General features: G+C 48.5%; 2 protein-coding genes across 3 annotated transcripts in view; both read right to left on the reverse strand.

Moving 5' to 3' along the window:
- Positions 1 to 274: 274 nt before the first annotated feature.
- Positions 275 to 52,075, reverse strand: LOC138747863 (transforming growth factor beta-3 proprotein-like). Of its 2 annotated transcripts, XM_069907448.1 has the most exons (7): positions 51,069 to 52,075; positions 34,093 to 34,235; positions 16,725 to 16,839; positions 9,961 to 10,050; positions 8,653 to 8,791; positions 6,969 to 7,125; positions 275 to 4,486 (listed from the first exon to the last, which is right to left on the reverse strand). In XM_069907448.1, exons 1-7 carry the CDS (start codon positions 51,403 to 51,405, stop codon positions 4,328 to 4,330), a joined length of 1,140 nt encoding a protein of 379 aa, XP_069763549.1. In that variant the 5' UTR covers positions 51,406 to 52,075; the 3' UTR covers positions 275 to 4,327. The 2 variants fall into 2 exon arrangements, with proteins under 2 accessions (XP_069763549.1, XP_069763550.1); XM_069907449.1 differs by lacking the exon at positions 8,653 to 8,791 and having other exon boundaries at positions 4,314 to 4,486.
- An 11,273-nt stretch (positions 52,076 to 63,348) lies between these two features.
- Positions 63,349 to 72,089, reverse strand: part of b9d2 (B9 domain containing 2) — a 10,479-nt gene continuing 1,738 nt past the window's right edge. The window contains exons 3-4 of the mRNA XM_069907452.1: positions 69,533 to 69,658; positions 63,349 to 66,804 (exon numbers count right to left, since the gene is read on the reverse strand). Coding sequence (XP_069763553.1) covers positions 66,491 to 66,804; positions 69,533 to 69,658 — 440 coding nt within the window. The 3' untranslated portion in view covers positions 63,349 to 66,490. The remainder of the gene's footprint in view (positions 66,805 to 69,532; positions 69,659 to 72,089) is intronic.

Here is a 72,089-nt window from a genome sequence, read left to right on the forward strand (position 1 = left end):
CCGCCATAAACGAGCGGCTGGGCCCAAATTACCCCGAAACTGTTTCAAGTTTACATTTGCACAAGCATTCAGGGCGCACAGACTTTTGTCACAGGAACAAAAATTTGCACAACGTCAGAGTTTTGCGCCCACTGATGACTAAAAACGAGGGGGGACACTGATGGCGAACTTTCCCCAGGATTCAGCTGCAACCATCACCACTAGCAGGTAACTTGGCCAGGAGGATCTGCCCACGCGTTGGAGGCCTCGTGCAAGGAGATGACATCACAAGAGCTTTGTCGAATTTGTTCATTTATTTACAAACATGGTTCTGTACATTAGAAATATTCCAAACGTTGGGGGGGTGGGGGGGGGAGGTTTAGGAACCTGCATTTCCACCAGACATCACCCTTGTTAATACATTGGGGATCTAAGATCGATCACACGACAGATGGGGGATCCAGGGCACGTGTTTTCCACTTCATCACGAAACAACACTTAATGGTTCAGTAACAAGAACATCGAACATTACAGTGCATTTTGTGCATGGAGCCCTTAACATTCAGAGCAGGGCTGCTTTCTACCCTACCCTAGGCAGCCTACAAATATGCTGAGGAGTGGGGAGTAAGTTAAATGACCCCCTGGAAGGTGCAGTCGTTAGGTACTAACCAGAGATTGATGTATTTCTGTTCGTCAGGGCGGGTAGAATCGAAGGCAGCTCCTTGAACTCAGTGGTTGATCAGTGTTAATCCTAGTGGGTAGCTGAGGAGGAGAGGGGCTGAATGTCCTGTGTTTCAAAATGTGAGCTCCAGCTTCTCCATGGGAAGGCAGCATGCACAAACTATAGCTCCCCCCACCCCACCGTTCACTGCATAGAGACTAAGATTCTCCTCCTCACCTAAATATAAAATCATTATATAGTGCAATTTGAAAATCAGTAGAGCTTCACGCCGGTGAACGGGGATAAATCCGACCAGGCAGAGAGGAAGGGTGTGCCTGTGTGACTGCCCGGGCTCAGTACAACGGGTGGGCTGAGCCAAGGAGACAGAACGTTCTCAGAAGAGGTGAAAATGTCCAGCCTGCAGAGTCCAGGTAACAGAACACACTTGCCACACCCTCGTTCTGTGAAACACAAGGGTTCCATCAAAGCCCCAGCGAGGGTTATTCGGAAAGATTAACTTTAATGTCATGAATCTGGCCCGTGTATTTATTATCACACAGCACGCCGGCCCTTCCCAAGCTCATTCATTCTCATCTTGTTTCACTCTCCCCCATGATTCCCAACAACTCCCTCCGCTTCACAAACCTACAACCTGTTTGTCTTTGGGATGTGGGAGCGATGGAAGGTGAGGGGCTCCCAGGGGCTGAAACGGCCAACACAAGGGGACCCAATTTTAAGGAGCTTGGGAGTAAATAGAGGGGGGGATGTAAGTTTTTCACACAGAGAGGGGTGGGGGCATGGAATGCACTGCTGGCAGTAATGGTGGAGGCAGGGTTTGTAAGAGACGATTAGATCGGTCCATGGAACGGAGAAACATGGAGGGTTATGCAGTGGGGAAATTCCAGGCAGTTGTTAGAGTAGGTTATTAGGTCAGCACAACACTGGGCCGAAGGGCCTTTACTCATTGGAGCGCTTTCATCCCTAACGTCGAAGTACTCGAGATGGCAGAGGTCGACAGCATCGAGTCCACGCTGCTGAAGATCCAGCTGCGCTGGGTGGGTCACGTCTCCAGAATGGAGGACCATCGCCTTCCCAAGATCGTATTATATGGCGAGCTCTCCACTGGCCACCGTGACAGAGGTGCACCAAAGAAAAGGTACAAGGACTGCCTAAAGAAATCTCTTGGTGCCTGCCCCATTGACCACCGCCAGTGGGCTGATCTCGCCTCAAACCGTGCATCTTGGCGCCTCACAGTTCGGCGGGCAGCAACCTCCTTTGAAGAAGACCGCAGAGCCCACCTCACTGACAAAAGACAAAGGAGGAAAAACCCAACACCCAACCCCAACCCACCAATTTTCCCCTGCAGTCGCTGCAACCGTGTCTGCCTGTCCCACATCGGACTTGTCAGCCACAAACGAGCCTGCAGCTGACATGGACTTTTACCCCCTCCATAAATCTTCGTCCGCGAAGCCAAGCCAAAGAAAAGATTTATATGTACCTGGAGGGGTGGAGGGAGTTGGGGGCACCACACGCAGCCACAGGGAGAACGTGCAAACTCCACGGGGAACTGATTGTGGATGATCAGCCGTGATTACAGTGAATGGCGGGGCTGGCTATTGTTCACGTAGACAGCACCAGGGGTCATGATTTCCGAAGTAGCAGGCCACTCCCCCACTCTAATTCCCGAGGGCGGGGGCAATAGCTGAGCTCCTAAAACCTGCCGGCGGAGGGAAGGTCAATGGACAAGGAGTAGTCATTGCAGTTGGGCCCTGATACATGGTTTGTCTTAACACTGGGTTCATCAACGGCATCTGACTTTGACGCCCAAGGGGTCCTTGGAACCCCAGTCCAAGCGAGACGTGAAGGTCAACAGGCATTTCTGGATCGATGATCAGAAGTTCAATGGAGTGGTTAAAGAATGAGAGATGGTCACAGAAGTGCCACAGAAATCCAGCAGGTTGCGCAGCCCTTCATCAAGGTACGAGCAGAAAGCAGACAGTTGGCCTCCACCTCCTCCTTTGGCAGCTCATTTCACATCACCCCTCAGCTCCCCTTTAAATATCTCCCCTCTCACCTGTGTCCTCCTGTCTTGGAACGCAGCTCCCTCGGGGAGGGGGGGGGGGGAAGGTCTGTGATCATTTACACCAGCTATTGTTATCCTTCATTTGGCTATTCACCCTCCCCCCACCCCCAGGATGGATGGATCAGCTCAGGATTAGAACGGCAGAGCAGACTCGATGGGCCTACTTCTGCTCCAACACCTTGTGAACTTGAGAAGGACGATGCTCAAAGTTTCTGGGCCCCCTTCCCTGTGAAGCAGTCAAGTTGTGGTTTCTTCCACACCACTCTCCAACCGACTACATTAAAAAAACATTAATGTCCCACGAGGCGAAAAGAAAAAAGCTTTTAAACGTTCCGTGGCCCCTAAGTCCTTCTAAACCTCTCCAGCAGAACTGTGTCCTTTCTATAGCTCCTCTTTGCCATCCCAATTAATTTGGTGGTGGTTGGTGGGGGTTGGGGGGGTGAGAACCGGCATTAGCATTTTACACACTCGATATAGTTTAGGGCCCCATTGCCATTGGAACCACCAGAAATTCAACCAAAAAAGGCACAGTAAAGTTGTGGAGAGGGACAGACCTCTCAGGTTCAATTCAAGTTCAGCTGCTGCATCACCAGGTCTGCAAGCTCACTCCGGAATGGTTTCTGCAACTTCTAGGCATTTGTGTGGGAGAACTGGCTTCAGGATCGTGCCCGAGGAGATGTTTGGTGCCTTTGGTCCACGATTCCGTGGGGGGGTTTTTGGACACTGGGGCCCAAAGAACCCCCGTTTCATCCAGTTGCGCTGATACAATTGCTCAAGCGGAGGTTTGTTCACCTCAAACGTGCGTGAAGGAGAGATGGGGGGTCTGGCCCCACTGCTCGAAGGTTGCTCCACCATCCCCACAATCTCCTGCCCCCGGTCACCGTTGTTATGCAGCGGTTTCAGTGCCAAATGCAGCAGGATTCACCAGGTCTCTCCATTCATTAATGAAGTTCATGGTGAATCCTCCGGACGGTCTCAACGGAGGTGTTTAACTCCAAGAAGCAAATCAGTTCTTTGTGGAATGTGTCAAACACATGGGACTATGGAATAAACTAATTTAAAATACAGCTCTCAATTTATAAATTATAGGAATCTGGGGTTTTTAAATATTAAAAACACTAAAATTAGCCTTCAGAAATGCATCTGACCTGCCTTTCTGTGGACCCAAACTGGACAGATGAGAGTCGGACTGTTCAGAGACAGTGCAACCTGCAAACGTGCCAAAGAAAGTGAGCAGGTCACTCAGCAACCTCGGGTAGTAAAAGGGCCCGAGACCTTTGTCAAGATGATTGCCTTGGCAAAGGGGCCCAGGCCCGAAACTTTGCTGGTCTTTTTACCTCTCGTGGACGCTACGTGACCTGCTGAGCTTCTCTGGCACCATCCCCAGCGTCTCTTGTTGAACTCTGCTCGGAGACTCTGGTGGGAGCCAGTGCGTAGGTTTGCTCCGGCCGCCGTGCAAAATGAAGAGGCCCGCGTTCTCACAGTCAGCGCACGCTGATCCTCTCTGTTCAGATGCAGTCCACCGTGGGGAGGAGGCCATTTGAATTCATGCGTCCCCGACTCAAGACTCCACCGGAGGTTGGATTTTGCTCTATCACCAACCTTCAACTGCATTTGCAGGACTTCACCACCATGTTGGACAACTGCTCCACTTTCGCCTGCCGCCCCACGTAGTAGAGGATCGTCAGAGGCTCCAGGAGCTGAGGTACACAGCACGGTGAGGCGGACGCCCCAGGGTTGTGAATGTTGTACAGACCCAGGACCTGCGGAAGGAAAGGAGAGAGGTTGACAATGCATCACCATCAACAGGGGACTGTCCCACTCCAGCCAATGGTTCAGACCATCACCCTTACCTCCTCCCCTCTGTTGACTCCATCTACATCTCCTGCTGGTCTCTGGGAAACCCGCTGAGGGTGTCGCTAAACCTCACCACGGAACAAAGAGCCAACGCTGTTAAGCTGACCAATCCACGTGGGGCCTTTCGTTTATTAGGGCTCAACTCTGTAACAGAACCAATTGAAAAACCCCCCCGGTTGGCCGCACCATGCTCATGACCGCGAAGCTTCCCCTGCTCTCAACTGGCCGGCCCGCACAAGTTCGCCCTCAAGACTCCTCAGCGTTGCCTCCATTGAGTCACCAGGACGACAGGCCCCATGCAAAACGTGCATAGGCTTGAGGCTGCGACACTGCTAACCATCCCACCCCGGACACACTCTCCTCTCCCCCTTCCCTCAGGTAGAAGACACACAAGCTTGTAAACACCAACCCCCACTTTCTTAGCTGCTGTTATCAGTCTTCTGAATGGCCCTCTCACTGGCAAAATAACTATTCTCGATACTATTATTTTACAAATTGGGGTGTGAGTTAGGTGGTCTGGATTGGTGGCACGGTCAACATAACAGTTAGCGCAATGCTGTTACAGCGCCAATGACACGGGCTCAAATCTGCTAGGAGTTTGTACATTCTCCCCGTGTCTGCATGTGTGCTCCCATTTCCTCCCACACAGGACTTGTAGGTTAACTGGGCAGCACGGACTCGTGGGCCGAAAGGGCCTGTTACCATGTCCTGTGTCGAAAGTTAAAAAAATATTAAAACAAAGCTTTTCATGTGACAATTCATGTGTTCGTTTTATAGGTATGTGCATATGGAGTCAGCCTCATCCAGCACCCTAACAGGCAATTCAGCCCATCAGCTACATGCCAACATTTGGCAACTAATCCCATTTGCCCATATTATGACTGTATTACCCTCACACCTCTTTAAACTTTTAGCCATACAGCTCTTTCGACGCATGAGCCCGTGATGTCCAATTACACCCCATTGGCACGTTTCAAACAGTGGGAGCACCCAGAGGAAACCCACACAGACACGGGGAGAAGGTACAGATTCCTTATGGACAGCGCGGGATTCGAACCCTGTGACTGTATCCGATTGTACCCCGTACTCTGACAGCATATTGCAGATTGTAGCATTTGTGTAAAATACTTGGCACAAATGATCACCAATATTTTAAATGACCTTTATGCCAACCTGGTTTCGAACAAGTGTGTACTAATATCACCAAATGGTTAAAGGCCCATTGGAGAATAAACCCCTTCTCCAGTTTAACCACTATGTTAATTTTCAAATGTTAACCTTTGAGTAAACAGATCTAACCCAAAGGAAACCCACCCAGATCTTGGGGTAATGTACAAACTCCTCACAGACAGCAGAGGATTCGAACCTAGCTCGCTGACACTACATTGAACCAACACAGCCTCCACATTACGGGGTATTATCCAGGTATCTGATACCTGAAAAAGGGCTCGGACCCAAAATCTCAACTGCCTTCTATTTCCTACAGATGCTGAGTTTCTCCAGCACTTTTGTGTTCTGCACTGACCTCAGGATCAGCAAACTTATTGTTCGCCTTCAGATCCTCCACCACCGAGATGGGGCTGTTAGCTTTACACGAATCTAACTGGACACTATGGGTGGAGCGTGTGTATATGTAAATAAGTGTGTGTGTGAGCCAGACAGACCCTCTGACATGTGTACAGGGAGCTCTCTAAGCCCCAGCCCCCGCTCTCAGCCCCTAACGCCTCTCGAACATACCAGATCTAATGGATACAAAAGGAAAAGATTGTTTGCGTTCTTTGTGTACCCGACTATAAAAAGAATCTTCAATTTCTCTACCTTTTGGTTTTATTTTGCACCACCTGTTATATTTTAGTACATGTTGACTTCCCTATTAACACACAAAACAAAGTTATACACTGCATCTCGGGTCGATAAATAACACTGGACAACAAAGATTTTGTTTCCTGAACTTTTCCAGGTACTTTATGGATTTTGGGCCGCTGATCTCAAAAAATAGAACCTATTTTTTTTGTGATTTCCTGTCATATTTTAAGTCCACTTCAAGCAGACAAAACTACAAAGTGCAGCATGTCATTGAAAAATCATCTTCTCCATTCACTCTTGGCTTCCTTCCCAGCTGATCTTGGTGCCATCAGTGACAAACACGGTGAAAGGTTTCACCAGGACAGAAAAGTGGTATCAAGGCAACTGGAATCCATCAATGTCGGCCAACTATTGTTGGACGCTGATCTGAGAGGCATCAGATGCTGGGTACAAATGAAAATCAGCGGCAAAGCATTTTTAGGCCAGTTGAAATAACACAATGTGTCAGCGTCGTGATGCTGGGGGTGTAAAGAGAATGGATTGTGCACCTGGTGTCTATGTGGGAGTGGAGGGGCATCTTACCATTGTGTGCTGGGTGTCTGTACTCCAGATGTAGGGACAGGGTCCCATGCAGAAGTTGGCGAGATAACCTTTGGGTTCGTGAATCCACCTCCAACCCAGGTGCTTCCGGAAATCGATGTACATTGGGCGGACACAGCAGTTCTTCTCCTCAGAGGACCTGTGAGTGTGGGGCAGAAAAGGAAGGGTGTTATCAGACAATCCTGCAGCTCCGGGGTGGGGGGGGGTGGGGTACGGCCTGTTCAACCTCCTTGTCCCGCAACCCTAGCCAGTTCTGATGGATGGGTTCAGAGGAAAAATCGTTCGAAACAGTCGAGATGGGCTGAAGGGCCTGTTTCTGTGCTGTAGTGCGAAAAGTTACTGGACCAAACGGGACCATTACCCTTGTTTATTGAATGTTGCCACAGAATTGAGGGCCAAGGACTCTGAATTCATGTACCCAAGATCTGGAAGTCCCTCCCTCCACTTCTCTTCCTCTTACCCCCTCCCCCTCCCTTTTACTCCTCCAAAATTCCTTGGCTGGGACACTTGGTCGCCCAAATGTGGCCCATCAATTAATTGTACCTGACAGAACCCAATGATGTTCCTCAGGCTATTTCACAGCTCTCGATGTATCAATACCAGTTGTTTCCACATTACCCGGGTGAAATCAGTGGCATGGAACCAGCGTGGATCCAAATTATAGGGCAAAGATTAACTCACTGATGAGAACATAGAACATGGAAATCTCTAGCACAGTACAGGCCCTTCAGCCCAGAGTGACCTTCTTGATCATAACCCTTCATTTTGCACAGTTTCATGTACTGATCTAACCACCTCTTACAAGACCCTTGCCTCCACCACCATCTCCGGGAGCACATTCCATGCCGTGTTGGCCGTTTCATTCTTGTGGAAAAGGCCTCTGGCTGTCCACATAATCAATGCCTCTCATCATCTTGCCACCTCTCCCAACTCACCCTTTATTCTTCATGAATCTGGGGTCTGGAATCAGAGTTCTGCAGCAGGGCAAAAAGGGCATTCAGCCCATTTCCCTGTGTTTTGGCCTATAAACTTTTTCCAATCCACGTACATATCGGAATGTCGTTTGAATATAACAATCCACACCAATCCCCTTTCTACCAGTTCCTACAAAATGTCAACCCTGAGATAAATTTACGCTGAATAAGTGTAGGTTAAATGGGTCCAATGACTTCCAGAGTCCTGCAAACATTCCATGATTCATAACATGAAATGAAAGAGTGCAAGGGGAGTAGACAGAGTTAATGTAATCCAGCTTTTTCCACTGAGGGAAGAACTAGAGGACATGGGCTAAGGGTGAAAGGGGAAAAGTTTAAGGGAAACTTCTTCACACAGAGAGCGGTGGGAGTGAGAAATGAACTGTCAATTGAAGTGGTGAATGTGGACTCAATTTTAACATCTAAGAGAAGTTCGTGGATAGGAGGGGCAAGGGAGGATATGGTCTGGGTGCAGGTTAGTAGGACTAGGAAGAATAGCAGTTTAGCACAGACTAGATGGGCCAAAGGGCCTGTTTCAGTGCTGTAATGTTTTATGGTTCTACCAATATATGGCTCTAATTGGACAGCAGAGACTGAGTGGCTTCCTAATCTGGGAAGGACCAGGGGGCTGAAACCAGGAGATGGACTGGTTAACAAGGCCACCAGGTGAGGAGGTGGTGTGGGACACCTACGCGAAGCAGTAGTCAGTGTTGAGCTCCCGTTTCCTTCGGCTGTGCATCACGGTCCTGGTGGACGGGGTGGACATGATGAGAATGTGGGGCATCTTCTGGCTCCTCTGGGCGATAATTTTCATGTCTCCCCGCTGCGACTCTGCAGTTCAAGCACAAGGAGGTGAAGTGAAGGGTGGGTCAGGACCCCCTCCTAGACACCAGCTCCCCTCTTCCCCTTGTAACCCCTTCCCTCTCCTAGCCACCCTCCTGCGACCAACATCAAGTGAATCTTCACCAAACACAGGTCCAAAATCTGTTCAAACCCCAGAGCAAAGTTCAGTCTCAATGTACAAAACAGATCCCCAGGAGTGGGTTACAGGCTGGGGTCTGATCCAGGGGTTCGGGGGGGTTTATATATAGAATTACGGATCCCCGGGAGTGGGTTACAGACTGGGGTCTGATCCAGGGGTTCGAGGGGTTTTATATATAGAACAGATCCCAGGAGTGGGTTACAAACTGGGGTTTGATCCAGGGGTTCGGGGGGGGTTTATATATAGAACAGATCCCGTGAGTGGGTTACAGACTGGGGTCTGATCCAGGGGTTTTATATAGAATAACAAATCCCCGGGAGTGGGTCACAGACTGGGGTCTGATCCAGGGATTTGGGGAGGGTTTATATATAGAATAACAGATCCCCGGGAGTGGGTCACAGACTGGGGTCTGATACAGGGTTTTGGGGGGGTTTATATATAGAATAACCTGGGTTCTCCCCAGGTCTGGGTGGGTTTCTTTCAGGGGCTCTGGTTTCCTCCCATCCTTCAAAATGTACTGGGGGAGTAACTTAATTGGGTGACATGTTTAAAATGTAAATTTAACATTATAAATGTATATTGAATTCCCGATATTTGTAGTCCATTCCCTGTTGCCAACTGCTACAAGCTCTGAGATTTATTGAGGCTGGAAAGGCTCCTTTTATATAGTTGGCGCTCCATGAATAACTATAACGTCGAGAACATTCTTGCTTGTGAATACCCTTCTTCCCCAGCCTGTTATTTATCTGTTAGCTGGGCAGCTTGGCCAGTGCCACTTTAGGGCTGCTGGTTTTGTTCTGCTCCAGCTGTTCGTTGTCCTGGGAGTCGCTTTAGCGATCTCTGTCTGCGTCTGCTGCCGTGCAATGTGCCGGCCCGATCTCTGCAATTGCACGCCGCCACAACCTGTTATTTAGCAGGTGATGGTAATTTTCCAGGCATCCACACAAGGATGGAACAGATCACTAGAAAGATAAAAGTTTAAATCTGGACACATTGCAAATGAAGGTGATTATCTTACCATAAAACTTCAGCTGAAGATTTTCTCTTTGTTTGGAACCATTAGCCTCGCATGAGCAATGAACACTGATCTTTAGTTGCTGGGCTGTCACTGAAAGAAAATAAATCATGAAGTGGAGGGACTTGTTCTCCTGCTGCAACCTGTACTCTAGCCACTCACTCTGGGCCCAGGCCTTTGACACTCAAATCCAATGCCTCAACACGGCTGTCGCTGAGCGTGGTCAACGGATCACAGAGTCACATCTCACCAAAACAGGCCCTTCAGCCCAACAAATCTGAGGAGAATGAAGCGGGCAAGGGTACTGGCTGCCATCCTGTCAGCCTTCTACAGGGCCTCTATCGAGAGCATCCTGGCCGGCTACATCACAGTGTGGGGACGGTTGCTACAGAGAAATGGATCGGAGATCAATCCACAGGCCCATGAGCGGCAGAGAGGATCACTGGAGACTCCCTCCCTTCCCATTGACATGATCAACTGGAATCGTTGCCTGAAGAGGGTGAGCAAATTCACTGATGACCCTTTCCACCCCGCACACGGCATCTTCCAGCTGCTCCCGTCGGGGAAGAGATCCAGGAGGATCAGAGCCAGTACCACCAGGCTGAGGAACGGCTTCTTCCCACGGACAGTGAGAATGGTGAACGACCAAAGGAACAGCCCACACTCACCCTCCGAGATGCTACTATTTATTTTAAAATAACATATATTTCTATTAACATTTGCATATAATGCACTGTGAATATGTATCATTGATTGTATTTGTGTTATGTGTGTATTGTTTTGAGGACCGGAGAAAGCTGTTTCGTTAGGTTTTACTTGAGCAATTGGATGATAAATAAACTTAAAATTGAACTTGTTATCATCTACTTACACCATTTTAATCCCCTCCACTCTGCGAGCAACTAGCTGTGATTGCATCATTCATCCACACATTGGGGCAATGAGCCAACCAAAACATGCCAGCCCAAATCCAATCATTGCACTGGGTCAAAAAGAGCCACTTCCCAGATTTTCATGTCTCAAACAGAACAGAAATTAATGAACAGCTGACTCGCATTTATCTCCCCTTAATTCCCATTTCCTGGTGGTCTCCACAGTACTGTCACTGGTGCAGATCTGGGACAACAGGGCGCCAGACGTACGGAGACACCCCCCGCCGCCCGCCCACCATTGAGAAGGAGAAGCATGGGAGATAACCCTACAGGACGGCGACCACAGCAGCGGGTCAGCGATGGGCTCAGCGGCTGAAGGACTCGTGCATCCTGCGGGCTGCTGGAGTCTGGCTCGTGGCAACCAGCTATCGGAGCCAAGATTTGAGAGGGGGCGAGGGCAAGAAGGGCTCCCGAAGGGGCCTCGGACGCTGAAGGTTTCCTGATCGTGTGGGTGGTTCGGATCTGGGGCTCGGGCGGCCGATGGGTTGGACAGGAGTCTATGCGGTTGCAGAAATCACTGGAGGCGAATCCACGGACACTCAGTGACCCTGAAGGGACTCCCTTTGGCTTCTCTTTCTCTTGTGATGTAAGGGGTTCGGGCGACTCTAATGGCGACTCTTTCTCTGCCTTACAGCAGGCAGAAGACAATTCCATGTTATATTATGTTTGGTACTATTACATGACAATAAGGGAATCTGGAATCTTGAAAAAGCAACCAATGAATTACTCTATAGGGGGTGTTTAAGGATCTGTTCGGTGATGGATATTTTGCATCATTTAAGCATTTTTCTGCTAAATTTAACCTGCTCAAACCTCAATTTTTCAGATATTTGCAAATCCGACTTTTTCTTGAATCACAGCTTTCTGATTTTCTAAGTGAATCCAAATCAAATTGTGTAGATGAGCTTTTCTGTTTAGTGCCTTTCTCATAAAGATTTAATATCAACTATTTACGACTGGGATGCCATTCTTAAGTTGGTTAATAGCTCTTTGTTATGTGCCCCATCATTGTTTAGTACAATTTAATTGCCTTGTTTTTATTCTGATGTGAGTCCCTGTTGTGACAGGCGTAAAAGCATATTCAAATGTTCTGGACGTCCCAGTCTAGAAAAATGCTGAATATAAAAATCTATTTTTAATATAGATTTGGCACCAAACCCCTTGGTGCCCTCTTGGGTGCAATGTGAGGGAATGATTTTTCTTTATCTCTGGTTCGGGGAAATGGAAATCTGCTCCCCCGACTACTCACGATCAGTGATTGCGTGACATCATGTCTTGTTTGAATATGGAAAAGTTTCATTATTCGGACATAAGATTTCAGATGCTGTGGAGGGTCATTTATGACTCACTTTCCAATTTTATAATTTCACTTCAATGTAATTGAATTGTCCGACTCATGCCTTTTCCACGTTCTCTTTCACATTTCTTTTCCTCTCCCTTTAACATTAATTCGACCACCGTGTCAGAGAGATTCACCTTGTTTCATCTCTTCTGTTTTGTTATTTTTCCTTTTCTTCTCTGTTATCTTTTTCTTTTTTTCCTCTTTGTTATTTCCTTTTTTTTCTATAATTAGTTTTGCTTTTTTTTAAAGAAGGCCCCGGGACCCCGGTCTGCTGACCATTGACGTCAAGAGTATCAAGTTCCAAAAAGAAGTGGTGTATATCATGGCTAGTGTGATTTATGGTGTGAAAAAAAAAAGAGTATCAAGTTCCTTGGAGTGCACTTGGTGGAGAATCTCACCTGGTCCCTCAACATAGCCAAGAAAGCCGAGCAGCACTTCTACTTCCTGTGAAGGCTGAGGAAATTTCATCTCCCACCCTCCATCCTCACTATATTCTACAGAGGATGTACCGAGAGCATCCTGTGCAACTGCATCACCGCCTGGTTTGGAAGGTGTACCTCCTCGGATCGCAAGACCCTGCAGAGGATAGTGAAGTCAGTGGAAAAGATCACTGGGGGCTCTCTTCCTACCATGAAGGACGTCTACAACACTCGACGCAGGTGAAAGGCAATAAACATTGTGAAGGACTCCACACACCCCTCACGTAAACTGTTCTCCCTTCTCCCATCTGGTAGGAGGTACCGGAGCGTCGGGCCCTTACGTCCAAATCGGGCAATAGTTTATTCCCCCAGGCCATCAGGCTCCTGAATTCCCAGAACATGTGTGGATGGGGGACCATGGACTTATACTCTATATGTCTTAATATTTTAATGTTTAACTTCTAATTTCTATTTTTGTAAATCTGCTCCGTGATCCTGGAGAAATGCTATCTTGTCTTTACCGTGCGAGCAGGGTATGAACAATATACAAAGGGGACTTGACTTGATATTATCTGGACTAATTAATTGAAATGTTTTACAATTGACGTTTGCTTTTGATATACTGATTGTTTTATTAATTATTTGTAACTCTCCACATAATTTCATTATATTGTGTTAGTATTGTAAGCTCTTTATTAAAATTAAACAATATTTTCAAAAGTAAAGATACGTTCCTTTCCTTGAGGAATAGGCCAGTTTACGTACTCCGTGTTTGAGCCCTTGGATATAAATGTGGATGCTGTGCAGTGACGGAGATAAGGGAATGTAATACTGTACACAAATGTGCTGCAGAAACCCAGCCGGTCTCACAGTGTCCATTGAAGGCAAAGATATGTGACCAACATTTCAGGCCTGAGCCCTTCCTCAAAGTATGAGCAGAAAACTGGCAAGTTCCAGAATAAAAAGGTGGGAGGAGGAGGGGAGGAAGGGGCAGGGGAAGAAGCACAGGCCAAAGGGGAAAAGGCCAGAGGGGGACATGGTCAATAGGGCAGGAGGGAAATAGCTAAATATTAATCAGAGAGGGGTCTGTGAATGCGGATCTGGAGGAAAGGAGACAGAGAGATAGGGAAAGGGAGACGGGGGGTGGGGGGGAGGTCGGGGAAGCTAACAGGAAACTAGAGAGTTGATGTCCCTGATCAAACACCCTTGGACTAATCAAACCTCCTACCTTGGAGGTTCTAAGCTCGGAGCAAGATTCTTGTGGTGGGCTGGTTCAATAGGGGAGATGCCCACAACAGCCGACAGTGACCACTAAAAGCAGATATAATGGTAGCGTTTGGACAAATACGTGGACAGGCAGGGATTGGTGGGATGGTTCACCTGCAGGTGGGGGTGGGGAACCAGTTGATGTTAATAACCACAAGGGCACAGCTCCCACACTCAAAGTGGAATGGACTTCTGCAAAGCAGCTGGTGGGAGATTGGAGAAGCAAAGTTCCAGGGAATGGACATAGAGCGGAAGGTTTGTGGCCAAAATCCTGGTCAATGGTAAACCTCCGCCAACACCATTGACCAACATACCACCACACCATAAACCTCAGCCAACACCATTGACCAACATACCACCACACCATAAACCTCCGCCAACACCATTGACCAACATACCACCACACCATAAACCTCAGTCAACACCATTGACCAACATACCACCACACCATAAACCTCAGACAACACCATTGACCAACATACCATCACACCATAAACCTCAGTCAACACCATTGACCAACATACCACCACACCATAAACCTCAGCCAACACCATTGACCAACATACCACCACACCATAATAAACCTCAGTCAACACCATTGACCAACATACCACCACACCATAAACCTCAGCCAACACTATACCACCACATTTCTGTTAGTGGTATAAATGGGCTCCTGGCTTTTTGATTTCCCACTTGTTCGCTGCTAAGCCTCCTGAATTCCCAGAACATGTGTGGATGGGATACCGTGGACGTTTACTGTATACCAACTTAATATTTCAGTATTTCAAAGTGTTTAACTTCTGTTCTAACTTATATTGACGTAAATATGCTCCAAGGTTAAGAGAGTTTGATCACATAAAACTGATAAGGATTAAAACTTTTTTGGTGAAAAACTTGGTGGCAGATTAGATATCGGGTAATGATAACACCTCAATACGTTGACTGGCACTGCTGTAGTCTTTTACTAGGACGTTGCCTGGACTTCAGGGACTGAGTTACAGGGAAAGATTAAACTTAGGAGCGTAGAAGAATGAGGGGAGATTCCATAGAGGTATTTAAAATTATGAGGGGGACAGACAGAGTAAATGTAGGTCGGATTTTTTTCCCCTGAAGTTTGGTGAGATACAAACCAGAGGACATGGGTGAAAGGGGAAAGGTTTAGGGGAAACTTTTTCACACAGAGAGTGGTGGGAGTGTGGAACAAGCTGTCAGCTGAGGTGGTGAATAAGGGCTCTCTTTTAACATTTAAGAATGTGAACAGGTACATGGATGGGAGAGGCATGGAGGGCTATGGACTGGGTGTAGGTCAGTGGGGCTAGGTAAATGGTTCCGCACAGACTAGAAGGGCCAAAGGGCCTGCTTCTGTTCTATCCTCCACTCACTGCATTGAGAAATTAGCCCATTATTATCAGAACTCGTTGCTGGAGTTTGACGTTCCTCCTTTTTCTGCTTGTTGAAGCTGCTGAGTACGGGTTGGTTGACCAGTTACACACAAGCTGCCACTGGGTTGTCCCCAGTCACCTGTCAGCTTCATGGGAGGAGTCGGCTTACAGAGAGGAGGCTGGGAGGCTTCTCAAATGGAGCTAGAACAATAACCTGAGATTCTTCAACGCTGACAAGACAAAGGTGAAGACTGTGGATATATGGAGGGTAAAGGTCAAGTACTGTCCACTACACATCAACTGTTCCATCACGGAGAGAGTGGGTTAGGCACTATGTTCTTTGGTGTGCAGAGAAGGGACGACCAGTCCTGGACCCACATCACTTCCTCATTAGTCAAGAAGGTGCAGCAGTGCCCACATTTCCTCAGGAAGTCGAGGAGGGCCAGGCGACCGGCCCCCATCCTGACAACATTTTACTGGAGCACCATTGAGAGTGTCCTGTCCGGCTGCATCACTGTGTAGGACGGGAGCTGCAACCATGGGACTGGACGTCAGTACAGAGGATCAGCACAACGGCCGAGAGGACCACTGGGGTCTCCCTTTCCTCTCTTGACGACATTCACCGGGACAGTTGGTTAATTGGGACTCAGAGAATCGAGGGCCCTTTCCATCCAGCACACACATGATCTTTGATCCATTACCATCAGGAAGGAGGTACAGGAGCATCAACATCAGGTCGGCCAGGCTGGGAATAGCTTCTTCCCGCAAGCTGTGAGATTGATGAACGGTGTTGATGAATATTGATGGGGCAGCACGGATGGCGTAGCGGTGAGTGCAACGCTGATACAGCGCCACTGACCGGGTTCAAATCTCGCCCTGTCTGTAAGGAGTTTGCACGTTCTCCCTGTATCTGTGTGGGTTTCCTCCGGGGTCTCCGGTTTCCTCCCACCCTTCAAAATATGCCAGGGTTCGTAGGTCAATTGGGTGAACTTGGGCAGCATGGGCTCGAAAAGGCCTGTTACTGTGCTGTGGGTCTAATTTAAATTTATCTTGTAAGATAGTAAATCATCCCAAAATATTTATGATATGCTATATATTGTGCATGCATGGTCTAGACCAGCCATTCTCAACAGGGGCCCTATGATCACCCCTGGGATCACAGCATCACTCAAGGCAGGGGATGAGGGGGTGGGGACACAGAAAATGTTTTTATGTACCTGACTCCTTCACAGGGAAGGGGGCCCATAAACTCTGAACTGAGTGCGATGGGGGCCATAGCCAAATAAAGGTTGAGAATGCCTGATGCTGACAGAAGCCGTTTCATCAGGTTGTGGACCTACAGTCAGATGCTGATTAACTTGAACTCAAAGCCACGGGAGGTGCAAGTCTTCCCATTGGGGTGGGAGTTGACTGGAGTCCTTACCTTTATTCAGCACCCACTCCTTCACCGTTTTCGTCACATCGAATGAGACCCACTCATCGTTGCCTTTGGTCTTCAGGAGCCGGTTCTCCAGGTAGATGTTGACATTGGAATGGTTCTGGGTTAAACAAGGCATGGGCATTGGTTAAAGCGGAGTCATTCAATGCCTCACAGACCCGGAGACCCATGTATGATCACAACCCCGGGGGCTGCCTGCGCGAAGTGTGCACGTTCTCCCCCTGACCACATGGGCTCTTCCCAGGTCCTCCTCCAATCCTCCACCCCCACCCCGCCCCCCACACAGTGATCCAGAGGCGTGTAGATCAGTAGGTTAACTGACTGCTGTGAATTGCCCCTGAGGTGAGGAGAAGTTGGAATGTGGGGAGAATAAAGTGGGTAGCAGGGATCTGTGGGGCTGAATGGCCTGTTTCCCTGGTGTATGACTCTCCACGAACCCGTGTTCCCTCATGAGCTGCTACAAATCTCAAATGATCCTGCATCTGACAAGTTTATCAACCTCATTTATCTACAAGGCCAGCCTTCTCCCCAAGTTTTGTTCATTAAAGAGATGTTTTTAAAAAATAGCCTTGAACTCCAGCTGCAATAAAACCCGGTCAATCAACTGGCAACAGATGGGATTTCCAGGACAACCGATGGCTCTACGGCCAAATAAATGCATCTGATGCCACCGAATCTGTACAGCAAGCGAGAGAATTGAGAGCAGTTTTGGACTCCTCGTTTAAGAAAGGATGTGCTGACGTTGGAGAGAGCTCAGAGGAGGTTCACAAGGATGATTCCAGGAATGAAAGGGATATCATATGAGGAATGTTTGATGGCTCTTGGCCTGTACTCGTTGGAATTTTGGGGGAATTAATTGAAACCTTTTGAATGTTGAAAAGTGTGGACAGAGTAGATATAGAAAGATTGTTTCCCACGGTGGGAGAGTCTAGGAGAAGAGGGGACAACTTCAGGATTGAAGGGTGTCCAGTTAAATGTTTTAAATGTACAGCACGGTAACAGGCCATTTCGGCCCACAAGCCCGTGCCGCCCAGTTACACCCAATTAACCTACAACCCCTGGTATGTTTCGAAGGGTGGGAGGAAACCGGAGCCCACAGAGGAAATCCACAAAGACACAGGGGGAACGTACAAACTCCTTACAGACAGCGTGGGATTCGAACCCAAGTCCTGATCACTGGTGCTGTAAAGACATTGCACTAACTGCTATGCCAAACGTGCTGCCCTAAAACCTAGAACAAAGACATGGAAGAATTTCTTCAGCCAGAGGGTGGTGAATGTGTGGAATTTGTTGCCACAGGCGGTTGTGGAGGCTGGATTAATGGGTGTACTTAAGGCAGAGATTGATGGGTTCTTGATTAGCCAGGGCATCAAAGGCTTCGGGGAGAAGGCCAGGCAGTGGGGCCGTGGGAAAATGGATCAGCTCATGGTGGAATGGCAGTGCAGACTCAATGGGCTGAATGGCCTTAATCCGCTCCTAAGTCTTATAAACTTCAGAAGAATCAGAATTTATTGTCATGAACATGTCATAAAATTTGTTGTTTTGCAGCATTATCACAGTTTCAAATATTGCTATAAATTACATTTTTTTAAATAAATAAATTTCATCGAGTCTGCCCCACCATTTAGACATGAGCTGAACCATTTCCCCACTCAGCCCCACTGTCCGGCTGTCTCCCCTTAACCTTTGATGACCTAGCTAATCAAGAAACTTTCAATCTCTGTCTTAAAAACACCCAAAAGAAAGTGAGGTAGAGTCTGTGGTTCATTGTCCATTCATAAATCTGATGGCGGAGGGGAAGAAGGTGTTTTTGTATGGTAGAGTGATCATCTTCAGGCTCCTGTACCTCCTTCCTGATGGCAGCAGAGTGAAGAGAGCACAGCCTTGAGGATGGAGGTACTTTCTTAAGGCACCGTCTCTTGTAGATGTCCTTGATGGAATGGAGACTGGTGCCCGTGATGGTGCAGGCCGAAAAGGCATCTTGACCATGTGGCCGTTTCTCTGCACTGTGCCAGAGGCAGCCCAGATATCTCTTCTTGTATCTTTGAACCCACAACCTTCTGGAACCATCATGAAGCTGAACCACATCTGACAACTCCCGACCTCTCCCTTGAATCCATGCCAACCCCTTTGCACACTCTTTCCCACTTCTCCGCTGACTTCATTAATTTCCTTGGTCACAAATATTCCTCGAACCTCGGAAAATAAAATTCAGGAAACGTGATGCTGAGGGAATTTGGAACAGTTTGAAATTCCTTTGTTTGCTGAGACGCCAAGTGCCCTCTCAGGAGGGTCAACAACTCTTCTGCAAGCTGACACAGGCAAGGTCTTCTCCCTCTATGTTGACAACTAATTCGTGGCTGTCTCATGCACCCGTGATCAAGTTTCTGCTAACTTTCACCCAACCTCCAATTCACTTGGTCCATTCCTGGCCACAGTGTCCCGTTTCTCAATCTCTCTGTCTCCATCTCAGGAGACAGGTTTTCTGCACGCATCTTTTACAAATCTACCAGCTCCCACAGCTACACTTCTTCACATCCAATCCCCTATTCCTTTCTTTCACTTCATCCATCTTGGTGCTCCCAGGATGAGGTCTTCCAGTCCAGATCATCTGAAATGCCCTCCTTCTTACCCTTCACCACCATCATCTGCATCTCCTCCATTTCCTGCTCATCTACCCTGGCCCCCTCTGCCTCCTGACACAACAAACACAGGATTCCCCTTGTCCTCACCTACCACCCCACCAGCCTCCGCATTATCCTCTAAAAATTCTGTCAGCTACACACAATCCCATCACCAGATACATCTTCCCCTCTCGTCCCCTCACCGCTTTCCACAGGGACCGCTCCCTCCATGACTCCCTCGTCCACTCCTCCCTTTCTACTAATCCCCCACGCGCCCACACCTCCTCCCTCACCACCATTTTGGGCCCGATGCAGTCCTTCCAAGTGAAGCCATACTTTACCTGTGTATTCATGGGAATCATCTATGGCATCTGGTGCTCCCGTTGTGGTCTCCTCCACATCGGAGAGACTCGACACAGACTGGAAGATCGCTTCATTGATCACCTCGGTTCTGTCCACCGCAATAGCGGGGATCTCCCAGTGGATGCCCATTTCAATTCCCTGTCCCATTTCTTTGCTGACATGTCTGCCCATGGCCTCATGTACTGTCCCACCAAGACCACTGGTAAATTGGAAGAGTAACACCTAATTTTCCCTCTGGGTACTCTCCAACCAGATGGCATTAACACTGACTTCCCTGGTTTCTGCCAGCCTACTCTCTGCTCCCCCTCCCTTCCTTAACCCTCCAGCTCTCCACCCCCTTCCCTCTCCATTCACAAAGCCACCCTCCTGTTGCTGGTGGGCTCTCCTTCCCTTATCCACCTATGATCTCCTACCTGGGACTGTGCCTCTCCCCCTGCCCTCACTCCCCCACTTCCATTTTGTTCGGGTACCTGCCGACCTCAATGAAGGGCTCAAGCCCAAAATATTGGTTCTTTGCTACATAAAGGACCCTGTTTGACCTGCTGAGTTTATCCAGCTTCATATGTTTTTACACTCCTGGAAGAGGCCATTCAGCCCTGGAGACTGATGCACCTTCACGTAGAGACTGGGTGAAGGTTCAGCAGTAATAAAATACCCGGTATATAAAATCCACCAAGTATCCTACAGCAGGAAGTCCACATAATCTCTTGAACAGAGTCTCGCTGTTCTACAGCAAACAGATCGCAGGAATGAAACTGCAGCAACACCTCATCAGTGGCGACCAAGTAGAGTCACTGCTTCATGGCGACAGAGGCCAGTGTTTGCTGTCCACGTGGAATTTCCACATTCTCCCTGTAGCCTTGTGAGTTCCCCAACCTCCACCCACCTCCAGATGCTCCGATTCTCTCCCGCATCCCAAGGACGTACTTGTTGATAGGTTCACTAACCACCTGTAAAAGGGTGGGCAAGGGGTTGAATCTGCTGGCAGAAATGCAGGGAGAATTAAAGGAGTAATGGATGGAGGACTCAAGTACATGGATGAAGTAGAAGAATGGGTCAATAAGTTTGCAGATGATACGAAGTTTGGAGGAGTTGTGGATGACGCTGAAGGTTGTCATAGGCTACAACAGGATGCAGAGTTGGGCAGAAAGTGGTAGATGGAGTTCAATCCGGATAAGTGTGAAGTGATGCATTTTTGGAAAATTCGCCAGGCAGTTCGATAGGATAATTAAGAAGGCCTATGGAATAGAGGCTTCATTAGTCGGGGGATCGAGTTCAAGAGACGAAAGGTCACGTTACAACTCTACAAATCTCTGGTAAGACCACACTTGGAGTATTGTGTTCAGTTCTGATCACCTCGTTATAGGAAGGATGTGGAAGCTATGGAGAGGAGATTTACAAGGATGTTGCCTGGATAGGAAATTAAGTCTTACGAGGCAAGGTTAGCAGAGCTGGGACCTTTCTCTTTGGAGCAAAGGAGGGCGAGGTGAGATCTAATAGAGGTCGACAAGATTCTGAGAGGTATAGATACAGTGGGCAGCCAGCCCCTTTTCCCCAGGGCAGGAATAGCAAACACCAGAGGATATCTGAACAAGATGAAAGGAGGAAAGTTTAGGGGAGACATCAGGGGTAAGTTTTTTTTTAACACCGAGAGTGGAGGGTTCCTGGAATGCATTGCCAGGAATGGTGGGGGAGGCTTGAACAAGACAGGCACATGGATGAAAGAAAAATAGAGAGCTGTGAGGAAGGGAGGGTTTTGTATTTTTTTTGGTAAGTCACAAAATTGTGGGCCAGAGGGTCTGTCATGTGCTGTAATGCTCTAAATTCTATGGATGCCTGATGGTCAGCATGGAATCAGAGGGCTGAATAGTCTGTATCCTTGCTAGCTCTTTCTTTAGGACTATTATTTGGTAACAAAACTCCAGTAAATGGAGGACAGTTATAATTATGTGTGTAAGCACAAATGCATTGCTGGACCTCGCACAGTGTCTTCCCAGTGGCATTTGAATGTCTCAGGAAAGAGTTCACAGTGGGTGACTGGCTAGTAACTCTGGGTGACGCTAAAACAGGAGGGTGGGGGTGTGCAGGGAAACTCGAAGGTCTGCAGACGCTGAAGAGCTCAGCAGTCTCACTGCGTCGTAGGAGGTAAAGATACATTACCGATGTTTCGGGCCTGAGCCCGTCCTCAAGGTGTGAGTAAAAAGCAGGCAGGTGTCTGAATTAAAAGATTAGGGGAGGGATAATGGGCTGGGGGAGGAGAACAGACCAACAAAAAAGGTGTTCATTGGAGATGGATGGGACACAGGAGAGAGGGAAGGGGAAAGAAGGGGAGAAGTGACTGGGGAGGGTTTGTTTGGGGCTATGAGAAAGCAGAGCTGGGGAGGGGGGGGAGAGAGGGGGAGAGAGAGAGAGAGAGAGAGAGAGAGAGAGAGAGAGAGAGAGAGAGAGAGAGAGAGAGAGAGCTAAGGGAGAGGATACATAGGGTTCCATCGGATACCAGAGAAGTCGATGTCAATGCCGTCTGGTTGGACGGTGCCCAGTCAGAAGATGAGGTGTTGTTTCTCCAATACGCGGGTGATCTCAGTCTGGCCGTGCACAGACAGACATGTCGGCAAGGGAATAGGACGGGGAATTGAAGTGAGTGGGGGGGTGGGCAAACTGTCACATCATCATCAGAAAGAAGAGAAAATGTCCTCCAGCTTCCCCTGTGGTTGTGCAGGCCCAGAAATTCCAATCACATTGGTTGAATTATGCTCTTACATTTGGAACTGGTATTAAGATCTCCTCAGCCCTGATGATTATAACAAGGGGTTTATGCTGTTGTGGTTATTTGTGGTGGTTTTGCTCCTTCATCCTTCCAAATATTCACAGTTAGCAGTTCCAGAGAATTTTTCAGTGACATATTGGTTTTGCCTACGATTATATTCAGTGAAGTGCAGAAGCCCAATACAACCATTCCAAGATGGGTGGAACGTAAGGGCAGGGATCTGATGATAAGGCTTCATCAGGCACTGGTGAGACCTTTCACGGAGGATTGTGAGCAGTTTTGGGCTGCTCGTTTAAGGAAGGATGTGCTGATGTTGGAGAGAGTTTGGAGGAGGTTCAATAGGATGATCCCGGGAATGTAAATGAGGAGTGTTTAGTATCTCCTGGCCTGTACTCATTGGAATTTAGGAGAACGAAGGAGGGGATCTCATTGAAACACTTTGAAAGGCGTGGACAGTGAAAATGGCCGTTTAAACCTGTGCCATCCAATTCCATCGAAATTGACCGACAACGTTTTGGAGAGTGGGAGGAAACCCATGCAGGTCACAGGCAGAACATAGAAACTCCTGACAGACAGCACCGTATATAAACCCCGATCACTGGTACTGTAATGGCTAACCGCTACGGTAATCGTGCCGCATGACAGGCTGTTTACAGGAATCCCACTCTGCCTCAGTTGTGGTCCTTTAATTAATCGGGCTTCTGCGGCTCAGACACACTGGTGGGATACTGAAGGACAATGCAGACCAATTGGCAGAGGTCTTCACGGACATTGTCAACACCTCCCTGTTCCCAAAGGGGTTCAAGACGACCACCAACATCCCGGTACCCAAGAAGGCGACAATAACAAGCCTCAATGACCACCAAACTTTGGCTCTGACCTCTACCATTATGAAGTGCTTCGAGCGTCTGGTGATGGAACGCATCAAAGCCCACCTCCCAGAGATGCTGGAGCCATTTCAATTTGCCTATAGAAGAAACCATTCCACAGGCAATGCTATAGCCTTGATGCCTCACTCAGTTCTGACCCACCTGAAGAACAATGCCTCATACGCCAGGCTGCTGTTCATTGACATCAGCTCAGCGTTTAATACAAGAGGCTGATGGAGAAGCTGTCCTCATTGGAACTCAACACCCTTCTCTGTAACTGGATCCTGGACTTCTTAACGGAAAGACCACAGTCTGTCTGGGTCAGAAGCAGAACGCAGATCACCGTCACACTGAGCACTGGCGCACCTCAGGGCCATGTGCTCAGCCCGCTCCTGTTCATGCTACTGACCCACGACAGCATCACCAGATCCAGCTCCAATAGGTTCATCAAGTTTACAGATGACACGACAGTTGTCGGCCTCATCAGCAACAATGATGAGTCGCCCGACAGAGAAGGGGTGGAAAATCTCGTGATCTGGTGTGGGAGGAACAACCTGCGTCTCAACATGGACAAGATAAAGGAGATAATCGTGAAATTCAGGAACAACCACCCTCCACTTTTTTATCTGTACAGCACTTTGGTCAACGTGAGTTGTTTAAAATGTGCTATATAAATAAATAGATAGATAAATAGACGGAATTAAACTAAAACATCAACAACTCTGTGGTGGAGAGAGTAGAGACACCAAGTTCCTTGGAGTTCACTTAACCAGTAACCTATCGTGGACCTTCAACATCTCCTCACTTGTCAGGAAGGTGCAACAGTGACTGCACTTCCTGAGAAGACTGAAGGGGGCAAGACCACCGGCCACCACCATGTCAACCTTCTACAGGAGCTCTGTCGAGAGCATCCTGGCCGGCTGCATCACATTGTGGGTACAGTTGCTGCAGAGAAATAGATCGGAGGTCAATCCACAGGACCATAAGAGTGGCAGAGAGGATCACTGGAGTCTCCCTCCCCCTACCCCACCCCCTCCACCTCCCATCAATGTGATCGACCGGGATCGTTGTCTGAAGAGGGCGTGCAAAAATAATTGAGGACCCCTTCCACCCGGCACACGGCATCTGTCAGCTGCTCCCGTCGGGGAAGAGATCCAGGAGGATGAGAGCCAGCACCACCAGGCTGAGGAACAGCTTCTTCCCACGGGCAGGGAGAATGGTGAACGACCCAAGGAACGGCTCACACTGACCCTCCGAGACCCTCATAGTCATGACACAATATTTAGTTATTTATTTGTATAGATGAAATACCTCTCCTGGATATGTATTGTGTATCTGTACGTGTGCTATATCTGGGTGTGTGTCTGCGTGTTTTGCACCAAGGACCGGAGAACGCCGTTTCATCGGGTTGTACTTGTACAATCAGATGACAATAAACTTGACTTGGTGGATTGGAGAGAGATGTAAACATGTAATGTATTAACCCTTTGGACCCTTTTGACTCGGTTTTGCAGGGCTATCAACATTTGCATAGACTTTGTGTCCCCATTTTCCGGGACTGGGTTTATACCCAAGCACAGGCTGGTTCGTCCTGATGTTCACACTGTAGACCCAGACCAGATGAAAGGTCAAAAAAGGCTAGAGTCCAAAGGGTTAACAGAGGTGGAACATGAACTTTCTTTTTGTTGCTTTCTGGAAACATAGCCTCATGTAACATGCAGGCACACTGTCCATTGATATCAATGAGCTGGATTGGGAAGGGGACTCACACAGACAACATGTAGTTGTTGTATAGTTCCAGGAGTCTAAACGCTGCTCCGGGACACACCTCTCTCCTTCAAAATGAATATATTTACCATGGCTCACCAGGCCTTGGACAACTTGACTGATAGAAATCTGACTTCAGAAATCAGCCATAAAACTTTTTAAAAGATTTGTTCAATACAGCAGGAGTAATAAAATGTTTTGTGGCATTCATTAATAACGAAGTAGAAAATATATCATTCAAGTTCCACGTAACCAGTGAGCCAGGACCCATAGTACATCACAGCACAGTACAGGCCCTTCGGCCCACGATGTTGTGCTGACCTATGTAAACCTACTCCACAATAATCTAATCCTGGTTCCTCAGCCTGGTGGTGCTGGTTCTGATCTTCCTGTATCTCTTCCCCAAAGGGTGCAGCTGAAATATGCTGTTTGCAGGGTGGAAGGGGTCCTCAATGATAATGCACGCCCTCTTCAGACAACGATTCCAGTAGATCACATCGATGGTGCCAACCTATGGAAACCTACTCAATAATCTAACCCTTCCCTACCTCATGCCCTCTATTTTTCTTACATCCATGTGCCTGTCGCAGTATTTTAAATGTCCCTATCGTACTAGCCTCCACCACCACCCCTGGCACTGCATTCCAGGCCCACACCACTCTCTGTTGGAAAAAAATTATAGATTTTATGTACAGCTCGGGTAGAAGTCAATTCTGGCCATTTAAACATGTGCTGCCCCTATCACACCCGAATTAACCTGCCAACACTACATGTTTTGGAACGTGGTAAGAAACCAGAGCTCCTGGAGGAAACTCACGCAGGTACAGCAAGAACGTACAAACTCCTTACAGACTGCGCTGGATTCGAACCAGGGTCGCTGGTGCTATAATATCATTAAGCCTCAGGCCTTGACTTCTCCACTTTCCTCCATTCACCGTACACAGATGTCCTCTGGTAGATTTCAGATTTATTGTCAGAGGACATACATGATATCACATACAACCCTGAGTTTCCTTTTTCCCGCGGGCCAGGCAGAATCACCACTAATTGGTGGTATAAAAGGTAAACTGTACACAGCGTAAACATGTAAACAAAGAACTGCAAACACATACGAATGTGAACAAACTGCGATACAGAGAGAGCAAAGAAAAGCAATAAAGTGCAAAGTGAGAGTCCTTAAATGAGTCCCTGATTGAGTTTGTTGTTGGAGTCTTATGGTGGAGGGGGAGCAACTGTTCCTGAACCGGTGTTGTGAGTCTTGTGGCCCCGATACCTCTTTCCCGATGGCAGCAGCAAGAACAGAGTGTGTGCTGGGGAGTAAGGGTCTTTCATGATCGCTGCTGGAATTTGCTTTTGTTTCCCCAGGAATAAGGAGCTGGCTTTAAGTTCTAACCTAGAGTCATAGGCTGATACAGTGTGGATATAGGTGCTATGGCCCAACGTGCCCAAGGTTAAATTAGTCCCAGTAAGGGGAGTGGTAGAATCCAGGGGAAGTTGAATGGATTGAACTCCTTGAGTGCTTAACGAGAAGGGTAGAAGTGCCTGTACCCATGCTTGATATCTACATTACCCTCTCGCTAAGTAGCTCAGTATCTGATAGGGAGGTTGAGCCAGCTGCAACTCCCCCTGCAATTGAATTCTTGGCTTCCGGTCGGTGGGATGTCAGGCGGTCTGGATCGGAAGCAGCACTTCCAAGACCATCGCATTGAGCATCAGGGCTGAGTGCTTGGTCCACTGTTATTCACTCTGCTGACCCACGACTGTGCAGCTAAACACAGCTCGAACCACATCACCAAGTTCACTGATGACACGACTGTGGTGGGCCTGATCAGAAAGAACGATGAGTCAGCGAACAGTGATGAGGTGCAGTCGCTAATGGACTGGTGCAGAGCCAACAACCTGTATCTGAATGTTAATATAACAAAAGAGATGGTTGTCGACTTCAGGAAGGCTCATGGGTGGGTGGGGGGGGGCACTCCCTGCTGACATTTGATGGCTCAACCATTGACGTTGTGAAGAGTGTCAGGTTCCTTGGAGTGCACTTGGTGGAGAATCTCTCCAGGACCCTCAACACCAGCTCCACTGCCAAGAAAGCCCAGCAGCACCTCTACTTCCTGCAAAAGCTGAGGAAAGTTAATCTCCCACCCTCCATCCTCACTACATTCTACAGAGGATGTATCGAGAGCATCATATGCAAGTGTGTCACTGCCTGGTTTGGAAACTGTACAACCTCCTGCAGAGGGTAGTGATGTCAGCGGAGAAGATTATTGGACTTCCCTTCCTACCGTGATGGACATCTCCAACACACGATGCATGAGGAAGGCAAATAATACCCTTCTCACACCCCTCATGTAAACTGTTCTCCCCTCTGTCATCTGGTAGGAGGTACCGTAGTATTCTGGCCCACGCATCCAGATTGGGCAACAGTTTTTTCCCCCAGGCCATCAAATTCCTCAGTTCCTACTAGTAGATCATAGTTTTTATTTTATTATGACTAATATTTAACTTCTGTTTATGTAAATCTGCTCCATGCTCCTGGAGAAAAGCTATCTCGTCTTTACTGTTCATTGCATTAGTAGTTATGGTATGAATGGCAAATAAAGGTGACTTGACTTGACACTAGAGCTTGCATGCCCGAAATGGGCTGAATTGCCTCTTTCTGCAGTGTGCCTTTCTGTAGCAACAGTTGTTCCCAGCCCTGAGGCTAGCTGGCTCAAACACACCCAACCTGGCACCATACGTCTTGATTAAATTTCTCAGCCTTGTCAGTTCCAACATGGAATCTTTGCCAAAGACTTCTGTACAGACTCTCCCAGTCTCCACGGAAGCTCAGCTGAAGGAAACAGGGAGCACAGATTATAGTAATCATCATTTGGGAATTGCATGGAACAGGTTCTATCCAAGGCACCGTGTGTGGGCTATATATAGAGGCTGGATTGGTGGTGTCCCCACCCTGTCAGACCAGGGGAATTTAACCCACGTTGGACGGAGGCAGAATGGGCGGGAGGATCAATCCGCGGTGAGGCCTTGCTGTTCATTCAGCCACCAGGCTCCAAAGCTCGTTCTGAAAGCTGCATTTACTGAGAAACGCTGTCTCCTGTCGGAGCGCAGGCGATTCGATAGTTCCCCTGCTCGATGACCACACCGAGACTGATTTTATGGACATGACAAGATCTTGATGGGGCTGACAGTGGTTGATTTTAAAATCCCTCGATTGCAAGGTCTGGGCCCAAGATGGCCTGATCATGGCAGCATTCTCTGGGGGAGCTGTGGACTGGCGTAGAGCACCAAAAACAGGGAGACAACATCCTTACCGCCCCCCCCCCCCCACCCACATCTGAGAAGGAGAGGCAGAGGAGACAACCCCACAGAGTGGTAAACACAGGATTGGGCCAGCGAGGGCCTCCGCGGCAGAAGAACATGCAGGCAGCGGGCTGTTGGCGACTGCGATCAAAGGACTCACACCAGGCTGCGGGCTGCTGGAGACCAGCTCGAGACTGGCTGAAGGGGTGCGAGATTCCAGAACCGGGATGCAAGAGGATGCCGAGGACAGGAAGGGCTCTGACAGGACCTCGGACGCTGAAGGCTGCCTGATCGTTTAGATCTGGAGCTGGGGTGGATCAAACAGAGGCTGCGGGAATCACTGGAGGCAAATCTACGGACACTTAGTGTCTCTGAGGAACTCTCTTTTGCTTCTCTTTCTTTGACTGTAAGGAGGGCTGGGTAATTTCTGCTAATGGCGAATCTTTACCTGCCTTACAGCAGACTAAATACAGTAATATTACATCTGTTACATGACAATAAAAGGGTCTGGAATCTTTTATCCTCTTGAACTTACATACATGCAGAGATCGGAAGGGTGATTTCCCCGTCTCTACAGAACACAGAACAGGAGTGAACAGAGACAAGGCAACAGGAAAGTGACGTAAAACACCAAAGTCTGTAGACACCATGGATGAAGTAAAAATATTACACTGGAGAAACTCAGCTGGTCAAAGTTCAAAGATAAAGATACATCACCAATGTTTTGGGCCTGAGCCCTTCATCAAGGTTTGGGCAAAGTGAAGGCAGGCGCCCGATCCATTGGGGCACCTGCCGGTATTTGGCTCGTACTTGATGAAGGACTCAGGCCCAAAATATTGGTGATGTATCTTTATCTTTTCTCCATAAAACACACGGTTTTACCTGCTGAGTTTCTCTAGCGCTGTAGCAAAAACACAGCGTCTTTTCAGCATCCATAAAAAGCAAAGGTATATCGCCAACGTTTCGGGCGAGTCCCTCTTCAAGGAATAGGCAGGATGAGCCAGAATTCTCAGAATGCAGACAGTGCCGTCTCGGGGAGGAATCCAGAACACCAAAAGGTGTTCATTGGATGTGATAAGGGATGAGCATTATGTTTTTAATTTTTTTTACAACAGACAAGAGTGAGTTGTTCAAAAGATAGCAGCTGAGCTCAAACATGTCCAAAATTGACAGCAAAGTTTCCACTGACCCCGAGGTGCTCATAATATCACTGAAATTGCAATTGGAGATCATTAGCTGAGTCATCGGTTGCCTTGTTTACGTTTCTCAGTGTTGGAAACCTGACCCTCTCCCTTCTACTCTCCTCCAGGGACAGGCCGAGACCTGAATGCAGGCTGGCTGTCAAAAACACCCTCCCATTCTTGCCAGCGCCCACGTACTGTTTCCACAGGAGGCTTTGGAATTGCTTCCAATGTTCCTGGATCCAACCCTGTCTCCGGGCTGGTGTCCAGGTCTAGTGGATCTAGTCCTGACGCCCACACGCAAAGCTCAGATTCGCCGGACTATTCAACGTGGCTGGCTCCCCTCCACACCATCTTGGGTAATGTATTTTGTGTAGACTCTTCCCTGGGGGGGCGGGGAGTCTCACCAATGGGACAGGAGCTGAAAAGCATCGGATAGGAAGTCAATACAGAGGATCATCAAAACGGCTGAGAAGATCACTGGGGTCTCCCTTTCCTCTACTGACGACATTCAAGTCAAGTTTATTGACATCTGATTGTACGAGTACAACCCGATGAAACAGTGTTCTCCGGACCTCAGTGCAAAACACGCAGACGCACATGCAGACATTACACTTGTACAAACAAAACATACGCAGGACACGTATTCATATATGCAAATAAATATTGTGACATGAATATGAGAGTCTCAGATGATCAGTGTGAGCTGTTCCTTTGGTCGTCCAGCACTCTCTCTGCCCGTGGGAAGAAGCTATTCCTCAGCCTGGTGGTGCCGGCTCTGATCCTCCTGTATCTCTTCCCTGACGGGAGCAGCTGAAAAATGCTGTGTGCGGGGTGGAAGGGGCCCTCGATGATTTTGCAGACCCTCTTCAGACAATGATCCCGTTCAATCACATTGATTGGTTTGGGCAGAGGGAAGAAGACTCCAGTGAGATTCACCAGGAGGGCTCAGAGAATTATTGAGGTCCCTTTTCCATCCAGTACACAGGATCTTTGACCCATCAACATCAGGACGGCCAGGCTAGGGAGAAGCTTCTTCCCAGAGGCGACATTGGGTCTCTTATAAATGTAACAAATTAAATGATTGCAGAAGAGGGAAGAGATAACATGAGTGTTGGCGATGATCTTTACATCCTCCCTGATGAGTGAAGGAAAGTTCAGGGGAGACGTTTCTCTTTACACAGAGAATGGTGGGTGCCTGGAATGCATGGCCGGGGGTGGTGGTGGAGGCTGGTACATTAGCAGACTCTTAGATAGGCCCATGGATGTAGAGGGTTGTGGGTGTGAGGGAGGGAAGGGTTGGATTGTTGTTCAGTAGGTTACATGGGTCGGCCCAACATCATCTAATCTTTATAAATATTTATTTTATATTATGTTTTAGGCATAAATGCGATTAACAGATGCTGTGTGAGAAATGTATTATGTGTGTCCAGAGAGACACTGCTTTGTCTGGTTGTATACGTACAGTCAAATTATAATAAACAGATTTATCTCAAGAGGCCAGTTCTTTGTGTTAGAATCATGTGGTCATCTGTGTGTTAACTCTAACACTCAAAGCTGTCAGCAAGCCAAATATTATCAAGGACCAACCCTGGCCCTGTCATGTCAGCCATCTTGTTGCCCTTTAACCTCTGAAGCCATTGGGCAGAAAATTGGGCTTTTTTCCTCGGAGGCTCTGAGAGATCCAATGGAAATGGTCCATACTCAAAGGTGGTCTGTCCAGGTATCCAATGAGAATGCTCTAACAGAGCAAATGACATGCATGTATTAAATTTTTTTATTTAGACATACAGCACGGTAACAGCCCTTTCCCACCCACAAGCCTGTGCCACCCAATTGACCTACAACCTCCAGTACGTTTTGAAAGCTGGGAGGAATCCAGAGACCCCAGGGGAAAACCCACACAGATATGGGGAGAACGTACAAACTCCTGATTGGGTCCCGATCGCAGGCATTGTAATGGCATTGTGGTAACCACTACGCCCACCATATCTCCAGGACCTTTCTCAAAGATATTTACGGCCAATCAAATGCAATGATCAATATTGGTACAAGAGCTTGTAGCGGCCCTATGGCGCCACTACAGCTCCCAGGAGGCATCGAACCGGCCATGTGACGTCAGTATGTGATGACACCAGTGTGAGTGATTCTGGCTTTTAAAAGGTTGAGCGGGTGATGAAGAGTAAATCAGTTTGATTCACTCTAGAAATGCCTCGTGTGTTTATTTTGTCATGTCCACTAAGATTCCAACTGCTATAAGCTCATGAAACGAATATAGGGATGGCCAGAGAACCCATCAATAATGGGTCGCTGTTCAGAACGTTGACTGACCACCTCTCCCTGTGGACACAGCCTGACCTGCTGGGCCCCTCCAGCTTCTCAGTGTTCCTTCTAGATTCTAGAATCCTCAGTTCATGTCTCTGCATTTTAATAATGTTGGCGAGGGATAAACATTGCCACAGAGATTTTCTCCTAATCCTCTTTAAAATGATGGACAGAAATCTACTCTCATAGTTCCTGATGATACAAGGCGGCCATTCAGCCTATCGAGTCTATATTGTCAAGTCAAGTTTATTCCCATCCCATTGTACGTACAACCCGGCGAAACAGCGTTCTCCGGTCCTCAATGCAAAACTCGGAGTCACACACCCAGATATAACTCACACACAGACGAACAATACACACGCAGGACAAATATTTCACCTATAAAAATAAATATCTTTTTTTTGCAGGAATGAGAGTCTCGGACAGTGAGTGTGAGCAGTTCCTTTGGTCGTTCACCATCCTCCCTGCCCGTGGGAAGAAGCTGTTCCTCAGCCTGGTGGTGCTGGCTCTGATCCTCCTGGATCTCTTTCCCCAACAGGAGCAGCTGAAAGATGCTGTGTGCAGGGTGGAAGGGGTTCTCGATGATTTTGTGCGCCCTCTTCAGACAATGATCCCAGTAGATCACGTTGATGGGGGGGGGGAGTGATTCTCTCTGCCGCCTGTGGATTGACCTCCAATCCATTTCTCTGGAGCAACTGTACTCTAACTTGGCTCTGGAAGCATACCCATCAGATTCTACTCTCCCCTCTACTCACCTCTAACCCTCTTTGACATGCCCGTCAACACCCTGCAACCTCCTGCCACATACCTAGGCCCCGAGGGCAATCTATAGAGGCTAATTAACACCCCCCCTCCGACCCACACATCTCAGGGACATGGGAGCCCCCGAGGGAACAGGGAGAGGGAACACACTCCAAGGTCAAAGGTCAGCATCACACCCAGGTCCCTGAACTCAGAAGGCCACGGTATTCACCGCTGCTCCCCTCCGCCGCACGCCCCCGAGAGGGCGGACCAGTTGATTGTCGCTTCTGAATGACAGCGCGTCCACCAGAGCTGCACTCCCTTGCCACTGCCCAGACTCAGTACCCAAGCCTCAAGAGTAGGACTCAAAGCTGCCTAGCCTCCACCTGGCCCCTGAGCTGAAGCTCTGAGCCCATGGCTGACGAGGTCAATAGAAGGTTCGAGGCTTGGAGAGAAAGCAACTGGCAGCAAGGATAGATAAAATAGCTGGGAAGATATTGCAGTAAAACCTTCAGTATCTGGCACCTATGGGGATTGGTAGACACCGGATAAGTGTATTCTCTGGTTGCTTGAAATTGTGTGTTGTGTGATTGGCGATCTAACTGATGGGGGGCACCAATTTTAAACGTTCGTATTTTTTACCTATTTATTTTCCACGATTTTTTGGCCAGTTGCTTGAAGCTACCAGTTGGTTGATTCCAGATAACACGGATTTTATTGTACATAGAACATCACAGTACAGGCCTTCAGCCCTTGTGCCGACCCATGTAAACCTACTCCACAATAAACTGAACCTTCCCTTCCTTACACCCGTTTTCCTTACATCCATAACACTCAAATGTCCTCATTGTACCAGCCTCAACCACCACCCACAACAACGCATTCCAGGCACCCACCCCTCTCAGTGTAAAAGAAAACTTACCCCTGACGTCTCCCCTAAACTTTCCTCCCCTCATCTTAAACAGATGTCCTCTGTTATTTGCTATTGTTACCCCTGGGGAAAAGGGGCCAGCCATCCACCCTATCTAAACCCCTCATAATCTTGTTAGTGTAGGGGCTGCATGGTTAGCGGGGTTCAAATTCAGTGCTGTCTGTATGGAGTTTGTACGTTCTCCCTGTGTCTGCGTGGGTTTCCTCCCACCCTTCAAAATGCATGGCACAAAAGGGCCTGTTTCCGCGCTGTATGTCTAAATTTAAATATTAAAAATCTTATACACCTCAAAAACTTACAGCATGTTTTCATAACACTGTGGGCCAAAGGGCTGTTCTGTTCTGTAATGTTCAGTGTTCAATGTAACACAGCCGCACTGCTCTCCAACCCGCCACCAGGACCTCCTGTTCTATTGAAACCGCAGCCTGCAGCTGGTAGGGACGAGAGAGCTTGCCCTGCGACCAGGCAGGGCATGGGATTACCTGATAGAGTTCCACACGCTGTTCTTCAGCAGATGCGGAGGGTTGAACAATTCGATAGAGCCGGAACTCAGCGCGAAACAGTGATGATTCACTGGAGATGTTCAGCGAGATATTGAAATGGAAGGTTTTGGAAGGGGTTTCATCTGGAGGAATGCAGAGAGTTTAGGTCAGAACATGTCACCAGCTCCACTTGAACAACAATGGTGTTATGCTCTCATTGAGTTCCATATTGGTTATCATAATATGGTGCCGTTACCAAGTACTCTCTGACTAGAGACTATAGGGGGGTGGGGTTGGGGGGGTGGGGTTAGTCAAAGTGAAGCCACTCTACACTGTTCCAAGTCCCATCATCCACTCCCAGGGCAGGGACACGGGTTAGGTACAGAGTGAAGCTCCCTCTACACCGTCCCATCACACACTCCCAGGGGAGGGACACGGGTTAGATACAGAGTGAAGTTCCCTCTAGACCGTCCCATCACACAGTCCCAGGGCAGGGACATGGGTTAGATACAGAGTGAAGCCCATTTACACTGTCCCATCACACACTTCCATGGCAGGGTCACGGGTTAGATACAGAGTGAAGCTCCCTCTACACCGTCCCATCACACACTCCCAGGGGAGGGACACGGGTTAGATACAGAGTGAAGTTCCCTCTAGACCGTCCCATCACACAGTCCCAGGGCAGGGACATGGGTTAAATACACAGTGAAGTTCCCTCTAGACCGTCCCATCACACACTCCCAGGGCAGGGTCACGGGTTAAATACAGAATGAAGCTCCCTCTACACCGTCCCATCACACACTCCCAGGGGAGGGACACGGGTTAGATACAGAGTGAAGTTCCCTCTAGACCGTCCCATCACACAGTCCCAGGGCAGGGACATGGGTTAGATACAGAGTGAAGCCCATTTACACTGTCCCATCACACACTCCCAGGGCAGGGTCACGGGTTAGATACAGAGTGAAGCTCCCTCTAGACCGTCCCATCACACACTTCCTTGGCAGGGTCACGGGTTAGATACAGAGTGAAGCTCCCTCTACACCGTCCCATCACACACTCCCAGGGCAGGGACACGGGTTAGATACAGAGTGAAGCTCCCTCTACACCGTCCCATCACACACTCCTAGGATTAGACACAGATGGCTCTGGAGTAGTTTATTAGAGATCTATCGTGGACACTCAACATCTCCTCACTTGTCAGGAAAACACAACACTGAGAAGACTGAAGCCGGCAAGGCAACCAGCCACCATCTCGTGTAGAAGTCAATCTTCTACAGGAGCTCTATTGAGAGCATCCTGGCCGGCTGCTTCACTGTACAATTGTACAATTGCTGTAGAGACATGGATTGGAGGTCAATCTACAGGACTATAAGAGGGGCAGAGAGTCACTGGAGTCTCCCTGTCCCCATTGACGTGATCTACCAGGATCTTTGTTTGAAGAAGGCATGTAAAATCATTGAGGACCCCTTCCACCTGGCACACAGCATCTTTCAGCTGCTCCCGTCCAGGGAAGAGATACAGGAGGATGAGGGCCGACACCACCAGGCTGAGAAACAGCTTCTTCCCACGGGCAGTGAGAATGCTGAACGACTAAAGGAACTGCCCACACTCACCCTCTGAGACTCTCATATTCACAAAACAATATTAATTTATTTATTTGTTTGTATACGTGAAATACGTGTCCTGCATACATATTGTTTATCAGTATGCGTGTCATGTCTGGTTGTGTGTCTGCGTGTTTTGCACCGAGGACCGGAGAACGCTGTTTCATCGGGTTGGACTTGTATGATCAGTTGACAAGGTCAGATTCAAGTGCCCGTTAGCTGTTGAATAAAACCTGTTCTTGACCCTAGAGATGTTGGTCTTCAGGTCTGTGGACCTTTGACCTGACGGGAACAGTGAGAAGAGGGTTGTGATGGATTCAATGTCGAACCCCCAGGAGTGACTTTGACAGTGTGGGAACTCTCTAGCCCCTGAACCAGCAGACTTCTGCCTCAGTCCCAGAAGCAAAAACGCAGCGACGTCCCCTCCCTCAGCGACTGACCCAGGCAGGGACCCTGGCCTTCCTGCAGCGGCTTACAGGAAAGAAGGTGGTGGTGCAGAAGTGAAAGTTGCTGCAGTACAAGACGCAGATTACCAGCCCCTCTCACCCCTGTACCCACCACCCCCAAAACAAACAATGTTCCCCAGAACTTTACCTTCCCCCCCCCCACTTCAGTCCACTCCTGCACTGATATCAGGGCAGGGGCCTGTGGTGTACATGAAAGCCACTTCTTTTGATCCTGCCTCCTCTGTAGAGGATTAGACTGTCTTAATACACAAGGCTGAGAATTATCTGGGGTAAAACACCAAGGTCTGCAGACACTGGGGTTGAAGTAAAAACACGGCGCTGGAGAAACTCAGCAGGTCAAACAGTGAACTTTATACAGTGAAGATACAGAGGCAACGTTTCGGGCTTGAGCCCTTCACCAAGGTTTGAGCAAAATGTAGGCAGGCGCCTGAGCAAAATGGTGGGGGGGACAGGGAGGTTATAGGTGGAATAAGGGAGTGAGTCCACACCAGCAATCAGGGGGAGAGGGGGGGTGGGTTGGCTCTGTGATGGAGGAGAGCTGGAGAAAAGGACCAGCATACATCTAACTCCTTCCTCCTGACTCAACCTGCAAGTGAACCTACAGGGGACCCTGCCCTCAGACTCCCAGGTCCCTTTGAACCACTATATCCTGGATTCTTTTCCCATTTAGAAAACAGGTGCCTACCGTCATTTTGCTCACACCTTGATGAGGGGCTCAAGCCTGAAACGCTGGTTCTGTTTCTTTATCTTTGCTCTATAAAGTACACTGATCTACTGAGTTTCTCCAGCACTGTGCTTCTACTGATCATAATCTGGGCATTGTTTAAGTTTTCTCTCGCACAGAGAAAGGGGAAGTCCTGTGATGAGTGTTAACACATAGGCCAAGGCAGGTTCGACTCTCCAGATGCTGACAGAGGCTCTCCACCTTGCTGCCTGACACGCGTTCTGCAGAAACAACCGAGGTTTTCCAGCAGCGAGATGAACATCGGGAACGGCTGGTTCAGTGCACAGAACGACCCCCTGAACCCCAGCCTGCTCCAAGGCACGGCACAGGAACAGGACCACTTACCTTGCACCAGTTCGCTTCCGATTCCCTTCCCCCCACTTTCTTCCCCCATATCAACCTCGTCACTCAAAGGGAAGGGTTAGGTGCTGTGAGGTTCCAACTCCCGTTCACTCCCCAGTGGTAGAGACAAAGCAGGAGGCCATTTGTCCTGTTCTCTCACTACTGGACGAGATGAAGCCTCTGAGCCCAATTTCAAGGCCCAACTCTCAGCTCCCTGCCCCTCCCATCCATGTACCTGTCCAAATTTCTCTTAAATGTTAAAATTGATCCCATATTCTCCAATCCATTGAGCAGCTCATTCCACACTCCCACCCCTCTCTGCCAGAAAAAGTTCCCCGTAACTTTTGCCATTGCGCTCTTAACCCATGTCCTCTGGTTTGTATATCACTGACCCTCAGTGGAAAAAGCCGACCTACATTTATTCTGTCTATCCCCCTCATAATTTTAAATACCTCTATCAAATCTCCCCTCATTCTTCTATGCTCCAGGGAATAAAGTCCTAACCTGTTTAACCTTTCCCTGTAACTCAGTTACATGGACCAGAATCAGCTTCTAAGGTGTTGCCATTGCATTTTTTTAAAATTAATCTCTCCAAGCATACCAGACTCGTGGCAAACGATAACAACAAGTCTTAAGCAAGCATCTTTGATACAATAATAAACCTGGGAGATTCATGCGGATTTTAGAAAATAGATTTTGATCTCCAATGCAAACATGATGATATTTGGGTGGGGGAGGGGAGGAGAGGAGTGAGAGAGGGAGAGGGAGAGAGGGAGGGGAGGGGAGGGGAGAAGGGAAGGAGAGAGAGGGAGGGAGAGAGGGTGAGGGAAGGAAACCCATCCACTGGATATCCCCTCACCAAAGTTACAATGGGGTTGAAGGCAAAGATGTCTGAATCCTCCAGCCAGATATCAGAGATGTCCAGTTCATCCAATCCCCTCCACCAGAGGTGGAGGCAGAGGTGATGCTGAGGGAGGGTCTATAACGGGAGGTGGGCATCTGAGGCCAACTGGTATTTTGAATGTTCATTTATTTGTGATCTGAGCCCTGCTGGCCTTCTCTCTGCTTTAGTCATTGCCCTCTGACAACATGTCCTCCCGATGGATCAGATGTGATTCACGTGCTTCCCCACTCTCTCCCACTCAGTACCAATACCTCCTGTGTCATTCATTCTCAGTGTGCACCCTCTCCCAGTAACTCAAAGCCCACCCACTACCACCCATTATCCAGCTTTGAACAGTTCTGATAAACCCTCTCTCGCCTACTCCCTCTCCCCATCATTCTTATCCCCTCTCTCACTCTCCCTCCCCTTCCTCTTCTCTCACAATGACTGTCTCTCTTCCTCTCCTCCCTCCTTCTCACACACACTGTCTGTCTCTCCCTCTCTATCAACCTGTCCCTCTCCCTCCCTCTCCATATCCCCCACGCCCTCTCCCCTATCCCTCTCTCCCTCCCTCCCTGTCCCTATCCCTCCCTATCCGCCTCTCCTCTTCCCTCCCTATCCTCTCTCCCTCCACTAACACTGCCCAACCAGATGAGTATTCCCAGCATTCTCTGACTTTTCGCGATCAAACTTTTGTCCGTTGTCAGTGCAACAAAGCACCGTGGGACATGTAACTGTATTGAAAGGTGCTATATGAAGGCAGGTCAGTTGTTGGCATGTGGTTTCCCCTCTGAGAACAGGTGGGTACTTTTGAACGACAGTACTTCCTGTGTAAAAAGTAGCAGATAAACTTCCATGAAAGAAACCAAAACGGTTAGGACACATCTCAAATCTACCAGCTGATTCACTCCTCTCAGCTTAAAGTTACCACAGAAAATTCAGGAAACTCCACCAGCCAGGAATTCCCCCATAATTAGATTTGCTAATATTTGTTACAGGCATTTATTATGCAACTAAAGTCCCCATTTTTATTAAATAAAAGATGCTGTCTCGAACACCTCTATGATTTGTTTGGGATCGTCACTTTGATCTCTTCCCTTACAGACACATCAGAAACAAAGGCTTGGTGCTGCATCCTAGCTTCAGTAACTTGGTTTGATCCCAGCCTCTGGTGCTACCTGTCAATGCATTCACGCACCGCTGCGTTGAAGCCGGGTGCCTGGGAGGCCAGGGAGTCTCGCTTCTCCCTTCCCCTCCAAACGCTACACATTGCAGAGGGGTCTCAATAGGCTACTCGCCAGCCACGAATTATTCCTTGTTATAGAACAGCACAGAAACAGGCCCTTCCTGCCCACGAGCATGTGACGCCCAAATACCCCAATTAACCTACAAACCCCATATGATTTTGGAATGTGGGAGGAAACTGGAGCCTCTGGAGTTAATCCACGCAGACACGGGGAGAACATACAAACTCCTACAGAGAGCATGGGATTCGAACCCGGGTTGCTGGTGTTGTAACTGTGTGGCGCTGACCGTGCCACCGACAAATGAGGGAATCAATTTGCCCACAGCAACCTCTCGCAACTGTGGTGTGGCCAAAAGCTTCAATTCAAAATGAAGTGAAAAATCAAGACCAGGACAGAGTTCTCCCATTCATTTTCCAGTTGTGGTCGTGGCATCTTTACGACATTCGCCACCCTGTCACTCTAGTCCTTGGTATTTCTCATGGTAATCCCATCTGTCTTGTTCCCCGTACATGTCTCTGCAACGCTATCCAGTGTGCCGAAGTCTTCATGGTCCTCCAGTGCATGGGAGATGTTGGTGAGGGAATGCTGCCTACTGGCATGTTCCAGGAGTACGCGCTGAGTACAGCCAACACAAGGGGGCTGTGGGGCCATTCCCAATGGGGGTCATAGCCCTCCCACCTTCTTGGGGGCCTCAGCACATTTAACAGGGGACGGAACAGACTGAAATTATAAAATGTTTTATTTTTACCTTGTTGGGAGGAGAGAAGTTCGGAAGAAACCAACTAAACTTGACTGCTTCACAGGGAAAGGGAGCCCATAAACTTTGAGCAGAATCCTGACAGGGGGACATCACCCAATGGCTGCTCTAGAGTCCGACTCTTGCTGGGCCTTGAGGGGAAAGGGAGTGCAGCACAGTTAGTTCAGTGGTTAGCGCCACGCTGTTCCATCACCAGTGACCCAGGTTCGAATCCAGCGCTGTCTGTAAGGAGTTTGTACGTTCCTCCCTGTATCTACGTGGGTTTCCTCTGGGGGGGGCTCCGGTTTCCTCCCACGCTCCAAAAAGGTCCTAATTTGTCAGTTGGAGTAAAACACGAAACTCTGCGGACACTGGTTGAAGTAAAAACACGACGCTGGAGAAACTCAGCAGGTCAATCAAACAACGTCCTTTATGTAGCAAAGATAAAGATACATAACCAACGTTTTGGGCTTGAGCCCTTCATCAAGGTACGAGCAAAATGGTGCAGGCAGGTGGGGAACTGGGGTGGAGACGCAGCAGGGGAGAATAGCTCCCACTGGAATGAAAATATTAGATTGCAAGAGTCTAATGCACAAAGGTGCTGGAGAACTCAGCAGGTCACACAGGAAGGAAAGGGTAACCCATTTTTCAGGCAAGGACTCTTCATTGTACTTCCAGTTTCCGTTAACCCCATCCCCTGGGTCGCTCTTTCCCTGTCCCCTACCCTCCAGCCCCTCACCCCCCCATCCCTCTCCATCCAGACGGACACCCCATCCTCCCATCACTTCTCAACTTTTTTTCTCTTCTACCCTCCCATCTGCATCCAACCTGTTAGCCCAAGTTTCTCCCCCTGCCCCTTCCTCCCCCCTCTCCCCTCCAGAGATATGGGAGGATCAGGGCCAGCGCCACCAGGCTGAGGAACAGCTTCTTCCCATGGGCAGTGAGAATGCTGAACGACCCACACTGACCCTCCGAGACACTCATATTCACAAACCTGTATGTGTCTGTAGGTGAGTGATGCCTGTTTGTGTATCTGCGTGTTTTACTCCGAGGACCGGAGAACACGGTTTCATCGGGTTATATTTGTACAATCAGATGACGATAAACTTGAATTCACTTAGTGTGGGTGGGACATTTTGGTTGGCATGGGCAGGTCGAGGGCTTGTTTCCATGCTGAGACTCTCTAATGACAACAGCACTTTGTGAAACAATATTTATTTATTTGGATAGATGAAATACTTTTCCTGCACGTGTATTGTTGTCTGTACGTGTGTTATGTCTGGGTGTGTGTCTGCGTGTTTTGCACCCGAGGACGGAGAACGCTGTTTCCTCAGGTTGTACTTGTACAATCAGATGACGGTAAACTTGACTTGACCCCTCCCCCCACCTTTTTTTAAATTCAGGCTCCTTGACGAAGGGCTCAGGCCCAAAACGTCGGTTCCCCTTTAGTTCCTGTGGATGATGTGTGACCTGCTGACTTTCTCTAGCACATTGGTGTGTTGCCCTACAACCCCAGTGTCTGCAGGCTTTCCTCTTTGACTGCAAGAGTTCTCCAAAAGCATGCAAAATGAGAAAGAATAGGGAAATTGCAAATCCCTTCCATTCAGAGACAGGGGATCTTAAAATGGCGAATACAGAAAAGGCAGTTGAATTAAGTTTCTGAATCTATTTTTGTGGAAAAGGGGACATTTAAAAAAAAAATCACCCAGATATACCCGAAAACTACAGATGCGATATGAAAGAGGAACTAAAAGTGATTAATATTAGTCAAAAAATTCTGCTGGTGAGGTTAACGGTTCAAAAACTTCCACTCCAAGGAACTGATGATCTACAAACCAGAATTGTGAAAGTGGATATGTAAATAGCAGATGTGTTCGTTAAAATTGTTCATCCTGGAGATCTTGGAGCGGTTCCTGCAGGCCCTATCAGTAGGAAATAGAATCCTACTACTTCGGGGGGGCGGGGGGGAGACAGAGATGGGGGTAGAGAGAGGGGGGAGACAGAGAGGGGGGAGAGAGAGAGAGGAGGGAGAGAGAGAGAGGGGGGGGAGAGAGAGAGAGGGGGAGAGAGAGAGGGGTGGGAGAGAGGGGGGGAGAGGGGGGGGTAGAGGGGGGGAGAGAGGGGGGGAGAGAGGGGGGGGAGAGAGGGGGGGAGAGAGGGGGGGGAGAGAGGGGGGGAGAGAGGGGGGGAGAGAGGGAGAGAGGGGGAGAGAGGGGGAGAGAAGGGGAGAGAAGGGGGAAGAGAGGGGGAAGGGGGGAAGAGCTATTGCGGCTGACAGAGCCAAGGTGCTCAACAACGCGGTCTCCCAGTCGCACCCCAGTCTCCCCGAGGTAGAAGAGACCACGATGGGAGCACCAGATGCAGTAGACGACACTGCAGTTTCACATGTGAAGTGTTGCTTCAGTTATCACATCTGAAAACTACTTTTCTCCTAGGTGTGGGATTGAACCCCAGTCTTCCCCATGACAAGTGGGGAATGTTACCCACTGTATACTGAGTAATGACGTTATTTCCATTGAACCGTGCAGATGCTCCAGGTCTCATCAGGCAGGAATGATGAGTTGGGCTCACAGAGAAGAGGTTGACCGGCTTGTACAGTGATGCAAGAAAAGGGAGATGATTATGGACTTCAGGACGACAAAGGACCACTCCCCACTACATTCAATGGCTCCATCGTAGGGGAAGTGGGAGCACAAAGTTCCTTGGTGTCCATTTTAAGGACCACCTATCCTGGACCCACAGCACCTCCTCGTTAGCCAGGAAGGTGCTGCAGTGCCTACGCTTCCTTAGGAGGTTGAGAGGCCACCAGTCCCCATCCTGACAACTTCTACAGGAGCACAAAAGAGAGCGTCCTGAATCATAGTGCGGTGTGGTAGCTGCAAAGTGGAGGGGGAGTAAAACTGCTGGGAAGGTCACTGGGTGTCCCTTTCCTCTATCAATGAATGTACAGGGACCGGTGCTTAAAGAGGGCTCAGGGCATCATAGAGGACCCTTACCATCCAGCTTGCAGTATCTTTGAGACACTACCTTCAAGGAAGAGGTACAGAAGAATTTAAAAAAACCAGGACTTCCAGGGTGGGAAACAATTTCTTCCCACAGGCAGCGAGACTGTGAACAACCCTAGAAATCCGTAAATTATTCATATATTTATTTTGGAGTGTGTGTCTGAGTGCAGTTTCACCAGGTTCTATACGTATAGGTACAAACAGATGGCAATAAACCTGAATTAAAACTTGAACTTGAGTGATAGGATGGGAGCTCCCTGGGAGGTGAAGGCATAACCCAGCCTTCTCCCCATAACCTTTGATGCCCTGGCTAATCAAGAACCTATCAATCTCTGCTTTAAATACACCCAATGACCTGGCCTCCATAATGACCTGTGGCAACAAATTCCTCCACATCTCTGTTCTAAGTGCACGCCCTTCAATCCTGAAGTTGTGCCCTCTTGTCCTAGACTCTCCCACCGTGGGAAACAGCCTTTCTACATCGACTCTGTCCATGCCTTTCCAATGTTCAAAATGTTTCAACGAGATCCCATCCCTCCCCCCCCCACCCCCCCCATTCTCCGAAATTCCACCGAATACAGGCCAGGACCTGTCAAACGCTCCTCATACCCTTTCATTCCCAGAGTCGACCTTGTGAACCTCCTCCAGCGTTAGCAGAGCTTTTCTTAATTGAGGACCCCAAAACTACTCACAATTCTCCAAGTGAGGTCTCCCCAGTGCCTGATAAAGCCTCAAGATCACATCCCTGCTCTTAAATTCTATTCCTCTCAAAATGCATCATTCTCTGCTGTAGACTTGGTGAAAGGTACTGACTGACAAAAGGTCATGTTACCTCAACTTTCCTTTCTTCTGTGTGACACGCTGAGAATTTCCATCAGGTTCTATTTATTATTTTGCCTTTCCAGCTCAAGTTTGTTAGAAAAGTAAAAACACGACGCTGGAGAAACTCAGCAGGTCAAACCGTGTCCTTTCTGCAGCAAGGATAGATACAGAACCGACATTTCGGGTTTGAGCCCCTCATCAAGGTAAATATAGACAGGCACCTGAACAAAATGGTGGGGTGGGGGAGGACAATTAACCTATTGGCTTCCTTATGCCTGTGGAATGTGGGAGGAAACCGGAACATGGGCAGGAAACCCACACAGACACGGGGAGAACATGATGAAAGAATAAGGAGGACCGAAATGGAGGGGGGGGAAGGAAAGAGGGAGAAACAGGGAAGAACAAGCCCATTAGCTTGACATCATTAGTTGAAAAGTTATAAATTTAAAATTTATTTTATTTTAAATTGTATTTAAATATTTTTATTTACGGTACAATAGAAGCCAATTCTAGCCATTTAAACCCCAGGGAAAACCTGCAGAGACACGGGGAGAACGTACAGACTTCTTACAGACAGTGCCGGATTGTAACCCGGATCGCTGATGATGTAGCAGCGTCGCGCTAACCGTGCCATCAGGTTAATGATGGAGGGAGATGTAAAACCTGTGAAAGGTGGGCCAGAGGTGTTGAGAGGGTCTGGCGGATAAGGCAAAGATGGGTGGGGGTGGGTGGTGTTGAAGAAGAAGCAGGGAGTCCACGGGAGAACGGGCAGGAAGTGGCGAATGGAATCCAGCATCGGGATGTGTATGGGGGTCACTCAGTTTGGGTGAAGGAATGGGGAAAGAATCCAGGGTGCAAAGGTTCAAAGGTCAGACCTGGGAGTCAGAGAGCAGGATTCCCTGTAGGTTCACTCAGGTCGAGTCAGGAGGAAGGAGGTAGATGTATGCTGGCCCATCCCTAGTTCTCCCTCCCTTCCCCATCCCTCTGTCTCCTTTCCTCCAGCTGTCCACCCCCTTCCCTCTCCATTCACAGAGCCGTCTCCCCTCTTCCTGTTTGCCAGTGGGCCCTCCCTCCCTCCCTTATCCACCTATTCCTCCTGCCTGTGGGACTGGCTCCCCCTTCACTATTTTGTTTGGGTGCCTGCCTTCATTTTGCTCGTACCTTGATAAGGGGCTCAAGCCCGAAACGTCAGTTCTATATCTTTATCTTTGCTACATAAAGGACACTGTTTGACCTGCTGAGTTTCTCCAGCATCATGTTTTTACTTCAACCCACAGTGTCTTTCATGCTTTGCGTCAGGTTTGATACACCTTGCTGGACATACATCTTGCCCACGTTTGTGGTCTCACTGAGCACCGTGCCTGCAGAGCCAGATTCGCAGCGATAAAATCCCGCTCCGTAACCACAAAGACATCTGGCCACAGCGAGTGGGGAGGTGACAGGGCTCTAGCAGTAGCTCTGACCATTGCAGGGAAAGGAGCCTTCTTCAGTGGAAGAAGTGAAGGCCGCTCCTGTGTGGGCGGCAAGTTTGGGGAAAGAAGCCTACATGGATGGAGCTTCCAGGGCAGGGGGATGGAGTGAAAGGGATTCTAGACAGTTGAATAGGGGGACACGAGACAAAGAGGATTCCTGGGGAGAAGGAAGGTGGAACAGGGAGAGTTCCATCAAGGGCAGGGGCAGAATGGGTTAAATGTGTCATAAAGGGTCTGCAGTTGGAGTACAATGTTGTCATCCATCATTTTGGATGAAGAATGGAAGATCAGATTATTATTTAAATGGCGAGCGATTGTAGCTTGCTGCCGTGTGGAAGGACTTGGGAGTGCTTGTGCATGAATCACAGAAGGTTGGTTTGCAGGTGCAGCAGGTTATCAGGAAAGCAAATGAAATGTTGGCCTTCATTGCTGGCGGGGTTGAATTTAGGGGCAGGGAAGTTTCTGCTGCAACTGGACCAGGTCCTGGTGAGGCCACATCTGGGGAACTGCATGCAGTTCTGGTCTCCTGACTTGAGCAAGGATGGACTGGTTTAGTAGTCCCTGAAGGTGGTGCAGAGGGGGGGGGGGGGATTCAGCAGGTTGATTCCAGTAATGAGGGGATTAGTCAATGAGGAGCGATTGAGTCATCTGGGACTGTACTTGCAGGAATTCAGGGGATCTTATAGAAATGGATAAAATTATGAAAGGCAGAGATAAGATCGAGGTAGGTAAGTTCTTTCCATGGGTGGGAGAGACCAGAACTAGGGGACACAGCCCCAAGATCCAGGGGAGTAGATTTAGGACGGAGATGAGGAGGAACTGCTTTTCCCAGAGGGTGAAATTCGCTGCCCATTGAAGCAGTGGAGGCAACTTCAGTAAATTAAGACAAGGTTAGATAGATTTTTACATAGTAGGGGAATTAAGGGACATGGGCAAAAGGCAGGTCGGTGGAAATAGCCATGATCACATTGAACAGCGGAACAGGCTCGATGGGCCGGATGGCCGACTCCTGTTTCTAATGTTCTTTACACTATTCCATCTCACTCACCCCCAGACCAGGGTCAGAATGAGTTAAGTGCGTAGTAAAGATCCCTTTACACTCACTTCCAGGTCAGTGACAGAATGGGTGAAATACACTGTAAAAGTCCCTTTTCACTGACCCATCTTATTCACTCTTAGAGCCAGGACAGAATGGGTTAAATACATTGTAAAAATTCCTTGACACAGCTCCATCTCACTCATTCCCAGGGCACAGACAGCTGGGGTTATATTCAGAACAAGGCCCCATCTACACTGTCCCACCAAACCCTCCCAGTACAGAACAAAGCTCTCTCCACATACACCCATGGACAGGTGACTAGTTCTTGGAGAATCCCTCATGTCAGTACCTGTTCCCTGCCGGAACAGTCCTAGCTCTCAATGTTTCCATCTCTCTCGAAAGTCCTGCATAAATCCCCCAACTAATTCCACTGCAATCAATCACACCAACATCAAACCACACTGCATGCAAACAAACTCAAACAAAACTGTTTGCATGAACAGGCACACATAAGCAAACAGCCACAAACATTCATAACATGGATGGCCATACATTCTTGAACATACATCCACACAACATACATGACAACTAACACACATATCCCAGTCTCACACACCCATAGAGGCTTCAAATTTCTTGCCGGAATTGGCAAGCAACACCCACTGAATGTTTGGAATGTCATATCCTGAGTATCCAAATATTTTTCAAATGATTATTCCTGATTGTAGCTGGGTCAATGATGTAATGTGTGCTTAACGCACAACAAGAGGGCTTCACTAGAGGCAATGGTGGAAGAGGAGCTCAAAAATTCTCTTCCTGCCGTTCACATTCCTTCCCGGCCTTGCTCCTTCCTCCCTCGGTAACCTCATCTCGGATCGTTGGATCCAGCACGATAATCCTGCAGGATCAGTGTGTTCTTCCCGTTCAACCCTCAATTCTGTCAGCCTGTCTGGTTTTTTTTGGTTGTGCGCAGGGATGGCGGTTTCCCAATCTCTGGAATTCTCTCCCTCTTCCCTTCCCTTCCCTTGCAAACATGCCCGACAATCACCACCGAGGTCAAGTTATAATTGTCTGAACCTTACTTGCACATGGGGCAGTCCACCCACCACCCTGAGGGTCTTTGGGATGGAAACCAGAGGAAATCTGTGGTTGTAGGGAGAAGAAGCAAACTTCGTACAAACAGTACCGGGGGGTCAAGATCGAAGCCTGGTCACTGGAGTCACGTGGCATCCACTCTCCCTGCTGTGTCACCTCACTCCCCACTTCATCCTTGGGTCTCTTAGGAATCTCATCCTTTTTCCCAAAGACAAGACTGCAAAAGTGGTGAGCACACCTCCCCTCCATTGACTCCATCTAGACCAGTGGTCCTCAACCTCTCCCCCCCACCCCTCACACACACCACTTTAAGTAATCCCTTACTAACCTCAGAGCACCTATCACATCCTATGATGTCGGGATGTAAGGGATTACTCAAGGTGGTATGTGAGTGAAAAAAATGTCGAGAACCACTGGTCTAGACCTCCTGCTGCCTTGGGAAAGCTGGCAATTAATTACAAGGTAGGGAGTCAGAAACTAGGGAGAGGGGAAAGATCAAAAACAGACTCAGAAGAACTGGTAGAAGCAGGAATCATGATGGCATTCAAAAACATTTAGACAGGGACATGGATCAGAAAGGTCGAGAGGGACGTAACATGCAAAATGGAACATTGGCCCTCATTGCTGGAGGGGTTGAATTTCGGGGCAGGGGGTTCTGCTGCAACTGGACCAGGTCCTGGTGAGGCCGTATCGGGGGAACTGCGTGCAGTCCTGGTCTCCTTACTCCAGGAAGGATGGACTGGCTTTGGAGATGGTGCAGAGGGGATTCACCGGTTGATTCCAGGGATGAGGGGGTTGGCCTATGAGGAGAGATCAAGTTGTCTGGGACTGTACTCACTGGAATTAAGAAGAATGAGAGGGGATCTTATGGAAACATATAAAATTATGCAAGGCATAGATAAGATCGAGGTAGATAAGTTGTTCCCATGGGTGGGGGAGACCAGGACTAGGGGACAAAACATCAAGATGCAGGGGAATAGATTTAGGACGGAGATGAGGAGAAACTGCTTTTTCCAGAGGGTGGGGAATCTGTGGAATTCACTGCCCATTGAAGCAGTGGAGGTGACTTCAATAAATATATTTAAGACAAGGTTGGATAGATTTCTACATAGTCGGGGAATTAATGGATATGGGGAAAAGGCAGGTGGGTGGAGATGAGCCCATCATCAGATCAGCCATGATCACATTGAATGGCCGAACAGGCTCGATGGGCCTGATGGCCGACTCCTGCTCCTTATATTCTTATGATATAGGATGGGTTGAATGCAGGAAAATGGGACCAGCTTGGTCACCAGAGACAAGTTAGGTAGGCTGAGGGTTTCTGGCTGTGCTGCAGAACGCTCTGACTCCATAAAACATGATCTCTTGTACCGTTTATAATTGAATCTATGTATCCCATGTGCTATGATTTATTGTACACTGTTCCTGACCTTTGTTTATTTAGGTTATCATCAATTCTATGCCTGGATAGCAGGCAAAATGAAGCTTCATACTGTTTCTTAGCCCACGTGATCATAAAGGATCACTAGCTGTAGCAAACAATGACATCTTGTGGGCTTTTCGAGGATTCTTTGGGGTCAGTGAGAGGAGCAGGGTGGGAGGGTTTGAACTGCCAGATTTTCTCCTCTGCTCCCACCTTTTCCTCCCCACTTGCCCAGAAACGGCTGAGGACCCAGGACTCTCTGGGAGCAGAGCCCTGCAGTCCTCAGTGTTCAGCTCGCCCTCCTGGCAAGTAAGTGATACAAATGTTTTAATGACTGCAGGCTCCAATTCTGCACATACTTGCCTTGGACAGCTTCCCCAATTTAAACGAGGGATTGCTTTAATCGCAAGGGGAGTATTTTCAGATAACATTCCCCTCCAATTTTTTCCAGCAAAGTCACAAAACAGCATTGTGGCTCAGCTAAGTTCTGAATCTGGTGGCGTGGGGGGGCATTCAGGAAGGGGGCTGTTTGACCCTTATCAAACGGGAGCCTGTCTGGATAGTTGCTATCATGGAGGAACTGGATTCTGAAGTTCAACAGAGGATGATGCCTGTGCCAACTCTTTCTCGAGAACAAAGGAAATGGTGTCAAGTCTCAACTGCAAAGCCTCCCCACCATCGGTATTGGAGTGGAAGGGGAAAGAATACCCTTTGGGGCACAAATTCTCAGCACTGAAGTGGACTCTGATGGGGATCCAACAGACTTGTAGAGGAAGAGTCCAGGACAGTGATTCTTAATCTTTTCCCCCCTCACATACCCCATTAAGTAATCTCTTACTAACCACAGAGCACCTCTGGTATCCTATCCTAACCCTAACTCCATTCTCCTGCCTTCTCTCCAGAACCTTTGACGCCCTTACTAACCGAGAACCTGTAAACCTCCACTTTAAATGTACCCAATGACTGGCAGTAAATTCCACAGATTTCCTCCCCCCTCCCCCCACCCATCCTCCAGCTGAAGAAACCTCATCTCTTTTCTAAAGAGACATCTTTTTATTCTGAGGCTGTGCCCTCTATTTCTGGACCAATGGTTCTTAACTTTTTTCCCCACTCACCTACTACCTTAAGCAACCCTTTACTAACCACAGAGCACATCTGGCATCCTCTGGCCATAGGTGCTCTGTGGTTAGTAAGGGATTACTTGAAGTGGTACATGAGTGGAAAAAAAGTTTGAGACCCACTGGGTTAGGGATTGAGAGGTAGAATATATCGATGGGCCGAATGGTCTAATTCTGCTCGTACCTCTTTTATGGTCTTGGGAACTGGAGCCTAGACCCTCCTCATTGGAAACAAATATAGAACGATATGCAACTCTACAAATCTCTGGTAAGATCAGCCTTTAGAGTATTATGTTCAGTTCTAGTCACCTCATTATAGGAAGGATGTGGAAGCTGTGGAGAGGGTGCGGAGGAGATTGACCAGGATGCTGCCTGGATTGGGAAATGAGCCTTACGAGGCAAGGTTAGCAGAGCCAGGAGAAGGATGAGGGGAGACTTAATAAAGGTCGACAAGATTATGAGAGACATAGGCTGGGTGGACAGCCAGAGCCTGTATCCCAGGGTAGGAATGGCAAACTCCAGTGGACGTATGTACAAAGTGAAGGGAGGGAAGTTTATGGGAGACGTCAGGGGCAAGTTTTTTTTAAAAACCACAGAGAGTTGTGGGGGCCTGGAATACATTGCCAGGGGTGGTGGTGGAGGCTGAAACATTAGGGGCATTTAAGATACTTAATCAGGCCCATGGATGGAAGAAAAATAGAGGGTTATGGGGTAGGGAGGGTTTTTTGGTGGGGCCTGTACTGTGCTGTAATGTTCTATGTTCTGACATGGGGAAACTGATCAGGCCAATACACTGACATTGGCTGCTTGGGAGGGGAAGCTGAAGGCACTATGGAAACGCGGGCCTTCTCCTAGAGACGGTGGCCAGAGAGATGGACGAGGGACTCCACTGAGGTAGAGAGAGGGAGGGGCTGGGTTTGAGAAATACTGGGCACCAGGTCAACACAGGCAGTTCCGTCAAAAGCTGCTCAAGGAGAAGAAAGGCCGTTCATTACTCACCCATGTGTTGTGGGTTGATGAGGATGGTGTCAAAGCGATTTACTTCTTTCGCATAGTAGTCCTCGGCAGTCTCTAAGCCCGCCTCCTGCTCCCTGCCCAAGTCCGCCACCAGCTCCTTGGTGCTATTGTAGAGAGCCATCGCTTCCTTGGTCACCTTCACTTCCTCGGCTATGGGGGTGGTGGACAGCTTGAGTTTGCTCAGGATCTGGCCGCGGATCGCCTCAATCCTCTTCTTACGGATCTGCTCCATGTCAATGGTCTTGCAGGTGGCGAGGGAGAAGGTGATGTGCAGAGAGTCGAAGAGCAGGAGCATGCTGAGCAGGAGCTGGGGCTCCATTCTCACCTGCAATTTCACTGCCGCCCCTCACCGGGGAGAAGGGTCCTCAACGCTGGAACTTACAGGGAGAAGGGTCTTCAACGCTGGGACTCACCGGGGAGAAGGGTCCTCAATGCTGGGACTCACTGGGAAGTAGGGTCCTCAATGCTGGGACTCACCGGGGAGAAGGGTCCTCAATGCTGGAACTTACAGGGAGAAGGGTCTTCAATGCTGGGACTCACTGGGGAGAAGGGTCCTCAACACTGGAACTTGCAGGGAGAAGGGTCCTCAAGGCTGGAACTTACAGGGAGAAGGGTCTTCAAGGCTGGGACTCACCAGGGAGAAGGGTCCTCAACGCTGGAACTTCCAGGGAGAAGGATCCTCAACGCTGGAACTTCCAGGGAGAAGGGTCCTCAAACGCTGGGACTTCCAAGGAGAAGGGTCCTCAACGCTGGGACTTCCAGGGAGAAGGGTCCTCAACGCTGGGACTCACCAGACACGCTGGCAGCTTTCAGTGAAGAACAGCAGGAAGGCTGTCTCCGAATAAAGGTTCTCCCAGCCAGCAGCACAGTGTTTCCAGGAGGTGAGCGTGTCTTCCGACCCCTGCACCATCCAGCTGAACTTCACTGCTCGCTTCCAGGTTGTTCCGCGAGTTCCTGCTCTTCCCCCCAACGGCTCGGCGCTTGGCACGGTTGCCTTTCAGGCTTTATAAAGCGCCTGGAACGAGCTCCTCCCAGGAAATGGGTGGCTCCACAGCTGTGGTCTTGTGTTACTGTTCGTCTGCAAGATCATTTCCTTTCAAGCGAACACTTGCAGCGGCTTCTGAGCGCAGAGCTGGGGGGCAACGTGCTCACTTGCCTTGCTGTAGCGCCCGCACTTCGCTCCAACCAGTCGGTGCGGACCATCCATCCCAGGTTACATTCCCATCACCTCTTTCCCCCACCCCTTTCAGATGCTGGGGGAAATGAACCCTCAGTCCATTGAACCCTTTGGACTCCTGTCCCCATCTTCAGGGAACTGCCGTCAGTCTTCACTCCATTGAGGACATCTACAAGAGGCTGTGTCTTAATCTTCTTGGACCCCCAGCACCCAGAAAGAGTTCCAGTTTACCCATTGGCAGAGATTGACAGGTATTTGATGAGTCAGGGCATCAAGGATTATGGGGAGTGGGGCTGAGTGGGAGGTTGGATCAGTTCATGATTCGAATGGCGGGACAGACTACTTCTGCTCCTAGATCTTGTGACCCCACGCGTTTTGCGGGGGGGGCATGGGTGGAATCTGTGTAAACGCCACACAGGACAGCGCCAGAGGTTGGGGTCGAACCTGAAGTCTCTGGGGCTCTTTGGTTCCACCAACAACCGCCGATTCGCGCCCAGGCAAATTCCCGCACAGGTCAATGGGCGAGACAGGAAGGTCCGAGGTTGCCGGGATGGTAAAGTGCTGAAGAAACTGAGCAGGTAACACAGGTGTGCTGACCGGCTACACCACGGTCTGGTATGGGGGACATCAATACCCCAGAGCGGAAATCCCTGCAAAAGGTCATGGACACGGCCCAGGTCATCAAAGGCAAAACCCTCCCCACCATCGAGACCATCTATGGGGAACGCTGTCATCAAGGATCCGCCCCACCCAGGACACGCTCTGTTCTCGCTGCTGCCATCAGGAAAGAGGTCTAGGGGCCACAAGACTCGCACCACCAGGTTCAGGGACAGCTCGACCAATAAGTGGTCATTCTGCCTGACCCCGCAGGAAAAAGGAATCTCAGGGTTGTATGTGATGTCATGTATGTCCGCTGACAATAAATCTGAATCTGACATGAACAACATTTCAGGCCTGAGCCCTTTGTCAAGGTATGAGCAAAAAGCAGGCAGACGTCTAAATTAAAAGGAGGGGTAAGGGGGAGAGCAGAGGAGGGAGGATGAGGCAGGGGGAGGAGTACAGACTAACAGGTAAGAGATGGATACGGGTGGGAGGGTAGAAGAGGGCAGGACACCTTTGTTCTATCCGTCGCAATAACAGGGACGCCCCAGTTCATTTCAGTTCCACACCCTATTGCCACACCGTCTGTCTACGGCCCCGTGCACTGCCAAACCAAGGCCACCTGCAAACTGCAGGAACAACACCTAATATTTATTCCATTTGGGCCCTCTCCAGCCAGACGCCATTAACATCAACCTCCAGTTTTCATTTAATCCCTCCCCCATCTCTCTCTCTCTCCCCATCCCTTTGTCTCTCTTCCTCCAGCTCCCCACCCCTTTTCCCTCTCCATTCCACCCCCCTTGTCCTATCACCTCAGCTTTGTTCTCTTCTAACCTCCCACCCATACCCACCTATGACCTTTTACCTGTGGACGTGTCCATGTCCCTTCCTTTCCACCCTCACCTTTCAAGCACCTGCCTGCTTTCTGTTCATTCCATGATGGGCTCAGGCCCGAAACATGGGTTGTGTATCTTTGCCTCCTACGGATGCTGTGAGACCTGCTGAGTTGTGTCTAAAACCCAGAAGGGTTAAGTTTTTCAGGGGGAAGGGTGTGGGGGTGAGGGATAAGCAGGAGACATTGTCGATTGGAAACAGGCCCTTCAGCCCTTCCTATGCATGCCAGACAATGAGTTCCCCACCAACAACAATCCCATTCACCAGCACTTCCTCGCCCTTGGTGGATCGGCTGGCCGTGAAGTCTGACGCAGCACTGAGTACGAAGAAAACGTCACTTTTACTCTCCTCCAAAATCAACACTCCCTCGGCACTGCACTCCAATAGGTCAACCAGAAACAAGACTGGAATCTTGAGCAGTTAAGAAGCTGGAGGGATTCGGTGGATCACGGAAATGGTCACTCAACCTTGCTGGATCCATGACACCAGAAGATATTTTTATCCCAGTACTTTTTGGAGGGTGGGAGGAGACCCCTGCAGGTCACGGGGAGAACGTACAAACTCCTTACAGACAGCACTAGAATCGAACCCCAGTCACTGGCACTGTAGCAGCGTTGCGCTAACTGCCACCCCTGTATAGGATCAGAATCAGGCTATTCAGCCCCTCGAGTCTACCCTGCAATTCCACCGTGAGCTGATTAATTCTCCTGCTTAGTCCTTCTCCCTGCCTTCTTCCTACTACCTCTGGTATCCTCAGGGTCTGAAGGGAGTCTCTTTTGCTTCCCTTTCTCCAATTGTTAGGGGCTCCAGGAATGCTCTTGGCAACCTTTTGCCTTGCAGTATACAAAGGTTGAAGCATATCATGTAAATTACATTTTTAATGTTCTTACTACATGGCAATAAAAGGAACTTTAAAAAAAAATTATTTAAAATTATACCGTCCCCACTGGTCTCCATAGGAGTTTGAGGAGATTTAGTACGTTACCAAAGACGCTCGAAACTTCTACATGAGAGCATTCTGGCCGGTTGCATCACTGTCTGGTACAGAAGTGCCAACCCTCAGGACAGGAAGAAAACTCCAGAGGGTTGTTCATTCACCCTGCGACATCACAGGCACCAGTCTTCACTCCATTGAGGACCATCTACAAGAGGCGGTGACTTAAGAAAACAGCCTCTATGTCCTCAAGGACCCCCACCACCCAGGCCATGCCCTCTTCACTCTGCTACCATCAGGGAAAAGCTACAGGAGCCTGAAGACGAGCAGCCAGCGGACAAGGACAGCTTCTTCCCCTCCGCCATCAGATTCCTGAAAGGACAATGACCTCCCCCCCCAGACGCTGCCTCACTTTCTCCTGTTTTCTTGCACTATTTATTTATTTTTGAGATGTAAACTTTTGCAATATTTGCACCGTGTCTCTACTGCAAAACAGCAAAAGTTTCATTCGTGACAATAAATTCTAATTCTGAACTCTGCACTTTTCGAAGTGTCTGACTTGTACTATGGATGAGATGTCTGCTGGTCAGCTCACCAAAATAACCACAATCACTGTCTCTTTATGCATGTGGCTGAGTATTTGGCCCAGTGGTGCTAGTTTTCCTCAATTGCCCCCACTGGTTCCTGAGGGGGGCAGAGTCAGTAAAAGCCCCAGATGCTGCCGGCTGTGAGAAACAATGCTGAGCTCTAGTCCAACATCTACAACATCCATTTTTCCAGTAGCGCTGAAGAAGTATCTGTGAAACATAAAGGTCCGTGGGTACTGGGATTGTAGTGAATACACGTAAATCCTGGAGGAACTCAGCAGGTTTCACAGCATCCATTTGCAGCAAAGACATTTAACTTATGTTTCAGGCCTGAGCCCTTCATATATCTATGCCTGCTACAGACTCTGTGGGACCTGCTGAGTTTCTCCTGCACTTTTGTGTATTTAACAAGATGTATTTGTTCTCGATGCTTTGTCAAATGGTTAAAAACTAGAACTTCTATAATCCCCCCCCCAGTCTCACCACTCTCCCCAAACTGAGGCAGCTCTACTCCCAATAGTCTTGCCTCGTAACGTAGGAAATTCAGAAGCTGTTGCATTCACAGCAAGATCCGAAGACCACGGCGAAACAAAAGGAGCTCGTGTTTTAAATGTTGGCCTGAGAGAAACATGTAGCAAACACAGCTGGGTCCATCACAGGCCCCCACCTCCCGTCCACTGCAGCCATCTGTGCGAGGCACTGCCGACATCATAAAGGACCCCATCACCCTGGTAGCAACCTCTTCCCATGGCTCCCTTCGAGCAGAAGGTACAGAGCCTGAGAGCATTCCAGCACCTCTAGGTTCAAGAGCAGTCTCTTTCCAACAGCGATCAGGGTCTTGAACCTCATTATACTGATCACGGACTTCTCCAACACCACTAAAGGACTGACTGCAGTCATTAGGCCATTTAATGTCAGGCCTCCGCCTGGAGGCTGGCTACAAGAGCAGATCTAAAACTTAAAACTTACCTTTCAGACAGAAGCCCTAAAATGCTGCTCCAGCGTCCAATTCATATCCAGAGGCGCCTCATAGAGCCCTCAGGAGCCAATGGAGACAGGGTGACTGGTGCCATAGCGCCACCTGTCATAAAAACATGGCAGAGCAATGGCTGTCTCCCCTACCCATAATCCCCACACATTTGGAAACACTGTGGTTCCCAGAACAGCTCCAGCTGCGTGGGGGGGTTATGGGTAGGGAAGAGGGCCATTGCTCTGCCGCGTTTTGAGCTGCAGAGCGGCCTCGAAGGCGGCCCAGTGTGGCTGTCACAGCCTGCACCGGCCGCCCCCTGATGGCTCCCATCAGCCCCTGCTGCCCCTCCGGCCCCCGCTGCCCCGACGGCTCCCTGATGGCTCCTGCCCACTGCCCCTTCCTTGAGGGGGTCATGGAGGGAGAGGGGTGAGTGGGGAGATGGGTTGCGCTTACAGCGGCTGTACATTCAGGCTCTGCCGATTATCCTTCCACAAGAAGGTTGGAATTGGTGTCTTGGAGCTGGCAAAGGCACATTCAGGAAGCTACGTCCTTAGCCGTAAGGGCGAAGAACCTCGGCCTTTACAGATGGGTGTTTTCCCTGCTTGAAAGAGGATATTCTCAACCTTTTTACAACTATGACCCCCCCCCCCCTGCCCCCCAGGATTCTGCTGAAAGTTTAGGGGTCTCCTTCCCTGTGAAGCAGTCAAATTTAGTTGGTTTCTTCCATCCTTCATTACTACGTAAAAAAACATTAAAAATATTTATATTACCTGAGATGAAAGGAAAACTAGGCTTTTACTTAACCCTTTGAACTTCGTGTCCTGGTTTTCAGGGACTGTTTTTATACCCAACCACTGGTTGGTTCATACTGGTGTTCGTGCTGTACTTTACAGTCCAGAGTAGATATTATCAAAGATTAAAAATGGCTGGAGTCCGAAGGATTTGTGTGGTGTGCCCCACCTCCCCCTGGGTGGGGTCAGGGAGTGGGGGTGGGTAGAGCCCAGATGAGAATGGCCTGTCTGCACTAGTGCGCTAGGATTAGAAATACTGTGAATAGTTATTATCTATCTTGTGTTCTTATTGTCTCTTTTAATTTATTTTTTTTTCTGGCTGAAGTTCCTCCTCATCTCTGTTTTAAAGGGGCATTTAGTATTCTGAGGCTGTGCTCTCTGGTCATAGCCTCTCCCACCACTGGAAGTAACAACATGATGCTGGAGAAACTCAGCAGGTCAAACAGTAAAGGTGCAGAACCAATGTTTCTGGCTTGAGCCCTTCATATGAGCAAAATGTCGACAGGAGTCCACACTCTGTCCAGCTCTTTCAATACTCAGTAGTTTTCAATGAGATATCCCCACCCCCAACTACTTAATTGGTCTTCGTGTTGGGAGAAGAGTGCATTAAGGGACGACCAACAACACACAAACATGCTGGAGAAACTCAGCAGGTCACACATCATCCACAGGAAGTAAAGATAAAGGCTGTCGAAAAGCCCCAAACCATCCCCTTCCCTCTTCCTCCTCTCCCCACCCCCCACTCCACCTTTTAATTCAAGTACCTGTCTGCTTTTTTGGTCGAACCTTGACGAAGGGCCCAGGCCCGAAACCTCGGTTCCTCTTTCCTTCCTGTGGTTGCTGCGGGACCTGCTGAGTCTCTCCATCACGTCAGTGTGTTCCAAGTCTCCACCACGGCAGAGCAAGGGAGACTCCAAGATGTACAGTCATTTGGGAAGTGACCTCTTGTTGGTGTCCACTTGGGAGATTTTGTTAAATTTAAAAAAATTTATATTTAGATACACAGCTTGGTGACAGACCATTTCTAGTCTCACCTGCCAGTGGGAACAACCCCTCTGCTTCACCCGTAACTATTCCTGTCATCATTTTATATGGTAGGCCTCATCCTCCCACACTCCAGTGAGTCTAGTCCCAGGCAACTCAGTCTCTCCTCACGGGCTAACTAATAAGAAATTGGTGCAAGTCACAAACTGGAGAAGCTCAGCAGGTCACGCCACGTCGGAAGGAAGCAAAGGAATATAACCGTTTCAGGACTGAGCCCTTCATCAAGGTATGAGCAAAAAACAGGCAGGTGCCAAAATAAAAAGGTGGGGGGGAGGGAAGGAGAGAAGGGAGGAAGGGGCAGGGGGAGGAGCGCAGGCCAACAGGTAAGAGGTCACAGGTGGAAGGGTAAAAAGCTGAGAAGTGATGGGACGAGAGGCTAGCTCTCTGAATGGAGAGGGAAGGGGGTTGGGGAAATTGGAGGGAAGGTGTGATGAGGGGGGAGAGAGAGAGTGAGAGAGACACACACAGGTGAGGGGCCTAAGTTTGCCTAACAGAAACCAGAGATGTCGACATTAATGCCATCTGGTTGGAGAGAGCCCAGACGGCATGTTAGGTGTTGTTCCTCCAATTTGTGGGTGGCCTCGGTTTGGCAGTGCACGAAGCAATATTAGCTTTGTTTTTCTCTCTCTAACTGCCCTCATTAACCCATTGACTGAATGAACTCCACATCTTATCCCCACAGCAACCCTGGCCTCACCTTACCGCACATATTCCCTTTACCTTCACCCACTTTCTCTGGAAGTTGATTCCTCTCTTTTCCGTGCTCTTCACAAAATACACTAACCTGACCTACTGAATGTTTCCAGAACTTCCCTTTTTATTTCCGATTTCCAGCATCTGGAATTTGTTTTGTTTTAAATTTTGACATAAGTGCGATACCAGGCTCTTATCGCCCACGAGCCCATGCCACCCAATTAACCTACAGCCCCGGTACACTTTGAACATTGGGAGGAAACCGGAGCCCCTGGAGGAAACCCACACAAATATGGGAAGAACATACAATCTCCTTACAGATGGCACGGGATTCAAACCCTGGCCCCAATCGCTGGCATTGTACTAACCACTTTGCCAACCATGCCACCCATCATCAATAACAACAGACATAGATCAATACAGCATGGTGCTTCCAATCAAAGACCATCAATAGCCCAAAATGTATTGCAATCTGAGCAGAACTTTGTTGCAATGCATTATCAGCTAAGTTTATCGTAGGCTAAAGTGTATTGTCAACAAGGGCTGTATAGTAAGGCAGGCTGTGCTGAAGACTAGGTCTGTAACAGTTCAAACACAGAACTGATAGAGGCTCACAGACCTGTGGGCAGCACGGACCCTGTTATAACGCCAGTGACTCAGGTTCAAATCTGTAAGGAGTTTGTGCGATCTCTTCATGTCTGCGTGGGGTTTCCCCTGGACAGGAAAAGGCTACGGAAGTTGAGAACTCAGCCTGTGACATTATGGGCACCAGTCTCCACTCTCAGAGGGCATCAACGTGAGGCGGCAGCTCAAAAAAAAGCAACCTCCATGCTCAAGGACCCCCACCACCCAAGCCATGCCCTCTTCACTCTGCTCCCATCGGGAAGGAGGTACAGGAGCCTGAAAATGAGCACCCAGCGGCACAAGGACAGGTTCCTCCCCTCCACCATCAGATTCCTGATCGGACAATGAACCAGAGACATTACCTCACTCTTTATTTTAACTTATAGCAATTTTGTACCTGTGATGCTGTCGCAAAACGAATTTCATGACGTGTTCAGGAAAATAAATTATGACTCTGGATAGAGAAACTGCTCAATCTCTGTCATCCATGATCGAGGTGAGAATTTTGGAGGCTGAAATCTAAACTTCACTGGCTCCTGTTGATCATAAAGGTGGAATGACAGAGACCGTGTGATGCAGAGGGAGTAAGTGATCGGAGATCTGCAGGTTACTGTAGTCTCCCCTGCAGGGGCAGAGCATTGGCAGGACTGAGGGAACGGGGCAGGTCCCAGGGTTTTGGTGTGTGATTACCCTCTAGTGTTTGTGGTGGGACCTGCTGTACCTGGTTTCTCTGGGGGATAAATCCTGCGATCACTTGTAAGTTACGTAAAAGGTAAAGGATCCATTATTGTCACGTAATATTACATTTAGAATATAACATTACATGAAATTCTTTAACTTTGTCGACCATAAGGAAGACACGGTCACCACCTTGTCATCAACACTTTTTAAAGTATATTTGTAAAAGCAAGTCATTGCTTACTGTCAGAATAATGTGGACAAGACAAATGCAATGATTGTAAACTTCAGGAGAATGAAGTCAAGTTAATTATCATCCAATTGCACAAGTACAACTCGATAAAGCAGCGTTCTCCAGTCCTCGGTGCAAAACAGGCAGACAAAACACACATAACAACAATATACATTCAGCACAAGTATTTCATCTGTAACCTGGACAAATAAACGCTGTTTCGTGAATATGAGAGTCTTGCATCTTTAGTGTGAGCCGTTCCTTTGATCGTTCAGCATTCTCACTGCCTGTGGGGAGGTCGACCACTTCACGTCCTGTCATGGAGAGCACGGAGTTCCTTGGTGTGCAGAGAAGGGATGACCTATGCTGGACCCACAGCACCTCCTCATTAGTCAGGAAGGTGCAGCGGCGCCTACACTTCCTCAGGAGGTCGAGGAGAGCAAGGCAACTGGACCCCATCCTGACAGCATTTTACAGAAGCACCATTGGGAGGGTCCTGTCCGGCTGCATCTCTGTGTGAGACGGGAGCTGCAAAGCATCAGATCGGAAGTCAATACAGAGGATCGTCAGAACAGCCGAGAAGATCACAAAGGTATGACCTTGCCGGAGGGCTCAGGCCTGAAACGTTGGTTACTGTTTACTTCCTTGGACGCTGCGGGGCCTGCTGAATTTCCCCTCGACCCCAGCTTCAGCATATTCCTGCTTCCCTTCCCTCACAGTGGGTGCCAGTGATGTGCATCTCGCACCAGGGGCGATGTGTGCTTCCCAGCAGCCACACCTCACCAAGGCAGCTGCCCGATCTTTTACCCAAGGCATGGTCACATCCGATCAGAAGGTACGAGTCACATGGAACCAAGATGTGATCAAATGCTCCAGAACATCTCCACTATGGCTGTGGAGAAGTGTATGATCATTCATCTCAGTAAAAGGAATAGAGTTGTCGTCTGTAATTTCTAAACAGCCGGGTTCAGAAATCGGGGATACATGGGGACTTGGAAGTCCTCATGTAAGATTCCTGAAAGCTTAACTTGGTGGTAAGAAAGGCGAATGCAAGGCTAGCATTCATTTTGAGAGGGATCGTACATCAAAGTAGAGGCTTAATGAGCCATTGGTCAGACCACATAGAGTATTGTGAGTAGTTTGGCTTCCATATCTAAGGGTGTGTGGACATTGGAGAGGGTCCAGTGGGAGGTTCATGAGAATGATCCCTGAAATGAAAGGGTTTTCGTATGAGGAATGTTTGACGGTTCTGGGACTGTACTTGCTGGAGGTTAGAAGAATGAGGGGGAGGATCTCATTGAAACCTGTCAAATACTGAAAGGCCTAGATCGAATGGACGCAGAGATGGTGTTTCCTGTGGTGGGGGAATCTGGGACTAGAGGGCACAGTCTCAGAAAACACACACATCCCTTGGGAACAGGGACGAGGAGGAATTTCTTTACCCGTGGGGTGGGGGGGGGGGGGTGTGAATTTGTGGAATTCATTGCTTGGATGGCTGTCAAGGCCAAGTCATTGGGGATATTTAAGATAAAGGTAGGTACATTCGTGATCAAGAAGGGAATCAAGGGTTATGGCGAGAAGGCAGGAGAATTGGGTTTAAGAAGTTAGTAAATTGACCACAATGGAATGGTAGGGCGGAATCGATGGGCCAAATAGCCTAATACCGCGCTTATGGTAGGGGCTCAGAATTACACAAGGCGATAGGGGGAGTGAGTCTGGACAATTGACATCTGCTCAGATGGCAACACAAGATGAATCCAGGTCCAGTAGCAGAGCATCAACAATGACAGTCAGTTTACTCATGAATGGGGTGGGGAAAAAGGGTGTTACCCGCAGCAATCCCACTCAACCCTTTCCACCTCTGATGTCTAACCCTGCTCCACGGTCTCCACAGATATTCACCATTTCTGTGGTTTGGACAAGTTCCTGACAATGTTGTCTGAAGAGGTCACGCAAAATGGGCGACATGGTTGGCATAGCTGTGTTACAACACCAGCAATTGGGACCAGGGTTCGAATCCCGTGTTGTCTGTAAGGAATTTGTACATTTTTCCATGTTAGCATGGCTTTTGTCCGGGGGTCCGGTTTCCTCCCACCGTTTGAAATGTACGTGAGGGGCAGTTCTGTTAATTGGACGCCATGGGATCGTGGCCCAAAAGGGCCTGTTACCATGCTGTATGTCTAATTTTAAAAATCATTGAGGATCTCTTCCACCCCGCACACGGCATCTTTCAGCTACTCCCGTCGGGGGAGAGATACAGGAGGATCAGAGCCAGCCCCGCCAGGCTGAGGAATAGCTGCTTCCCACGGGCAGTGGCTCCTGTAGATCGTAAAAGTGGAATGACAGAGATCATGTGATGCAGAGGGAGTAAGTGTAGAACAATGGCCGTACTGAGGGAAATGGGCAAGTCCCTGGTTTGTGTTGTGTGATTGCCCTCTAGTGTTTGCAGTGAGAATACTGAACGATCAAAGGAATGGCTCACACTAACCATCCAAGACTCTCATATTCACGAAATACTATTTATTTATTTGGATAGATGAATTCTTATCCTGCGTACACATTGTCTGTCTGTACGTGTGTTATGTCTGGTTGTGTGTCTGCATGTTTGGCACCGAGGACTGGAGAACGCTGTTTCATCGGGTTGTACTTGTACAATCCGATGGCAATATCCTTGACTCGAATGTGTACGTCTGCACATGATCTGAATACTTAAAGGAGTTGAGGTTCTGTCTCAGTTCTGTAATCTTGGGGTACTTAGCAGGCAGGGGAGTTGGGCAAAAATATTCTCATCAGTCTGCTCCTGGGCCTGACCAAGAAATCATATACTGGGATGAGGACAGGCATTGCGTTCCTACCTCCTGCCTCTCCCCCAAGGTTATGCTCATGTCAAAAATGTTACGTTATTTTGAAAACATGCAAATTAGGGATGTACACAATTTACGCTGGTTTTTCTCACCAGACCAAGCTATTAGTCTTGCCTGTGTCTTTCACAACATGCAAAGCAAAACTTTCAATTCTTCAAACTACAAGGAGATCCATTTATTTTAAAGATTGTGCATTTATTCAGTTATGTACAAAGCACGCATCAACCTCATCCTCGTGGGTTGTTTTTGAAAAATCCATTTACTGAGTAATATGTTTTTGGTTTAAAAAAAACTTTTTGATTGCAATGCGCACAGTTTTACTACAAAGACCAGTTCCCGCCGGATCCACTGGATCTAGTGCTTGTTAAACGGAGATCCAGTGCAGAAGAGAGAAAGAAAAGTGAGGGCAGGGAGATGGAAAAGAGAGCAAGAGGTAGAGAAAGTAAACCTGGAAATTATAGGCTGGTGAGCCTGACGTCAGTAGTAGGTAAATTACTGGAAGGTGTTCGAAGAGATCAAATATACAATTATTTGGATGGCCAGAAACAGATAAGGGCTAGTCAACATGGCTTTGTGTGTGGTAGGTCTTGTTTAATTAATCTGATATGAGTTTGTCGATGAGGTTACCAGGAAAGTTGATGAAGGCTGTGAATGTTGTCTACACGGACTTTAGTAAAGCCTATGACAAGGTCTCATATGGGAGGTTAGTCAGGAAGGATCAGACGCTAAGTATTCATGGTGAGGTAGTGAAGTGGATTTAACATTGGCTATGTGGGAGAAGCCAGAGAGTGGTAGCTTCTCAGACTGGAGGCCTGTGACAAGTGGGGTGCCTCAGGGATCAGTTCTGGGCCCATTGTTGTTTATGATCTTTATCAGTGATCTGGATGATAATGTGGTAAATTGGATCAGGAAGTTTGCAGATGCCACAAAGCTAGGAGGTGCTGTGGATAGCGAGGAATGTTTTCAAAACTGAAAATGGCAGATGGAATTTAATGTAGACAAGTGTGAGGTGTGGCATTTTGGAAGGACAAACTAAGAAAGGACGTACATAGTAAATGGTCGGGCACGGAGGAGTGCGGTAGAACAGAGGGACCTGGGAATACAGTTACATAATTCCCTAAAAGTGACTTCACAGGTGGATAGGGTTGTAAAGAGAGCTTTTGGCATAATTGCCTTCATAAATCAAAGTATTGTGTACAGGAGTTGTAAGGTTATGGTAAGATTGTATAAAGCATTGGTGAGGCCAAATTTGGAGTATTTTGTGCAGTTTTGGTCACCTAACAACAGGAAAGATATCAATAAGATTGAAAGAGTGCAGAGAAGATTTACTGGGATATTGATGGGAATTGAGTTGCAGGAAAAGGTTAAACAGGTTAGGACTTTAAACCTGGAGCGTAAGAGAATGAGAAGAGATTTGATCGAGGTGTTTAAAATTATGACAGATAAATGTAAGCAGGCTTTTTCCACTGAGGTTGAGTGAGATAAAAACCAGAGGACATGGGCTCATGAAGAAAGGGTAAAAGTTTAAATGGGATATTAGGGGGAACTACTTCATGCAGAAGTGGTGGGAATTGCCAGGTGAATGGTAAGTGCAGGCTCAGTTTTAACATTGAAGAAGAATACAGACAGGTACATGGATGGGAGGGGAATGGAGGGCTATGGACTGGGTGCAGGTCAGTGGGACTAGGCAGAAAAATAGTTTGGCACAGACTAAAAGGGCTGAAGGGCCTGTTTTTGTGCTATACTGCTCTATGGAGTACAAAGAGAGTACAAAAATGTAGGTACATAAATGGGCATTAACGAGACCACAAACACAAACAGAAAATGCTGGAAACTTTCCAGAAATCAAGCTGCATCTGCGGAAAGAGAAGCAGAATTAATATTTCAGGTTCAAGATCCTTAATCAGACCTGGGACAAAGAAAGAAATTCAAACTGTTGTTTTTCAGAGCCCCAATTCTGTTGAAGGATCTTCAGCCTGAGACGTTAACTCTCTTTCTCTCTCCATGGATGGTGCCTGGCCTGCTGAGGGTCTTCACCATTTTGTTTTTATTTCCATCATTTAGATTTGATGTCTGATTTTCACAGGTGCGCCCTTGCATGGAGTTCTGTGTGCAGTTTTGGCTTACTTCTCAATGGAGGGATATACATACAGCAGGTAGTTCAAGAAAGGTTGATCGGGGTGATTCCTGGGACAAACAGATCGCCCGATGAATAAAGAATGTGCTTACTGGGCCTGTAGCCAGAGGTTTTCCTTTCAAATGTGAGAGGTGATCTTGTTGATACATGCAGGATTTTGAACAGGTTTGAGAGGTTAGGTGCTGAGAGGATATTTCAGATCAAGGGGAAACCTAGAATTGGTGGGAGAGCAATGTTTGAAAATAAGGAATCACCCAGTGAACTCAAGAGATGAGAAGGAAAACCATTTCTCAGGATGATAAACCTGGAATTCTCTCTACTAAGGATCTGTGGAAGCAGACAAATGCTGGAATGGGTCCATAAAAGGGAGTCCAGTGTTATTCAGTGTGAAACACAAAAGCCTACAGACTCCGTGATTGTAGCAAAAACACAGAGAAACACTGGAGGATCTCAGCCGGTCTCACAACATCCATAGGAGGTAAAGGTACATTACTGACATTTTGGGCCTGAGCCCTTCTTCAAGGAATAGGCAAAGAACAGGCAGGCTCGGAATAAAGACAAGGCTGGCTGCGGGAAGAGTCCAGACCAACAAAAGCTGGGGAAAGGTGACGGGGGAAGAAGGGCCTTTCCCCCAGCTCAGTCTGTCTCTCTTTCTCTTCCTTTGTCTCCTTTCACGGAGCCAAAATCAATTCTCACCTCTCCTCTTATCATATCCAATTAACACCCTTTGTCTGTTGGTCTGGACCCCTCCCCCTCCCATTCTTCCCCCGGCCTTCAGACCCTTGTCTATTTTTCACTCAAACTTCGAGGAAGGGCTCCATCCTGAAATGTCAGTTATATTTTTATACCCCCTATGGACACTGCAAGACTAGCTGAGTTCTTCTGGCATTTCTGTGTGTCGATGGTTATGCGATCAGACAAGATGGTGGTGTTGAGTCCAAGGTCAAATAAACCATGATCATGGAATTAGAGAGCAGGTCATTTGGACAAAGTACAGAGACCATTAGGCAGAGCTGTTGTTGGGACCTCTGTTAAGCTGACAAGTATTGCTGCAGGATCTTGCATACAATAGGGGAAAGACATTGGACTGAAGGGAGGTGACGGGGTGGGGGTGGGGTTTCAGGAGGATCCCGAGGGTCCAGTCCACACCCACTTGCTGCCGCGGCGCCTGCTTGCCAGCTAGTACTCCACCCCGTAGCGGTCAAAGTTGCGAAGGATGACGTTGAGCTGCAGATGGACCTTGCCCATGGCCACGGTGTGGAGCCGGTAGCGGTCGGCACCGGTGTAGATCAGGTCACTGTGCTTCAGCTGGGGGCCGCCACCAACGAACATCTGGGACAGCTGCTCCTGCCACGTGCCCAGGGGCCGCCAGGTGACACAGTCCATCTGGTGGAAGCCCGGGCTGCTAGGGACGTGGCAGAAACCATAGCCATAGAGCTCACTGCGGCCGAAGGTGTCCTGGTGCCAGACCTGCAGGAAGAGTTTGGGCCAGCCTGGATATGGGGGGAATCAACAGCATCAGCCTTCTGCCTGAAGCAAGGATCCCTCTCACCTCGCTCCATGGAGGTACCAACCACAACCAAGACCCAGAACCTCAGGCACCCTCTCTCCCCACCTGTTCCTATCGATGGAGCCAGTGAGCTGTTCAACTGTGAAAGATCAACACAACGCAACCCAGTCACTATCCATAAGTTAAAAAAGAACATCTGCAGATACTGAGGTCGAGAGCAAATTTAAATTCCATATCCCATTCCCACCCTGGCACGTCTGTCCATGGCCTCATGCATTGCCAAACTGAGGCTATCTGTAACTTGGAGGTCAACACCTAACATTGCATCTGGGCACTCTCCAACCAGACAGCATTAACATCGACTTCTCCAATTTCACAACCCTATCCCGAGTCTCTCCCTTTCCCCATTCCTCTTTCTTCTTCCTCCAGCACCCCACCCCCTACCCTTCCCTCTCCTATAAGAGAGCTAAATTCTCCCCGTCACTTCTAACATCTCACCTGTATCCACCTCTTACCTGTCAGCCTGTGTTCCTCCCCTTGCCCCATCCACTTCTCCTTCCCCCTCTCCCCACCTTTTTATTCCAGCTTCTACCTGCTTTTTGCTCATATGTTGATGAAGAATTGCACTTTACTTCCCATAGATCAGTGATTCTCAACCTCTTTCCCCCCACCCCCCCACTCAGGTACCACCTGAAGAATCCCTTACCAACCAAAGGGCATCAATGGCATCGTATCCATTGGGGGGTGTGGGGGTGGGTGAGGTGTGGGCCTGATGTGCCGCTCACCCAGGGAAAGAGCAGCCGTAATACATCGCCTCTCCTTTCTCGATGTAGTGATCACCATGTGACTGTGGTCTGGCTCGCCAGACAGGAGGTCACTGCAAATGGCCTCTCCTACATTACTGTATCCATACCAATACCATCTCGTCAGTGTCCCCCCCCTGTTTTCACTGAGTTTGCTATGTCACAGCGCGACCCACTGTCCGGTGATATAACTGGATGGGTGGGCTGAGCTTGTTAGCCTTGGTTGGCAGCCAGCCTAAGTGAAGGAAAACTCTGATTTCAAACCCGGACAGAGAGGGCTCATTAGCCCAGTTCAGGCCATCCATCCAGAAGGACACTCCGACGTAACACCTGGCTGGCACCGTCCCAGCATGCTGGGCCGTGGCAGATAAACCGCGGGTGTAAAGGGTGGGGCCAGTACTGCGCACACTGCATGCCACCTAAAAAATCCATTGTGTAGGCTCGAAGGACATGTCCATGTTTACATCTAAATCTTCGTCTGCGAAGCCAGGCCGTGATGATGACTTCAGGTGGTATGTAAGTGGGGAAAAAAGATTGAGAATCACTGATCTATCCTCTACCTTCTCCTGTCCTACTCTTCTCCAACCTTCCCACCACTGTGGTCTCTTCCTCTATTGTCTCTCCACCTCTCCCACGTTCATCACCCCACCTCCCCTACCCCACTCCCTTAATCATTCTCATAACACAATTACAAGCAAGTAGACCAGAACTTCAAAATTGCAAGACTCAGTAAAAGTTTTGACTTTTCTAATTAATTTTTTTCTCTCTGTTAATGTTGTGTGGGAATTGGAAACAAAAAGCAGCAATAATTGCAAGCATTCTCTCAGGCCCTTTCTGAACAGCAGCTTGTTCACCTCTGTTCATCTGGATGGCACAATGAATTTAATTCAACAACTTTTAGAATATCCAACAAGCTACGTGTGTGGCAGAGTGAGGGGCATTGATAAATTATCAAGCAGAATTTGTTTTAATTGTCCAATTACAGTACAACTCCAATTATCCAAAATCAGATTCTCCAAAATGTACATTTATCTAGAAAAATTTAAATTTTGGATAAATGAAGATATCCGAAACAAATCAGAAACCTTTCTCCAGAGTAGAGGTGCCTAAAACTATGGGGCATAGGTTTAAGGCCATAACTTTGGCTGGCATCTAGAGCAGCAGGTACTCTCACAACATTTCAGAAGTAGCTGAATTCTTCCATCTCCAAGACATGGTTACAGACCAAGTCTTGGTAAATAGCATTGGTGGGGTTACGTAGTTGATGGGTGACATGGTGAGCCAAAGGATCATTTTCTGGGAACAAACAGCTCGCTGTTCTGGGCTGAATCTCCTTTGACAGACGTGCAGTGGGAAGCGTGCTGACTGGCTGCATCATGGAGGCACCAATGTCTCCGAGCAGAAAGCCCTGCAAAAAATAGTGGACACAGTCCAGGACCACACAGACAAAACCCTCCCCACCATCGAGTACATTTACAGGGAGCGCTGCTGTCAGAGAGCGGCAGCGATCATCAAAGACCCACACCACCCAGCACACGCTCTGTTCTCATTGCTGCCGTCAGGAAAGAGGTATCGGTGCCACAAGACTCGCACCAGCAGGTTCAGGAACAGCTGCTACCCCTCCACCATCAGACTATTCAGCAATAAACTCAATCAGGGACTCGTTTAAGGGCTCTGACTTTGCACATGATTTATTACTGAATATTTGTTTTTGTATTGCACTTGCTTCTTGTTTATATTTTTTACTTTTGTCTTACCTTTTCTTGACGACAATATTTTTGTTGCACTATCAATAAATGGTGATTCTGCCTGACCCGCAGGAAACAGAATCTCAACTAAATCTGAACTTTGAACTTTGAAGTGCTTTCAGCTAATCCCAGGATTAAGAGCAATATTGAAGAAACTTACCTTGGAGACCTTTGGTTGCATAGTGCACGTCAATAGGATGTGACCAGTAAGTCATTTCTTTGAAGACTGGGTTGTCCACTTGCGTTTGCCCTTCCTTCAAGCCAGACAGCAACTTCCAAGCACACCCTTCAAGGAGGAGAACGCCATCACAAACGCAGCACTCGACTGAATTCCAACAGAATTTAGACCTGGGTACTGTTGGGTGGGATGGTTAGCTGTCACAGTGCCAGCGACCCAAGGTCGAATCCAGCACTGTCTGTAGGGAGTTTGTACGTTCACCCCGTGTCTGCATGGGTTTCCTCTGAACAGAATATCCAACAAGCTACGTGTGTGGCAGAGTGAGGGCCATGTCCTCTGCATGGGTGCTCCTGTTTCCTCCCATCCTTCAAAATGTACTGGGGGTTCTAAATTTAAATTTAAATTAAATTTAGACATACAGCACGGTAACAGGCCATTTTGGCCCACGAGTCCGTGCTGCTCAATTTACACCCAATTAACTTACAACTCCCAGTGCATTTTGAATGGTGGGGGAAAACCCACGCAGACACGGGGAGAATTTACAGACAGCGCAGGATTTGAACCCCAGTTCCGAATGCTGGTGCTGGTAACGGTGTTGCGCTAATGGCTACGCTAACCGTGCTGCCCATAGGTCATAGGTCAATCAGGTGTAATTGAGCGGCATATGGTCATGGGTCAGTAGGGCCCGTTACCATGCTACGTGTCTAAATTTTGTTGATTTAAATTTATCACAGGGTCTGTGTAAGAGACAAGTGAAATGCCAAAGTCTGCAGATGATGTGACTGGAGTAAAAACCCAGTAGATGCTGGAGGAACTTTTCTGGTCTTGCAGCATGCATAGGAGGGAAAGAGCCCAGAAAGCCTCAGGCCCGATACATTAGCAATATATCTTTCGCTCCTACAGTCTGTTCAGTTGGAGAGGCTATGGGAGCACTGGAGGCAAATCCACGGACACTCAGTTTGTTTGAAGGGACTCTTTTTCGCTTCTCTTTCTCCTATTGTTAAGGGAACCAGGCAATGCTCATGGTGACTCTGTTTGCCTTAAGGCAGGCAGAAATGAAAGTATATCATGTACATTACATTTTTAACTTGACAATAAAAGGAATCTTCAAAAAATTACTTATTTCCTCTCAGGATATGCCTCAAATAACAGCACTTACATGCTGCATCCCAGAATATTTAGCTGAATTTGCATTTTAATAACAAAACTATACCAACTGCACATCTCCCCATAAAGCCCGCATGTCCCGCGTCTGTCGTGTGACAGAAAGTGAAACAACTTGTGACGGTCCTTCCACATTCCTAACAACTATAATCAAGATAATCTAACAATCCATTCTTTACAGATGAAAGCTTGGCCAAATCATAAAATCTCTGCTCAAGATCTCGTCCTTCCTTCTGCTGAGCCAAGCACCTGAACCATCAAGCTGATGGTACCGCAAAGTGCAGACTTCTGGGAAGTGGCAGCCCCCTGTGTGTCTTGAGAAACAACCCAAAGCCCCAAAGCACATTGCAGTGAAATAATAACTTTTAAATTCAAATCTTACATAAAGATGGCAGATCGGTTTACACATGGCAATATCTCACAAACAACAATGTAATGCAAAATATTTTCGCTGGTTTGACGACGAAGGAGGAATTCTGGGCAGGAGGGAACATGAAGGGATAAAATTGCCAAAGTGAGACATGAAAGTCTGTGGATGCTATGACTGAGGTTAAAAAACACAAAATGCTGGAGGAATTCAACAGGCAGATATATAACCAACGTTTCAGGCCTGAGCCCTTCATCGGAATATGAGCGGAAAGCAGACAGGCAGGCAACCGGAATAAAAAAAATGGTGGGGGAGGAGGGAAGAAGGGGCAGAAGGAGCAGCACAGGAAAACAGCCAAGAGATCATAGGTGACATGGATCAGAGGGCAGGAAATGAAAGGTGAGAATTGGTCAGGGGGGGGCTGGAGATAAAGGGACAGAGGGACATATACGAGGTAAATGACAGTACATCCAAATGTTCAGGCAGTGCCCGGGTTGAAAATGTCCGATTTATGAACAACCCGTAGTTACAAACCGACAAGACAGCCAGAAGGAGAATGACATTTACTTCCAGGTCAAGTGGACCTTGCTTTCCATTGGCTTGCTGTCCCATCGATTGACAGGAGGCCGGTGACACGCAATCCACTGTCAGGCTACACCACACGTGGCCTGGGCAAAGTGAGGGGATGGGCGGCCTGGCAGAAGGGAGGGAGAGGGGAGAAGAAGCAGCAAGGCGCGTCATCGCGACACCTCCAAGTCAGTCATGGCTCGGTGTGGGGCCGCCGCTCGGCCCAGCAAAATGGCAGCATGGCCTTAAAGTGCGATTGTGCCTCCGAGAAGGGAGGGAAAGAGGGAAGGGGGGGAGTGAGGAGCGAGCGAAGGAGCCAGGTGGGGACCGGGAGGAGCGAAGATGCGGGAAAGCCATGGGGTCTGGGGCACTGCCATCACCCAGCATCGTGAGAGTAACGGAATTTGAAAATGACAGTACCTGTAGTGTAGCCATCTCTCC

Source organism: Narcine bancroftii, chromosome 13 (genome assembly GCF_036971445.1).
Source record: "Narcine bancroftii isolate sNarBan1 chromosome 13, sNarBan1.hap1, whole genome shotgun sequence".
Lineage (NCBI taxonomy): Eukaryota > Metazoa > Chordata > Chondrichthyes > Torpediniformes > Narcinidae > Narcine > Narcine bancroftii.

Excerpts from the sequence above, each read along its gene's own strand:
- LOC138747863 (XM_069907448.1), bottom strand. The coding sequence starts at position 51,405 with ATGGAGCCCCAGCTCCTGCTCAGCATGCTCCTGCTCTTCGACTCTCTG. Across the intron at positions 16,840-34,092 it reads AGCGTGTGGAACTCTATCAG|AACCATTCCAATGTCAACAT; the intron begins GTAATCCCATGC and ends TGTTTAACCCAG. Across the intron at positions 10,051-16,724 it reads GGAGTGGGTGCTGAATAAAG|TGACAGCCCAGCAACTAAAG; the intron begins GTAAGGACTCCA and ends ATTTTCTTTCAG.